At 32.1% G+C, this 72,089-nt stretch overlaps 6 protein-coding genes across 7 annotated transcripts in view; 2 read left to right on the top strand and 4 right to left on the bottom strand.

Moving 5' to 3' along the window:
* LOC133182751 (uncharacterized) overlaps window positions 1–11,731 on the top strand; it is a 19,099-nt gene extending 7,368 nt beyond the window's left edge. Inside the window, exons 12-23 of the mRNA XM_061317599.1 lie at window positions 1,189–1,332; window positions 2,555–2,685; window positions 2,928–3,033; window positions 3,190–3,297; window positions 3,835–3,911; window positions 4,236–4,365; window positions 4,495–4,532; window positions 5,255–5,334; window positions 6,174–6,256; window positions 8,259–8,337; window positions 10,432–10,559; window positions 11,163–11,731. Of these exons, the coding sequence (XP_061173583.1) occupies window positions 1,189–1,332; window positions 2,555–2,685; window positions 2,928–3,033; window positions 3,190–3,297; window positions 3,835–3,911; window positions 4,236–4,365; window positions 4,495–4,532; window positions 5,255–5,334; window positions 6,174–6,256; window positions 8,259–8,337; window positions 10,432–10,559; window positions 11,163–11,274 (1,216 nt within the window). The 3' untranslated portion in view covers window positions 11,275–11,731. The remainder of the gene's footprint in view (window positions 1–1,188; window positions 1,333–2,554; window positions 2,686–2,927; window positions 3,034–3,189; window positions 3,298–3,834; window positions 3,912–4,235; window positions 4,366–4,494; window positions 4,533–5,254; window positions 5,335–6,173; window positions 6,257–8,258; window positions 8,338–10,431; window positions 10,560–11,162) is intronic.
* Window positions 11,732–18,377: 6,646 nt separating this feature from the next.
* Window positions 18,378–40,251, bottom strand: LOC133182412 (uncharacterized). Its single transcript, XM_061317254.1, has 6 exons — window positions 40,141–40,251; window positions 25,498–26,881; window positions 23,864–24,369; window positions 22,126–22,288; window positions 19,351–19,519; window positions 18,378–18,701 (listed from the first exon to the last, which is right to left on the bottom strand). The coding sequence occupies exons 1-6, from the start codon at window positions 40,210–40,212 to the stop codon at window positions 18,521–18,523; spliced, it is 2,475 nt and encodes an 824-aa protein (XP_061173238.1). The 5' UTR covers window positions 40,213–40,251; the 3' UTR covers window positions 18,378–18,520.
* A 2,168-nt stretch (window positions 40,252–42,419) lies between these two features.
* On the bottom strand, window positions 42,420–45,559 carry LOC133183751 (uncharacterized). The gene is made up of 2 exons (XM_061318660.1): window positions 45,228–45,559; window positions 42,420–42,755 (listed from the first exon to the last, which is right to left on the bottom strand). Exons 1-2 carry the CDS (start codon window positions 45,531–45,533, stop codon window positions 42,603–42,605), a joined length of 459 nt encoding a protein of 152 aa, XP_061174644.1. The 5' UTR covers window positions 45,534–45,559; the 3' UTR covers window positions 42,420–42,602.
* A 91-nt stretch (window positions 45,560–45,650) lies between these two features.
* LOC133183749 (adenylyltransferase and sulfurtransferase MOCS3-like) lies at window positions 45,651–65,092 on the top strand. The gene is made up of 12 exons (XM_061318659.1): window positions 45,651–45,759; window positions 46,826–46,946; window positions 47,091–47,183; window positions 49,698–49,818; window positions 51,970–52,044; window positions 55,171–55,312; window positions 57,700–57,808; window positions 58,945–59,007; window positions 62,314–62,477; window positions 63,336–63,383; window positions 64,286–64,385; window positions 64,817–65,092. Exons 1-12 carry the CDS (start codon window positions 45,682–45,684, stop codon window positions 65,059–65,061), a joined length of 1,359 nt encoding a protein of 452 aa, XP_061174643.1. The 5' UTR covers window positions 45,651–45,681; the 3' UTR covers window positions 65,062–65,092.
* LOC133183748 (uncharacterized) lies at window positions 65,056–66,314 on the bottom strand. 2 transcript variants are annotated; one of them, XM_061318658.1, is made up of 3 exons: window positions 66,214–66,314; window positions 65,634–65,817; window positions 65,056–65,314 (listed from the first exon to the last, which is right to left on the bottom strand). In XM_061318658.1, the coding sequence occupies exons 1-3, from the start codon at window positions 66,290–66,292 to the stop codon at window positions 65,299–65,301; spliced, it is 279 nt and encodes a 92-aa protein (XP_061174642.1). In that variant the 5' UTR covers window positions 66,293–66,314; the 3' UTR covers window positions 65,056–65,298. The 2 variants fall into 2 exon arrangements, with proteins under 2 accessions (XP_061174642.1, XP_061174641.1); XM_061318657.1 differs by having other exon boundaries at window positions 65,061–65,314; window positions 65,605–65,817.
* A 5,311-nt stretch (window positions 66,315–71,625) lies between these two features.
* Window positions 71,626–72,089, bottom strand: part of LOC133184022 (uncharacterized) — a 1,371-nt gene continuing 907 nt past the window's right edge. Inside the window, exons 2-3 of the mRNA XM_061318893.1 lie at window positions 71,847–72,089; window positions 71,626–71,639 (exon numbers count right to left, since the gene is read on the bottom strand). The exon at window positions 71,847–72,089 is cut by the window's right edge and continues 453 nt beyond it. Of these exons, the coding sequence (XP_061174877.1) occupies window positions 71,626–71,639; window positions 71,847–72,089 (257 nt within the window). The remainder of the gene's footprint in view (window positions 71,640–71,846) is intronic.

The raw sequence follows: 72,089 nt of genomic DNA, 5'->3' as shown, positions 1-72,089 counted from the left end.
CAGACAGAATACAACATATATAATGGTGTTTTGAGTTTCATATGTAGACATAGGTTGTCTTGATTTAAGATATATCTGTACTCTTAATTGATACAACTTAATGTGCAATGATGTGCATTACTATTACTAATATTATACATATAACTGAACACATAAAAAATGTGTGATACATCAACAAGAGGCAGCAAGAGTCGGTGCTAAAGGATATACAGAAATCCACTTCTGCCTCATGTAGAATAAACAGATACACAATCTATGGAAAAGTGTATTAAAAAAATTAATAATAATAACAATAATTAAAAAAAAATTGTATGTTGAATGGCATGTATAAATTATATTAAACTGCAATGGACAGCAAGAATCAGTGCTGAAGGATAGTATTATTATTTTAATTAATCCACTTCTGCTCAATGCAGAGTATACAACAACACACGCATATAACAACATAACATACTGTAGTATAAGTATTAAATCAAAGTACATGTAAGTAAAGTCAAGATCAACATGTGACTTTGAATTTGTCTAACTACACATGACTTATAAATTCACACAAATTGCACAGCACATCAACATCTTCACAGTTCATTAACCATAAAAATTGATTACTTTTAGACATACTATTAAAAAGATGAGATCTCGTATATGAATAAATGAAATTTTATGAATTAAGTACTTAAATGAGTTCATTTTTACGCTATTTTTTTTTTTTTATTTAATTATCTCCCAATATTGTCTTTAAAAAAGAGAATGATGGTGTTAACATTTATATAAAGGGATGACCATTTGATTCTTAGAGGGGAACCTGGCAGGTAATCTTGAAAATACTGGCAAGAAAATATATAATCTGACCTTGACTGGAGCAACTCTTCCCCCCTCAACCCTCCCCCCAAAAAACGCGCGCGAAACAGTTTTGGGCTCTTTCTCTCCCCCCCCCCCTCTCTCTCTCACAGGCACTTGTTTCTGTAATAAATTTCTTAACCTATAGTATAGTAATAATAACAGTGTAATTATTATACTATGTGTTATAAATTTATTACAGAAATAGTGTCTGTGCTCTCTCGCTATTTGTCATCTCATTATTTTTGCAATATTTGATAATACAGAAGTTGGCAATAAACGAATAGACAAAGATCGAATTATTGAAATATCCACTTCCGGTAAAGAGCTAGGTCCAAAGTCCAAGTAAACAAAGCCGCAAGCAGACAGTATATATCGTGACAGCAAAATGTTGAATGAAAATGTCGATTCTAGGCAATATCAAGAAAGGCATTGTTCTCCAAAGAAGAATAATCAGCCAAAGATGAAGACAGTAACTGGAAAAACGACGGAAAGGTGCATAGTTTCATAGTTTAACCAGAGACATATATATGTCTCTGGTTTAACAACATCGAAGATTAGTTTCACCATTTTGACACTTGAATACTGCTTGGGCCCCATGTTTCACAAGTCCTTCGAAGGTTTTGATGAATTATAAAACCAATGATTAAAAATTTTTTGTGATATAAATATCTGATAAACAATCTGAATATTTAGCCTATGAAACAGGTATTTCATTTTATTTTCATATATATATAAGTAATGGATATAATGTAATTTTTCATAATTTATTTAGCAGTGTAGTTAACAATTGTCACCAGTACAATCATTGTCTGTAACCCATGGGTAATTCACATTGATTCTTTCTATCATCACCCATGCAGTTTAGGGAGCTTGTGAACTCAAAACTGTGGTTTGCTAGTATGATGCAGAACAGAATGAATTTATAAGGGTTATATTAACAGAATTTATAAGGGTTGTATTATATTTTGCAATAATGAACTGGTTATGATGCTGAAGACCCCCTCCCCCTCCCCACCAGGTTTAAAAAAATGTTATCAAGTTTTGGTGTATTTTTTAGGTGGGACTATCTTGTGGCAACATAAGTTATTAACAGGGGGTAAAAGGGGGATATAATTAATTGTCATGAAGGTGTGCTATCTTTGACCTATGTTCATATCAATGACTAGATTTTTTTAAGTTGGAATTATTTTATTCACATAAAGTGAATGAGAGTAGGCAGCAGACAGAGCCTATTATAGCCCTCTCCCTATTCTGCATGTATATAGATTTTTATTAAAATTATTTCTTGACACCATACCCAATATTTTTTATTCTGTCTGTCTGAGAAAATATTGGCTCATTGGGTGTGTCATTCAAAGAGGAGTGATGTGTTTCTTATAATCTTAAAAAAACTGACCAGGGAAGTAAAATACTTACATTTAGAGATTAGTGTATCATTAAAATTTACACTAGATATTTTATTCTTTTCAGTTGACAAAGAATAGTAATATATCTTGCATTGTATCTTTTCCATATATAAAAGCATTTTTGTGGAAATGGTAGACCGTGTTCTTCAAAGTATAATTTTGATTGTTATCTGTCATTTACAGTATAGCAACATGGTGCTTTTAAAATATACTATGTATGCTAAAGACTAAGAGATGCAAAACTTTATAATGAAACAATTCACATTATTGTATTATTTAATACTGATTTTAAAATGTGTGTTTTGCAGACCGGTGTATGATACTGCTGTAAAGACAACCAAGTACCTGGTTCTTTCACTGTTTGTCATTTATGTGGTGTTCCCTTCTGTAATGACATTATATCCGAGGATTCAAGAAAAACTTATCTTTCTTAATTTTGGTAAGTATTTGAATTCTCTGAATCAAAAAATGTTTTTAAACACTTGACATCATTTGCATGCATGATGATATAAATACTGATCAGAAGTGAAATGTACAAGATAACGATTAAGCTTCAAATTTTTATCACTATCAATATATGTGTATTGCATTTTGTAATCCATACAAAATAATAAAGGGTGAGTGTATGTAAAGATTTGTTTGGCAACATTCTGATATTTTTTTTGTAATATATGTTTTTAGTGTGTTGGCCACCATTTATGGATGTGACAAAGCCAGAAGAACTAGGAATAACAGGAGTTAGGAATTTTTATCTTGATGTAGATGAAGAAATCACAATAGGGGCATGGTAATTCTAAATACTTCACATAGGGATTTTTTAGGGTTCTTTTTTCAAGTGTCTGCAATAATGAAATTTAGAACCATCTTATTAAATCATTGGATCTAAAAACTTGGCAGTATGGAAACAGCTTTCAATAATTAAAAATCTGACTTTTTTTTATAGGCACCTTCTTCCAAAATCTTTGGTTAAAAATGAAACTATGGACTTTGAATCTAAGTTGAACAGTGGTCATCCTATTTTCTTGTACCTGCATGGATCTACAGGCACCAGGTGGGTGTATAAATAATTATAAAGGAATGAATGTGTATTCAATTTGTAGGACATCCTTTAATCTCAGCCACATTAAAAAAAAAAAAAAACTTCCTGGGTAACACAGTAATGAAATCAAGGTAACACAGTAATGAAATCGAAGCTTTGAAGATTACTAATTGATTGTAACGGTAGCACTTTCATTGATTTAACTGAGAAAAAAAAATGCTTTTTCATTTTTTTGGGAACCAAAGAAATTATCAGGGCTGAGTTCAGTGTACAGTGAATTCAGTGAACCTAAATTTATAAGTCTTGCAGGTAGACTAGCTGCAAGACTGTATATATGTCTAGGTCCGTATGAATTAAACACGTAATAGGGCTGGCATATACACGTTCATTCAACTTCTGAGACTATCTAGCACTACAAAGTCCATACGATCTTGAGCTCAACTCTGCTCCTGTTATCCTGTTTTCTAATTATACATGTAATCTGTTTCCTAATTATAATCTGTTTCCTAATTATAATCTGTTTCCTAATTATTATATCCTTGTTTGTAGAGGAGGATGGCACAGAGTCCAGTTAATGAAATTACTGACCTCAATGGATTTTCATGTTATAACCTTAGATTATAGAGGTGAGTTACAAAGGTTTTTCTCATTTTTTGCTGAATTTCTTAACTACAACTGTGATATTATCATATTATTTTAATGTTATAGATATGTGCATATGGTATGTGTACATTTGATTTATTTTTAAATAAACTATATAATGAGCATGGCATAACATTATTTCTCAAATTTAGAATGAAAAAGCATTTCAGTAGAATCAAAGAACAATAAAATAATAAGATGAAAGACTAAATCTTTTAAAATTGTAAATATACAATGTAAATAGAAATATATTTAATAAATAAAGAATAGAAAGATACTTGAATACATAGACTTCTTTATGTATATAGGGTATGCTGATTCCACTGGTCACCCCTCAGAAGATGGAGTGGTGGCTGATAGCCATTTTATGTATAGGTGGATCAAAGAAAGAAGTGGGACTTCTCAAGTCATTTTGTGGGGCCATTCTTTGGGAGCTGCGTAAGTAAATCATTTCACAAGTGGAAATGTAGGAGATTTCCCATTCAGAAAAAATTAGTTAATATGTATATGATTAATTTTTTGTGTTCTGTGTTGATTTGATAGATAATATAATCAATTTATTTTTAGAATTACAACAAAGCTGGCCAAACAGTTATGTGAAGAAGGTAAGTGTTACACTGCTTTTCAATGGAAAATTCAGAGCAAACATTTGTTAGCAAAGCATGTTTCCTGGAACAAGGAAAATAACTCTGTCATTCCTCAATTAAAAATTCTTGGTAAAGAAAAGGAATTATGTTTGATGTACTGGATTTGAGGGCTTTAGTCATAATTCATTTGTAAGATAAATGCATGCAACACCATCATTGTATATTTATTCCAGTACATGACAAATTGGTAACAAATCTAAAAGCAAATTAGAGAATAAATTTTATATATACAGCCAAACATCATTATCTTGAACATGATTGGAGATAAGCTGGGTAAAATACTTAAGAAATAAGCACATGGGACTTCAAAATCACTTCATCATATCAATGGGATTTGAGATACCGAAGTTCAACTGTATATTAGAATAGAGATATTGTAAAGAAAAATTATTTAAATAAACCCTGTCAATCTCATACTTGTAAGGATTTTTTAAGATCTTTAAATTATTTTGAAAAATGCTTTTTTTGTGTGTCTTATTATGCATGCACCTGTATTACAAATGTATTAAAATACATTAGAAGATATATATATTTTTAGTGGAAATTTGCTGCCAGATAATGGTGTGTTAATCATGGAATATCATGTTTTATCAATAAAGACTCTATGATCTTTGCTAAACATCAAACCCTGTGTCAAAATAAAACAAGTAACAATATTGAGAATCAAATAAACTTTCCAGGAGATGATCCACATGGGGTTATTTTAGAATCTCCATTTAACAACATTAGAGATGCTGCCCTCAGCCATCCATTCTCAGCAGTAAGTTTTACACTAATTTTTTTAATAAAAAAGATCATTCATTCAACATGTAATTGGACCATTGTGAATCAAAATGTAGTGATCACATTGTCTTCTGGATTCAACAGTAATATTGACCATATATAATTTAGTCAGGACATCTGCACTTTTTGTTGCCATCTCACTCCCAAAGAAAGAGGAATCAGGATATGATTTTATACCCAGTAAAGTGAATATGAAAACCCTCTATTGGATTTTGGAAACTTTCATTATGTTCTGTTCATACATGCAAAGGTCACCATGCAATGAGATATTGAAATCACCTCTATGTCCAAGCTATGTTACTTTGTAACTTTTATATAAACTGGTAAATAATAATAATTCTCATCATAATAATTTTTCTCCATGTCACCTTAAGGATGTTATGATCTACATTTATATTTAATTTTTAATCCTTTTTGGAAAAAAGTAATAGACACAGTAGATTTATTTATACCCTATCTGCATTGGATTGCATAAATTTTACACAATTTTTCAATTTATGTTATATTCGATACTGTCAATCTTTTAAAATAAATGTTATAATCTAAAATAACAGTTTAAATGTTTACTGTGAACCCCTTTATAGCATCTGTTCAGTTAATATTGATCTATAGGCTATAGCTTTCATAATACATGTAATATACAATGAAGTTATGTCCTCATAAAAAAGTATATTTTAAATGTTTCGTTTCACAAATTATGATGATACCTTAGTAATTCTTGGTGTTGTCAATGGTCAACAGAAGGTACTAGCATAAACAACAATTCATTTTTTTTTTTAATTTTCATAACAATGCTTGGATTAATTTTCTTTTTAGCCATTTCAGCATATAGCCTTCTACAAGAAACTTATTCTGGACTCTGTAGCTCAAAACAATGTGTTCTTTACAAGTGATGAAAAGTAAGTAGTATTAAAATTGCATATACATGTATTGTAGTTGGATGTATTATCAACCACTTGTTGTCTTTGATTAGTTTCATAAGATCTAAATTAACATTTATTATAGTTAATCTTTATAAATGTACAAACAGTTACATGTATTGACAGCATTCAGTTAGTCTGATGTAGAAAGGGTTGGGAAATTAAAAAAAAATCTGCATGAAGTTCCTGGAATATTTTTATAATATAGATAATTGTTTATTACAGTATAGCTAGTATAGATTATCTGTGTATTGCAGTATAGCTAGTATAGATTATCTGTGTATTCCAGTAAAGCTTTCATAGATAATCTGTGTATTACAGTATAGCTAATATAGATTATCGATGTATTACAGTATAGCTAGTATAGATTATCTGTGTCTTACAGTATAGCTACATGTAGTATAGATTATCTGTGTATTACAGTATAGCTAGTATAATTAGGGATGTCAAAATTGTTATTTTCCTTAGTCGATTATTCGATTGCATTATTCGAACGATAGTCGAATATTCGGGACATATTCTGAAAATAAAATTTTATTTCAAACTTCACTGGTACTTGACGTGTTTATAACTCAAAAACTCTTAATCTGTTTAAAATGTAACATAAAAATTAATGCAGAGTAACGTTGAATAGCAAGAATATATGAAATAAATTTAGAAATCTAATCTTCCTAAATTCATGATTTCCCCATCAATCGAATTCATAAATTGGTCTGTACATGCAGTTAGTTTTTATTTAAGTGAGCATTCAAAATTTTCTAGCCGATATTTTTTAAAGCTTATTATGAAATAAATTGGGGGGGGGGTTAATCTCAAACTATCCGAACGCCAGGTGGCTGTTAAATTGTTAAACAGTTAGTTACTGTTTATTCATTTATTGATTGTTCTGGCTATCAAAATGTCCTTAATTATAAACAATTTAAAATGCAAGCGAATTGTTTTAATAATTATCGAAGCGTCAAAACATGTCACATGTTCCAAGCATTTGAGCAATCTTAAAATAAAGATAGGTACATTCGTATAAAATCAAGTCCAATTAATTATTTTACAAACAAAGCCCAGTATATGTATTGATGGTTGATTTATTACAAAAACAACACAAGCAATAACTGGTAGATAATTCTTGCGGTAGAGAAGCATTTATAATTACTGTACTTTCTATACGCACATGGAAAATCAAGTTTTTTGTAGAGGAAAATTATCTTATCAACTGTCTCCGAGGAAAGATGGTTTCTCAATTTTGAAATGAGAATTCCATATCGTTATCACTCTTTTATTGCATTTTTTTAGAATTATAATATTCGAATGTCGTTTCATTATTCGATCGTCGGTCCATTCGACTGACAGTCGAATAGTCGACTATTCGTTGACATCCCTAAGTATAATAAATAATCTGTGTTTCAAGTATAGCTAGTATAGATTATCTGTGTATTACAGTATGGCTAGTATACACATGTTTTATCTGTGTATTACAGAATAGCTAGTGTAGATTATCTGTGTATTACAGTATAGCTAGTATAGATTATCTGTGTATTACAGAATAGCTAGTATAGATTATCTGTGTATTACAGAATAGCTAGTATAGATTATCTGTGTATTACAGAATAGCTAGTATAGATTATCTGTGTATTACAGAATAGCTAGTATAGATTATCTGTGTATTACAGTATAGTTAGTATAGATTATCTGTGTATTACAGAATAGCTAGTATAGATTATCTGTGTATTACAGAATAGCTAGTATAGATTATCTGTGTATTACAGAATAGCTAGTATAGATTATCTGTGTATTACAGAATAGCTAGTATAGATTATCTGTGCATTACAGTATAGCTAGTATAGTTTATCTGGGTATTAAAGTCTTGCTAGTATAGATTATCTGTGTATTAAAGTAAAGCTTGTATAGATAATCTGTGTTTTACAAAATAGTCTCTATAGATAATTTGTGCTAGTACAGTGTCTCTATTATCTGTGTATTATAGTATAGCGGCAGTGAAGTCTCCTGTGATAATCATGCATGCTGAAGATGATTTAGTCATTCCTTATGATCTTGGACTCAAGGTAAGACTACAATGAAGTACTATATTACAGTCTGATGTCAAGTATAGAACTTAGATTTATGTATTCTCTGTCTTTTTTGATATGAACATTTTTCTTTAATCTGGAATTTGTATCTTTCTTTGTACATGTATATTAATGTTCACCTTATTTTACACCTTTCTTTTAGACAAATTACAGAGCTGAATTGACCATTTTTGGTACAAGGTCTTGTACCCTTTCAGTTGGGAATTTTGAATTGAAAAATAAAGGGACAAAACATGGAAATATTGATGACATATTATGTTTACTGTTGAATAGACATTATAATTATATTGTAGGATTATCTTCTATATATATCTTTAAATAATATCAAAATTCAAGATTGTTGACGAAAAGCACTGAAAAATTCAATCATCTTGTCATTTTCGAAATTTAATTGGCAAACTTTTCAATTAGGATGGGGTATTCCCACTGGACACACATGCAATATATATATATATATATATATATATATATATATATATATATATATATATATATATATATATATATATATATATATATATATATATATATATATATATATATATATATATATTAGGGATGGCAACAAATATTCGAACATTCGAATATTCATTCGATGAGTTGATATTCGAATATGAATTTAAGATTCGAATATTCGGTGTTTTTCAGATTTCGTAAAAAGAAGTACTGTGATTAATAAATTTTGATTAGAACAGTGCTGGAATTATCCCTGTTTAATTTATTAACGATCAAATTCGATCGCCTGATTTCTTTCACTACTTTCTTATCTTATAGATCTACTAAATTACATGTATTTTGTTTTAAGCAAGGTGTTAATGAATTGTACAATAATGCTTTATGTATAATACAAAACGTACTTTCATAGTTTTTATTAGTTAGATACTATCGGATCTAGAATCAAGGACAACAAAATGAAAACCTTCTTAGAATGTCTAAAAGACGCGAGGAGTATACTTTTCAAAATAAATTTAATTGATCATTGAATGAATGTCCGATAAAATTAGTCTGTATTCAATATTGCTCAATTTCAGCATAAATGTGTAAATTACTTGTCAATGATTATCTCGGGTTGTACATAATTCTAAATTTTATATTCATTATCTGGAAATTAGTTAATTACCTAGGAAAATTGTCTATGGAAATATTTGTTTACATTGTATCAAAGATTATAATAATATCTCTTATTAGGCAGATAACTGTAATTCATTACATGTATTGAAATCTGAAAAGTACACCGTTACGACTACATCTCGCCTTTGGTAAGACGACTGGTTCCTCAGTTGGAGCCACTATAAATACACATGTTTCCTTTGTTAAAATTATACTTTTCTACATTGATATCAATTATTTATTTCAAACATTGACAAATATCAAATGGAATTCCTTATTGTACACCTACAAAAGTCTTCATACAATTTTACTTCCAATATAAGTATACCTACGCTAAACCTTTCATGAGAGTAGGATGATGCATTATATAAATTAAACAGATTTTATTTATTTTATCGAATATATTCGAATACTTGCATTGAATATTCGAATATGAATTATTGACAAAATTGACATCCCTAATATATATATATATATACACACACACCCCTTTCCTCCATTCTGCCACTTTCAGTTAGTATTAAAAAGATCTCTGTTCTAATTTCCTCATTATATAGAACCCAGATTAGCTACCTTTCCCCCTGTTATTGCAAATATATGGTACAAAATTCTTGTTACCTTATTATGCCCGATACCACATTTTTTCTGAAGATTTGAATCACTAGTGATGAATTTTAAAGTAAATAATCCACAGCAGGTTTTCTAGGTAATAATTTTTGGGAGTTATTGAATAGATTTAATAAAAATGACTTTGACTTTGCCATGCTGCTGAAAAAAGTGCAAGATTCTTAGACCCACACATATCACATATGGGTGGGTCTTCGTGAATTTTAAGATGTCAACAAAAACACAGAATATACATAGCAACTTTTTATCTCGAGGTGAATGTGTGAAGTTTTGCTGTAGTCTACAAGAGTCATTTAACATTTAAATTCTCTAAATACTGCTTTGTTATTACAGTTATACAAGTCAGCCCAGCATAATAGACCCCAGGACAGTGGTCCTCTGCAGTTCATTCCCCTCAAAGCCTCTTTTGGATATGGACACAAACATATATTTCAGGCTCCAGAACTACCAGAAATTGTAAGGTTAGTGAATGAATCATTCTTTACTAAAAAAAAATTCCCATACAAAGATATTTAAGGCTGTAAACATGTAGTTGTATCTCTGCAAGCAAAGTTTTGGGGGATGATATTCTGGAATTCCAACATCCATATGTCTGTATTAAGGTCATTTTGATGAAATCAAGGTTACATGGTACAAAAGTATTCAAATAATGTTTTTGCCAAAGAACATATTAGAAGCTTGAACTTGAGACATAGGTTGCTGTAACACAAGAATATGTTTAGACCCTAATAAACATGTACAGGGTAAATTGAACAAGATTGCATGTTAGATTGCATGTGTCTGGAGGGTGTGTAACAATCCTGCACCATGTTCATTTGAACAAGGTCAAAGTTACTCGGTTTTAAATCAGTATTATATTCTTCTTGAAATTCTTGTCCAGACTATAATTCTGTTATGGAATAACTTTAGAAGATAATCCTAGCTAGCCTTAGGGTTAATTTTGATCATGGATACATCATGAGTTAAAGGGAAATATGTCAATAGGTGAAGGAAACAAACATTTGGTGATTTATTATTCTTAATAAATGTATATGTAAATTTTTCTATTTTTTTTTTAATTTCAGGAACTTTTTAGGTCTTTGTCAGAAGAAATATCAGATTCTGGATTTCTACGTTTGTTTTATCCATGTCTGTCTCTGCTCAACAACCACAAGTCATCATGATCAAAGTATCTAGAAAAACCATGGCACTATACAGTTGTAGGCTTCAGTGTAGCTTTGAATTTTTTCTTATGTTTAGTTTACTTTACAAAGCTGTTTCTAAAAATCTCAATTGATTAAGATTTGATGAATCCGTTTATATTCTTTTGATTAAATTTTAGTACACAGAGCAGATTTCATAAATAACCCAAATTTGCTGTTACATGTACTCTCTGTAAACCTATGTCTTTCATGGTTGAATTACTTTGTTGTTAGGTGTATGTATTTAATGTCACTGTTTAAATTGAGAATGTACATAGACATGTATAATATTCTCTGTGTTGCAGCATTTTGTGGTATATGTTAAATATTTTGGATTTGATGATTGTAAATGTACATATGTAGTTATTTTGTTTACTTATATATACTTGTACATGTAGGACAATCCCATTTTTAAAAAATAATAATTTTATCTACTTAATTTAAAGTGATATGGTCCATAATTCTGTGGATATTTCAGTTTTGAGAAATTCTTGGTCTTTTTAAAAAAATATATAAAAAATAAGTAACTGTTTGTGTTTATTTTAGCATACTGTTTGTTTTGTTTTGTTTTTGTTTTAGCATTCATGTATATATAGAAAAAGTGCATTTGTTCAAGATTGGAGATTACTTTCTTGAGAAAGTAATACATGTATTTTCCTCTAATAGTCATACTAAAAAGGACTTATGCAATGGTAATGTGTTTGTCATCCATCCATCTAGTTTTCTGTTTCACTGTAAAATTTTTTTTAAATGCTTCTCCTCCTACAATTTTACTCTTATTTCATTAATTTCATCAAAATAAATTTAATCAATTAGTCTACATCATCACTGTTAGATTTCAGTAAATGTTGATCCCATGATTACTTAAATTATATCATTATCTTTGAAATTCTTTCAGAATACTAATTTCCCTGTTTTGGACAGATTTCAATAAAATGAAATACTAGTTTACCTATAAAAATATCAATGGTTTGTGGTGATAAATACTTGTATTCATGAGTAAAAGAAGGTAGCAAATCTTGTGGAAATTTCTTGCATGAGAATAAAAGTTTGTAACATTACTGACATTATTCTGTAATTTTTTAAAAAAGTCAGAATGCTACAGGTCCACATAGTTTCAAATGTACAGAGCTTCAATCTTGTCAGAGACTTCTACTTTAACATAAATCATCCATACACTTATATAGCATTGTTGAAAAATACCAAAATATGGATCATATCACTTTAAATTTTCTGCATTTTATCAACCGTCTTTTAAAATTACTTTATTTTTGTAAAGAAATATATCTAGTCAGCTATTTTATATAACAATACAAAAAAATATGTTTAATGCAGTATATAAATGCCCAAAAAAGTTGTGTGTTTTAAAACTAAGTTTCTTTTACTGTCACAGTGTGATATGTATTGCTAACTTGTTACGGTATTTCAAGCTAGAAATTTAACAGTAGATTTAAAGTTGTTACATGTAATTTGGCATTTTGGCTCCTAAGCCTAGATCGTCTTCTTCATTCCAATATGAATTAATGCAATCATTTCAACAAAGGTAGTCATTAATCCTTTTATGGTGTTTATAGTTTAAAATGTTTTCATGTGGAGTATTGTTTGTAGATAGATTATTTTTCTTTTGACTCGGAAGTATTTAAGTATATAAATTAAAATTAAAATCTATATAAATAATGTCTTTCAAATAAGTACATGTACTTGTGCATAATTCCAAATAAAAATTGTTCAGACTTTTACATGTACATTAAGTATGTTGTATCCCTTAGTTAACAATTAGTAGTAAAACTGTTTTAGCAATTATTCACATAAATCTATTAAAAAGTTCTACTGTTTGAAGCAATTATATATCATTCAGTATAAAGTGATGTTAATTGTCTGTACACGATGCTTTTCTAAATATTTAGTGCACAAAACTGATCTGAGTGAACTAAATGTTACATTTATTTTAGATGTTCTGTTTATTTTACTTTACTGTAAAGTAAGATGTTTTTAGGACCTATTATTTTATATACACTGTATCTACATGCCAGACTGTTGTCCCTTTTTTTTTTTTTTATATAAGTGGATTGTGATATTCTTGTGTGTTTAATTAGGTATAATACATAGATATATTCATTTACTGATGTTATGATAAGTTCTTTAGATCTGAAAGTATTTTTGATGTGTAAGGCAGTGTTAGCATAAGAAATATAGGTTTTTTGGGGTCATACATACATTGTAGCACATGGTCATTTACAACCTCCTAAACAGAGTTCTTGTTATTTCCTCTTACAGACACTTCTGAAATAAAGTGATATTCCAAGGATCCATTCCAATTCAAGTTATAATTCAAGATATACTAAGTAAATGTCTACCTACTAAAATTAATTTTCTAATTATAATGAATTAAAACAAATGCACTACTGGTATATTGTGGTACATGTAGTGATATTAGAAAGCCATGCAATGACAGGAGTGAATGTATGAGCTGTTGGTAGAAAGTGGGTCTTTTATGCAAAGTTCCAAGTGCTTCAGTGTATATAAACCCTAATAAACTAGACAGTTATTTCATGAATGTTCTCTGCTGAAATATATTTTAATTATTTTTTTTTTTTACTGATCAATGCAAATAAAAGATCTGGTCAATTTTCAAGAGAAAATATTAAAGGATGGAAGTATTTTTTATATTTTCTTATCTTTTTTTGAAAAAATCCAAATAAGAAAAATATTAACTATAAGTAGAATTTCATACAATGAGAACCCCAGCAAGGATGGCCTGGGTTTAAAAGAAGACCCAGTGAAAGAGGAAAGAAGCAATGTCCATCACTTTATGATCTTGATGATGCATTGATAACATGATGTAATACAGTGGTTCACATATAAGGGATTGAAAAATTTTTTTATCAATGGTTCTGAGTTGACTAATTTTGATTGGATCAAAATTTTGATCTTTCACCCATGAGAGATGACTTTACAGCAAGTTCATAACACAGCTATATTTCAACAGCAGTATCATACTCAGAGTTTGAACATGTACCAACTAGGGGCTCCAAAGTTATGTCCAGATATGATATAACAATTTCTTATGGCCTAGGTCAGTGACCTTACAGTTTGAGACAGAACTCTGAGTCAGGGTATTCATATGGGTCTTCAGCAACAGCATATTTATTCATTCCTATCAAGTGTTAATAAGTAAAAGGTTGGAAAACATTGCACCATCTCATTGCTCTTTGACCTTGACTATTCAGATATGACCATGATTCAGATCTTGATTTACTTTTATTTCAAGGGCAATGGCATACTGAAGTTAAAATTTATTCCAACCTAAGGTTTACAAGATAAATATTAGTCTTTAAACGTAACAAATCATTCAACGACAAAATCAACATAAGCAGCAGAAATAGGTTTCTGTGTATATTTATTATAAAATGAAGATTTTTTTCAAAGAACATGATTAAAGACTATATACTCCAGCTTTAAATTTAATACATTATCACATTACTATGCTGAACTTATTACATTCACCCCATCATACACAGAGACTTCATTAATTTGTATATACATGTACTAGGAAAATTATTGAGGTTCAAAATAATACAAAAAGGGAGCACTCTTGATTTTACCTAATGTAATGAAGAAAATAAACAAGCATATTTCAACACTAACTTTGAATACCATATTTAAGAATATCACTGTTTAACAATTGCGATTTATTGAATGTACTGAGTAGACTTGTAAAACCTTAATTGCATTACTTCACTGCATAAAAAAAGTTACAAACTTTTCAAGTCCTGAGAAGACTAGACCCCCCCCCCCCCCCACAGGAAAAAAACTCGACAAGGGCAAGCTTAAAATAACAAGAGTATTCTGCCTTTCACAAAATATCTAATTCCAAATTTCTGTGACCTGATTTTGAAGAAATGTGATTCAAAAGAGTGTTAAACCTCCAAAATCTTCAAAAATGGCTACCCAAGCGAACCAAAAATGGAGTTTGTAGAAAAGTGGTAGATTTGCGAATAAAAGCAGTAGGCAGGAGATGGAGAAAAAAAGTGGTAGATTTCCGCCTAAAGTGATAGAGTTAACATGTATGCATCCTCAGACCTCGAGCATCTAACATGTCAGGTATGAAAGTAACAGTATGCCCCTCTATAATCCTTGTTTTAAAAAAATCATGGACCACAAAAATTTAAACTTCTAAGAGACCTAACTTTGTCAAATAAACATGGCTTAGAATCATTACAGCTTCCTTGGTCACAAGCAAATTTTATGCAAAGCACTAATCTCTCTGATGTTCCTCTGTTAAAATGACATGTCCCTCACAAGTTTACACAAAAGCCCTGATGACTATGCCCTTGTCTAAATGACCTTCCAGGTTTAGGATCATGATATACAATGTACATGTTTTCAGTAATTATCAAAATTCAAGCCAAGTATGATACTCTTTTATATGGTACGGACAACTTTTGAACCATGTGACCTAGACCTTTTCCAAGTTACCTTGGTTGAGGGTCAGTTTACACCCTCTGTTCCATACCAAGTATGAGAATCTTAAATATCATGTTTAAAAATCATGCCCAGTAAAAATCAAAACTTTTATTTCAGCTTATCCAAACATTCAAACTAGATACATCTAAACCATGTGGCTTTGAATTTGTCCAGATGACCTTGGTTTAAAAATAAGAGAAACTCTAGTCATAAACAACCTTTGTGCCAAGAACAAACTTATATATTTCTTCTTTTTCAAGTTAAAGCCTGGAAAATAAACATTATGCACAATTTACCAGTATAATGAACAATGAAACCTTTAAAAAAAAAAGCCACAACTTTTAAAATTTCACAAATCAATCTAAAAATAGCAGGTGCACAGGTTGAAATGGTTATAATGTTTCCATAAAATTTTGAGGGGGGAAAATGATTTTGAAAAGTTTTTGAGAAACCATGTCTATGGATTTATGGAGTACTAAACAAAACTGCTGTACTTCTGAACTAAAAAAAAGAAAGAAAACAACCCAGTACTGATAACTTCTTCTGGAAACATTTACATATTAATGCATATAAAGGTTTGACCTCCCACAAAATGACTATCATTCTTTTTTTTTTTTACCAGTAAATATATATTGTATGGAGATATTTGTAGAATTCATTTATACACAAGTAGCTATGTTTTTTCCCATCATCAGTGATAATAAAACATGGTTGTAGATTTATGTACTACATGTATACAACACTAGTAAAGACCAGCTACTGCAATCAACAACACGGGAAAAACAAGATTCTTATTCTGTTTTACCTCAAGCAACACATAAAACATATTCATTTAAACCTATATTATCCCTTCATGGAACGGACAATGCTGAATTCATTATCAATCACACTACTCTGAAAGACATATATAATGAAACAATGTTGAACAAATAACACCTTACTTCTACAACATAACTGCAGTCTCTCCTGGGACATTTAGAATCACATCACTTCAAGCTTCATCTCCTAGTAACAAGAAACAAGTCAGAGAATAACATCTAACTGAACATTGCATACATTCACAAATTAATAACATACAACAAAGACTAGATAACAAAGGAATGCATGTAAAAACTTAATCAGTTTCAATCTCAAGTACCAAGGCACATACATATTCATGTATGTCGTTAAAAGGAAAATAGATGATATACATGATTACACTCGATAACTTTTTTCCTAATTCTATTATATTTCTCATCACCTAAATAATTGATTACTGATGTGCATGATGAAATTTTTACACCTATATCTAACAGACCAGACCAGATAAAAATAATGACAGAAACAAAATTCTTCAACATCACTGCATATTAAGACACTTAAAAATTATGCAAAAATAAGAGGATAAAATGTAAAGCAAAAAATACAAATTCCCTTTAGTATGCATTGCAAAAAATATATTGTTTTAGTATGTAAAGGTAGTATCTAAAGTGACTGTAAAATTTAGCTTTTAGAGGTGAATCTAGAATGTGTATTTTTGTGGGATAATGCTATATTTTTCAAGTTGTCCCACTTGAAAACCTTGTTTGCACCATACGTTACACAAGAAATTTATGATTCCTACAATTTAGCAATGTAGTGTTTAGAAGGTGTTAATCGCCACTGGCGAGAATGTGTGAAGTCGCGACAACAGGTGTGTTCAGTAGACCTGAAAATTCAGTCCAATTAGGACTTGGGACCTTAAATATACTTTGACATAAGTGGGGTTTTCGAGATTAATGTGTTTGAGATACTAGTTTTTTAAATCATATATATATATATATAGAATATGGTCAGAACCTGCGATCGACTTCAACATAAGCTTGGAATTCAAGATATCCCATGTTCAAGATACTGATGTTTACCTGTAGATACATGTCCTGTAATCAGGGATTTCACCGAGAAAACCCCCATTGGACAACTCCCAAACTTTTGAAAAAAAAATTGGGGGAGTTGGCCCACTTTCACAATTTCCTAGATTCACCTCTGGCTTTGCACATTTAAACTGTCAGTATTAAAAATTCCTTTCATTACTACTGTATAAAGTACATCAGATATACAAAGTACAGAAGAGATTCATATAAAAATGTTAACTCGAGATAAAAAAAAGTCGGTGTCAAGCATGCTCTTCACCATCTCACTTTCATATACATTTCATCAACAATACACACACAAATCACGAGTAAACATACCAATATACAGCCATTTACCAACAATGAAATTAAAATGCATGTATATGTTGACATGGACTAGATAATTTACATTGAGTTTTTGTATCAATATGAGCTAATACAAACATGAGTTTTCTTCAAATAAAAATCAAAACAAAAATTCAACAAGGAACATATGCATTATCAACACCTGAAATGCAAGCGTAACTCTTACTTATCACATTCATTCACCCAGACTAATATGTAAAGGTTCTGTAAAAAACAAAGTTTAGAACTGCACTGACTGCAATTTCTGTCTGTATCTAACAGAGGGCTGTTGTAAAACAATTTCTATTTAAATTACATTACATTTGTTAATAAAAATTTAATTAAAAGTACAATTTTTCATTTACATTATTGATATAAAATTTAATAAATGAAGCAAAAAATTGATGTACAGCTTGTTCAATCATTCTTCAATAAATATTTGATTTAATTCGTTTCATTTTTTAGTACATTTTTCAGTATTTTTAGTACACCTAAAATGAATAATAAACCTGCATTTTAACAAAATGAAATTATACATGTATATCTATTTTGCCAATGCTAGGATGGATTTTTCAGAATGCGTTTTAACTTGAAGTCATAGACCTGGCGACATAGAAATACAGCACTTGTGTCTGCGTTGTCAGGAGGGAGTCGACTAGAGTGAGGATAATCAATGGAAGGCACGACCTTAGAACGAGGAAGCTGCTCTGTTTCTTTGCGTAGTCTTTCAGCGCGAAATCTACAAATACACATCATATTATAGATCTGCTTCAGACAAAGGTATAACAATTAGTTTCCAAGCTCTGCTTCATTCCTCAACAGAGTTGAAGATTTTAAAATAATGTAAATTAATTATCAGGTCATTTACATTTTAGTATTATTGATACATTATGAAACATTATTCTTTTGCTACAATGAGCTTCCCTATGCTATTTATTTTCTACAAGTTTATTTTCTGTTTGTATTTAAAATACAAGGCAGAAGAAAGAAATACATTCTATCATTTCAGTGTAACAGACAATATGTTATGATACAAGATACCAAATTAATTAAAATTAATGTCACAAGATATCTCCGACACCGACATACTTCCCTTTTCTGCATTGTTATACTGTAAATCACTTTTCACTCATAAAAAATTTACTTACTCATAATTTCATTCTCACGAATATTTTTATTAGTGAAGATTATATAAAACATAACCAGAATTCATAAAAATTTTGTCTCGCCTTAAAATATCAAAGACAAATCTCGCGAAAATAAGGTGTCATGAAAATTTGGTGATCTACAGTAAGTCTTGTCCTGAATTTCAACATCCCCCTTAATTAATTCATTGAATATAATTTACATCTTGACTCCACAATACAATGTAATTCTATTTTTCTTACCTGCAGTATTCATTGTACGTGAGAACATAACCCTTGTCATCAATACAAGCTACGCTGTTTTCATCTCTGTGTTTGGAGGCAAACAGCTCACATGAAGCATGCTGGCTCTTTCTGCCTCCCTCTGTGTGTTCTGGGTGATAGTACCACAGTAAACTCATCATAACATCTCCTGAAAGTGATTCAATGTTTTAAACTGCATTTATTTTTAAAATTTAATAGAATGTAATGCCAAATGACATGGTCACCATATGGAATATGTAGCTTTGTACTCGGAACTCTTTTTAATAAACCTTTTCAACTCAATATAAAGCAATTACCACGATATAAGCAGAATTTTTAATGAGCTTTCAATTTTGGCAGTACACATATTAGCAAGGATTTCGAGATGGCTAAAATTGAATATTGCTAACAATTTACTGTAAACCAAGTATTCATGATTCGTCCATTTGAAATCAATCCGCGACGATTAATTTTCGCAACTAAGGAAACATTCTCTACAAAAACAAAGCAAAATAAATTGTTTGTAATTATTAATATTCAAGAGATAAAGTAGGTCGCGAAACTCACGAATTTTTCTCACACATGAATAAAAGATGTTTACAGTATTCTGTATTGGTTGTTAAAACTCTCTTTCTTGACATTATAAAATCGCTATAATTACTTCTTGCTTGAAATATATACCAATTTCTTTGAATAAATTGCTAAATTTGCATCTTGCTAAAAATTCCACTAATACGGTAACTTTCAATACAATACCCTATTTTTTGTTTAAATACGATATTATATTTAATTACTTCTTTGTAAAGATCAATTCTTCAGAAGCACTATACCAATTTTAACTAAATTTGTTATTGTAAAACATTGGTGATAGTAAAAGAAAAATGTGAATAGTTCAAGGTTCTCATCCTTTGGAATCCTAAGAATGAGGCCAACCCTAAACATATTCCATTGGTGAATGATAAGCCTATACTGTATTAAACCAGAAACTGTTGATAATAAACACTGTATCTGCAATTCAAAATCAACAGAGGTTTTGTGAGCAAGCCAGCAAAATGACCCCCCTTTCTTTTATATATATATATTTTTTAGGGATGTCAAATCGGTCAATTTTTGATAATCGGTTACTCGGACGTTTTTCCGATCGAGTACCCAGGTACTCGGTAAAAATGTAAATACAAGTTTGTTGATTTTTAATTGTTAATTTGTAAAACCCCAAAGCTGTTTTAATCACGTTTTTTGAATGTATATAAACATGGAGTCCAACGGAAATTTTTTTATTAAATAAACACAAATGACGCAATTAATACATCAAAAATTACAAATGGACAAATGGTTTACAGTTCTTGTTTAGGATCTATTTCACCAATGCAAAAGGAGGAGAATCTGCTATGCAGGTTTGTGATGATAGACTGGAACGGAAGTTGTTTGGATCGCTAGTCTACACTATGGAAACTTTTTGAATCTACTTATTTTGAAGTGGGTAGCGGCATTTCTATGCACGTCCGATTTCGCTGCCGTATATTAACTTATAATGTAAAAATTATTTGAAGATAAAGGACCATATTAAACGATGCTCACCGAAAAACAATCATTGAAGCCATCAAAAAAATTAAGGACCACAATAGGTGAGAACAGCTGTGTACCAGGTGATTGGTCACTAATTACTGTATATACACAGCCATAGGCGATAACGGGTGTTTACATGTGTAGATAACGACACACTAATTTCCCTTATGCATATTTAAGTTATTTTTTGATAAGATTTTGATAAAAATATGTACTTTGAAATAAGAAAAAATACACATCCGAGTAACCGAGTACCATTTTTAGTATTCGATACTCGGACGTTCGATCGAGTACCCGGTTAACCGGGTACTCGTTGACATCCCTAATATTTTTTTAAATTGCTGCCTCCATTTTTTCTTTCTCATAAAGTAAAGGATCAGACATAAATTTTATACTTTTTTGGCCAGTAACCTTGAACTTGTCAAATGACCTTTGATCAAGCTCAGGTCATAAGTAATCTTCCTTCCAAGTATGAGCTTCAAGTGCTTCTCCATTACAATATATTGCCAGGACAGGATTTATACATTTTTCCAAAAGTGATTTTTGGTCAATAATATGACACAGCTTTAACCTTTGATCGTAGGTAATCTCAGTGTGAAGTATGATCAATTCATTTGATTTGAGAGACTTTATTGTGCACATTTGATTATATGATGCCATAATGAGCAAGAAAACTGTGAAGATTATTTTTTTTTTTTTAAAAAAACTCTTTTACATCAATAACTTTTGGGAAAATTGGTTGTTCAATGTTATAATATTTAAGCAACGAACTGAAGTTATCACAAACAATGAAAGCCTTTTTATGATTTGAATGGTCGAAAACATTAGAAAGCATTTATTTGTCATCACCTTGTGACCACATTAGTAACACAAATGATATTCAACAACTGTTCATATTTTTTCTCTTATGCTCACATTGATAATGACCAAAATTGAACATTTAGCCATTTAGAGGCATGTTAAAAATTTCTTCTCCAATAGTATGGGTAATTCTTTCTTCCCCTGTGAAGTTATAAAAAAGCTACCGTACAACATATCTCACTTGCAATCAATGCCAAGTTCTTCGTCACCATTGTAAAATTTAATCTATAGCTCTAAAACAATTCAGAAAGCTGTTGCATAATGTGCCATAAAACACAGTTGACTCCTAATAGCCCATTGACCTCCTCGTTATATTTTGCTTCAAAATTACCCTGGAAAATCACATACCCTCTTGTGGATGCTCCCAGAACTGGGTGACCTTGGCAACAAAAGGTATATCGGTTGTCTTTGGCCCTGACCTCAGCATTACACAATCTCTGACCTGAATGATATCTCCATCCGAGTGTCGTATGGCTTGGGAACACTGAGCTTCAAATGATATACCTATAGACTATCAAAAGATGAAGAAAAAAAACTTCATTACCTTTTAGAATCAGAAAAAAAATTGAAATGTTACATCATTTCTAATTTAGATATTAGCAGTGCTTTACCAATTTTTTGTGTACCAGTAAAACAAAAGAATACACTGAAACACTACAGTGGGTATATCAACTGCATAAAAAGATATACAATTACATGTACATGTATATTGTTCTGCAAAAGAAACATTAAATTTCTTGTCTCTGTTTAAATTTGTATTCAATTAATATCTCTTTAACTTGTAATACTCTCTTTCATATTTCTTCTGATGTCAAAAACACATAATAAAAACTAGAAATATGTCCATAGGACATGAATGCCCCGCTGAGGGTATATTAGTAATGCAACATTTTAACACAAATTGAGAAAAGTGAGGTCAAGGTCAGAGGAAAGGTCAAGGTGAAAAAATATTGATGCAGTTGAATAGCTTACATCAGTATGTATCAGCATATGAAGTTTGAAACTAATTTAAGAAAAGTATGGTCTAGGTCAAAGGAAAGGTCAAGGTCAAAAATTGTTGATGCAGTTGAAAAGGTTTCATCAGTATATATTAGCATATGAAATTTGATAAAAATATTATGAATGGTTTCTTTAAAACTGAGCTAAACACTAATTTAAGAAAAGTGAGGTCAAGGTCAAAGGAAAGGTCAAGGTCAAAAAATGTTGATGCAGTTGAATAGCTCTCATCAGTATGTATCTGATTCAGCATATGAAGTTTGATAACACTATCTTGAATGGTATCTTTAAAACTGAGCTAAAAACTTATTTAAGAAAAGTGAGGTCAAGGTCAAAGGAAAGGTCAAGGTAAAAAAAATATTGATGCAGATGAATAGTTCTCATCAGTATGTATCAGCATATGAAGTTTGTTAAAAATATCTTGAACTGTTTCATTAAAACTGAGCTAAACACTAATTTAAGAAGGGTGAGGTCAAGGTCAAAAGAAAAGTCAAGGTCAAAAAATGTTGATGCAGTTGAATAGCTTACATCAGTATGTATCAACATCTGAAGTTTGATTACACTATCTTGAATGGTATCTTTAAAACTGAGCTAAACACTAAATTAAGAAAAGTGAGGTCAAGGTCAAAGGAAAGATCAAGGTCAAAAAAAGTTGATGCAGTTGCATAGCTCTCATCAATATCTATCAGCATATGAAGTTTGATAAAAATATTTTGAATTGTTTCTTTGAAACTGAGCTTTGAACAGAGCTAAACGCAAAGTGTGACGGAAGGACAGACGGAAGGACAGAAGGACGGAAGACGGACATGACAAACACTATATGCCCCGGCCATATTCATGGCGGGGCATAAAAATTCAGAGAATGGAAGAAAAAACTGAGAACATGCATTAAGAAAATATTAAACACAGAGATTAGAGAAATTCTAAAGAAAATGGAACATATATATTGTAAAGCACATGTGTATATGGACTTATTTTACACTGATTACTTGTGTAAATTCATAAATATCAAAGAAAAATCTAAAAGTTTCACATAACTATGAATACTTCTAATTTAAATTGCTCTTGTGCATGTCAATTCTTCACTTACAAAGCTGTATATTTTTTTCTTCTCCAGTGGCCCATGTAGTCGCCAACCATGGAGGGAAATTGCTCTTTGTAATTTAGCTTCCTTTTTAGATGTGCTCTTTTTTCTCTCCTTTGGGGCTTTAGGACACTTGACTTTAGGTTCTTTTGAAGATTTCTTTTGCACCTCCCCTTTTTCTTTCTTGTCCTTTTTATCAGATTTTGTTAAATCTTTCTCACTGCTGGATGAGTTTGATTTGATTTTGGTAATTTTTGAATCTGAGCCCTTTGTCCTGACTTTTTCTACAGTGTTTGACTTTGTGAAAACACTCTGCTGCACAACAGGAAACTCTTCAATTCCTACATCGATAATCTCCTCAGCAACCTTGGTGTCAGAGTCCTCGAGGTGTTTGTCTTCAATGTGCTGAATACTTATTGGCGGATGTGATAAGATGCAGGGATCTCTTGAAGGCAGTGGCTGATGGGAAATGTTTGCATTGGGCTGAGAGTAATACAAACATTGAGGACATGCTGAAAAATAAAGATAATCCCTTGTGATCACTTAGTTGTATAACTAAATCCAGTTATTTTATAAAGTAACTGAAAGTAGGTGCATTAATGATATTACATTAAAAATGGATTGTTTTTCATGGTTATTTCAAAGATTATTTCCCTGTTGAATAATGAATGTCTTTAATAAGATTAAAAAATAAATTATCTTCATTTATTCTTATTTATAAAACTCACGCACAGTATGCTTATTTATTGGGCCACATTTAAGTGTGTTCATGAGGAAAATCATTTTGACCTTGACCTTTGACTTCAAAATTCATAATTTTATATGTATCTTCCTTTAATCAAATTTATTTACCTTAACATTGAGAAAATAAAGATTTTAGGCTAAAAATACCTATTTATAAATTACTGCTTCACATTGGATTTTCACATTAGTTTGTCTTTTGGCATTTTTTCAAGTGACATTTAAAATAATTCAATAATTTTCTTCTTTAAACCAGTCTTTTTTATTTAGCGGGATTAGGTTTTCAAAAATGCACCAAAATAGTCATAACTAACTAGCCCAAACTAAAAATAATTACTTAATAGAAAATTAAGTTATGTCTGTAGTCATGTTGACCATATAATGAATTTAAATATGTCATTGAATCAAATTTTCATTGATTATTAATACATCAAATAAAGTGACAAGACAAAAAAGATTTAGTCAAAGAAAATAAGCTTAGTTGAATTCATGATCTATTCCATCTATAATGCAGGGGAACAGTAGTTGACATTATCATGTACTTGATCCCATCACATGAGCACCGATAAATATAAAATCAATACCGATGTAGACATTAAATGCCTTCATGGGAAACATAAATTGAATGATCACAATGTTGTGCTCAGCTTCACCAACAGGATACTGATATTTATTACTTTTCATCTGATTTTGTTCTTTGCAAGCTAGTGGTTATCGGGAGTTTATCAACCAATTTTATTCACCCTCTTCCATACAATTATTACACAAAGGATCAAATTCAACATTCAATCAGTATCTAATTAAGGGTCAGTAAGAGGACTTCAAGGTATGAACTTGATAAAATACCTAACAATCTAATCAATTTAATCTTTATTAATTAAAAGGTGTTAAGAACTTACAACAGTGTGGCAGTGTAGATGTCCCAGGATATGGTAATGTATAGGACCCTCCATAAGCTGGAGGATAAGGCATTACTGCAGAAAGGTTTACAGAACTCAACCCTCCTACTCCACCAAGGGCATAAGTCTGACAGCCTGGTATCATCCCAGCAGCCTGGGCACACTGAGGGCATCGATGTGAAGATAGGGCAGAATGTTGCACCATAGAGTTCACATAAGAAGCACTATCTATATGCTGCAATCGAGACAATGAATAACCTGAAGTAGCCATATCCATATTGATGCATGCTTTAACATCATCAGAGTCTGTATTGCTGTTTGATCGGGGTATATTGTCACTGTGGGGTATATCTTGAGTGTTCCAATACATGGCACTTTGGTGCTGGCATGTCAATGGCTGAAAGCATGTAGAGCACATAGATCCTGAGCAACACCATTTTCGTTTGGGAATCACAATTTCATGAGTTCTTGCTGCTTTCCTTGTGTCTCTTCTCTTCTTTTTTGGCTTACTGGGATCAGAACTTTTTTCACTATCACACTTAGTCTTAATCACTTTCTTTTTCACTTTTTCAAGTTTCTTTTTGGCTTTCAATTTGAGCATTTTCTTATTTAAGAATAGAGAATTTGATTTCAAAATCTTTTTCTTTTCCTTCTCTTTTTTATTGTTTAAGGATTTTATAACAGTCAAATGGTTTTTCTTCTGAGATTTCTTTTCCAATTTCTTTTCTGTATTTTTGGCTTTTTTCACAGGTGAACTAGAGACCTCTTTTTCTTCAGGGGATAAATCAGCCACAGAGGAGGATCTGCGTTTCTTTGGAGACTTTGGAACTGGTGTTTCTTTTTCAAATAAAATGTTCACCATGGCCATCGCGTTTAAACTGGCCTCTCTCCTTACTCTACGCCCAGGCATTAGAATTGGGTCAGACTTCTTTTGTTGTTTTTTACCTTCAGAACTTGGAAGTGATTTATTTGTTTTACTTGGACTTTTTTCTTTATTTGGAGACTTCCTTTCACCATTCTTGTACTCACTACTTTTCTTTCTTACTTTCTCTTTGACAACTTCTTCTCTATCATTCTCAATCTTTACATTTTTATCTGTCTTCTTAGGTGATTTACACACTGTGGTTTTGGATTTGTCTGTTGAAATGCCTGTCTTACAATAATCCAGTGGATGATCAACTGTATTTAGAGCAAAAGCAGAGTCACTAATCTTTTCTAAAGATCTGTTGGAAGTCACACTATAATACAAAGTGTCTGAACTGGAGGATTGGAGAAAAGCTGATTCCTTGTAAGTGATGATATTTTCTGTTGACAGTCTAGAGCCAATGTTGTGTAGTCGTTTATATTCCTCAACAGAGACACCAGCCGGTTTTTCCTTTTCCTCCTAAAAAAGATTGAAATACTTTGAGAAAAAATCATCTATTGTCATATATAATATAGTATAAAGGTCAAAGTCATTAAAATTTTTAAAAATATTTTAAAGATTAAATAGTTTTCAAAAAAATATTACTTTGAAATATTTAACATTACAAGTATACTTAAAAGCTTATTCTTTAAAGTATACATCTATTTTAATCACAATTTTTTAATTACAACTTATGCAAAACAAAACTTGAGTATGTACATATAAAAGTTATAAATCCAGGTAAAAATAATACAAAATGAAAAAAATAACATAATGATCCAGACAAGTTGTGTTAAAATATGACAAATCTTACATTCATTCCAAACCTGATTTACAACTTATTCAACTGAAATAAACATAAGTGCGATCATCAGAATCATAAAATCAATACATAACGTACTGAATTAAAAGCACATACATGTACTTTGCCTGCACAAATTATGCACCTCATTAAACTCTGCCAAAACAAGTGCTATAACTTTAAAGCAGATATAAGTGCATCCAACATGTCAAAGATATTAATACTTGTCACAGGCTAAATTTCCTTTTATTATATAAGATTTTTTTTCCCCCACCAATCACAATGTTAAGACGGAAATCTGAATGTCATGCTACTTTTCAGGAAGTTTTGTTTTTCAGAAAAAAATTAAATGTTGACTTCAAGTCTGTTTGGTATAAAGGTAAAAGTCACTCCTTATCTATTTATTAAATTATACTTTCCAGTAATCAAATGAACTTGTTTTTATCATTTCTTTAAAAAAAAATTTGCTGTATATTTATGTATTATGTTCACATTGCAGCTTTTCTACTTCTCACAAAATGATAGTGAAAATCCCTCCTTTCTTACTTTATCGCCTATTTCTTAAATTTTCACTTACCAAGAACATGAAAAAATGCTATTCTACCTGTTATTTAAGCACCTGTGTAAGCCTTTATAAGTACACATACATCATTAATATATATGCCATGCACAACAACTTAACCTTTTTTTTTTTAAATTACTTGATAAAAAGATTGTCTTTTTAAAAATACAATATTAATTTTGAAACAAATTACTGACTTCTTAAAGTGCCATTTTTCAAATGCTAATAAAATTAAATGGGAATTTACAACATACCCAAATATAGTTAGTTTCCTTATCACATTATAAAAGGTCAAAGTCATGTGACACTGTGACATTTTGGAATAGAGTTTCGATGTTACTTTAAAGATTTTTTATTTCACTTTACCTGCAACAAAATATCCAATTGTTCATGAAAAAAACACCTTCAAGGTTATTAAGAACATCCTAATCTAACACTTGTTTCCATCAAATGAAGCACTGCTATAAGTTTTCCTGTCCCCACATTCAGGGCTTCAGTCACGTAAACAATGAGAAAAGGAAGTTACACAAACAGTAATATAAAAAGAATTGTTCAATCTGTGCCGTGACTGAGCATGTACCTGTAAAGTATCATTAGAATATAATACCTAAGACTCAGCATTCTGTAATGAATGCCTTGGAACTGATCGCTAGACTATCTCTCACAGAATAAAATCAATATTTTGTCATCTGCCACAGCAACTAGCATTCTATATAATATCTTACACTATTCAATCTACTGTGATCTAAAGGACATTGTAAAGATGAGATTCATTTCTTCCATTTTAGTTTTCATTCTTTTTTTGTTACAATCAGCTTTTATTAAATGAATAATAGGAATTTAAGCTTTGTATAAAATAAGTGGGAATACAATGTATATACATGTACCTGACATACCAAGTATTCTACGACTGATAATTTTTTTCTCATAAATAATTCCGTTTTTCATAAGAGACCACCAAAAAAAAAATAAAATAAATAAATAAAATAAAATCATTCAGCAACAATGTTATCACTGTGTTTTTGTTCTTTCTATGCAATGTACACTTGGTGTCTTATTTTTTTTTCTTAATCCAATTAGTATGATTATCGCATATTTAATCTACACTACCTGAGACTGCTCACATATTAATTTGACTTTTTAGAACAATGACTATGCTGTTTTTGAGAAATTTTTTTTATATACTTTGATCCCCTTTTGTGGACCCATTCTACTCCAATGGGTCATGATTTGAACAAAATTGAATCTACACTATGTAATGAAATCTTTACACAAGTTTCATCTTTTCTGGTCCAGTGTTTTTTGATAAATGGTTCTTATATGAGTCCAACCTTTTCTTTAAAAAGTTTTCTTGATTATCTCCCTTGGAAAGGAGGTACAGCCCTTTAAGCAAACCTGAACTGGTTCAGTATGGTTTTGGAGAAGAAGACAAAAATGTTATAAAGTTAAAAGATGATTGACAGAACAAGAGGCCCATGGGCCATGACACTCACCAGTACACTGAGCTTGGCTGTTCTTCGGAAGATTTTTAAAAGATTTTCATATTCCCATGAAAAATTGTGACTTATATTATGGCCCACCAGAAGGGGGTATCTGAGTCCACACAACATTGGTATGCTTCAATATCAATATGATTTACATGGCCCTGCAGTTGTGGAGAAAATCCATTATTTATATACATGCACTATTTAAAATCTGATCCTGATGATAGCCAATTCTAACCAAGGGTCCATAATGTTTGCAAATCAATAGTTCTGTTGTGATTCTTAAGAAGATTTTAAACTTTTTTTTCCTTTATAGTCCATTAAATGTAAAACTTTTATCCCATATTGCGGTCCCACCTTATCCCTGCTGTCCATGATTTAAACAATTTAAAATCTACACTACCTCCGGAAGCTTTCACATTAGTTTCAATTTTTTGAAACAGTGGTTCTTGAGAAGAATTTTTTAAAAAGATTTTCCCTATGTATATTTCAATGTGAATTTTTGAAACCTTATTGTAGCCCCACAAATGGTTCCTGAGAAAAAGTTGAATGTGAAGCATTTACAGATGGACAGACAGACAGATGCCAGACAATGGGTGATCAGAAAATCTCATTTGAGCTTTCAGCTCAAGTGAGCTAAAAATGATGGTCAAATAGTGATCAGAAAAGCTCATTTGAACCTTTGGCTCAGGCAAGCTAACAAGAATTCAATAACAATCACCAGAATGTATCAGCATCCTGACCCAAGAACCATTAATTTCACAATTTTGGAAGAGGCATGCTTGCATATCATAACCATGCACTTAGTTTATCTGTTAAATACCCATGAGCTAAGAAGATTTTCAAAAAAATAAATGCATTTTCACTATATAATCAATAGAGCCCCACCCTAACACCAGAAACCCTGACCCAGGGCCATGAATTTCAAAATTTTGAAAGAGCCACTCTTGCTCATAACAACCATGCACTTAGTTTGTTTGCTTCATAACTAGGAACAGAGGAAAGGATTTTCAAAGAAATCATGCATTTTCACTCTATGATTAATGTCCCAACCTAACACCACAACCCCTGAACCAGTGGCCATGAATTTCACAATTTTGAAAGAGGCACCTTTGCTCATAATAATCATGCAATTAGTTAGTCTGCTAAATATACAGGGGGAGAGAAGAAGTTTTTTAAAGATGGGTATGCATTTTCACTATATGATCAATTATGCCCACTTTAACTCCAAAATCCCTGACCCTGTGGCCATGAATTTCATAATTTTGGTATAGGGCTCAATCATGCCAACAGTTTAACTGCATGATGTCCAGGAGTAAAGAAGATTTTAAAAGACTGCATTAATTTGGGTGGCTTTAGCCCCATCCCTCAGGCTCCTGGGGGGGATCATGGAATACAAAATTTTTGTTCCCCTTCACCCATATATGTTATATGCCAAATTAGTTGAAAATGGTTCAGCGGTTCAAATGTTAATGAAAGATGCACAACAGATGACGCAAAGAGAGAGCAATAGGTCACCTGAGTGATTCAGGTGACTTCAAAAGTCAAAACTCCATGCTGAATAGTACTTTTTCAGAAAACTGTAGTGAAAACATATATTAATAATCACTTATACTACAGCATAAAATTAATCTAGGTCAATATTGACGAGATTTCAATTGATCTCATTATGAACCTATTAAGCAGTTTTTAACATGTACATTACCAGATAAGAGTACAAACTTGATCGAGTAGATGAGAGATGCTCATTTTTTCGTCATCAATTTCATAGTATTAAAAACTAAATATCATGGTGAAGCTAAAGATCTTTTCAGTTAAACAGGCTTTTTTGGTGACACTGAATAAAAAAATCAATAGAACCTCTCCCACTCTCTCATTATATTGAGAAAAAAAGAACATATACGAAACATCTGATATATTGTTCCAAATCAATCACTTTGACCCATCTGCACTCTCACAGTAACATTATTCTAACCATTCATTTTGGGACAAAAAATCATTAAGTGTATATCATTTATGTTATACAGATCCCATTTCAGGAAAAAAGTTAGTTTTCATTTATTACTGGGCATGCAGGGTCTTTTGAATGTAAATTTTAATGCGCTATTTTTATCTTTACTTTTTTGGGGAAGGTTTCATGAAAAAAAATAAATAGAGGATATTCAATGTTTTGTAGATGAATATGGAATTTATTTCACGAGTGGGACAGGATTTTTTGATATTTTCACGAGTGCTTCGCACTCGTGAAAATCGTGAAAATATCAAAAAATCCTGTCTCACGAGTGAAATAAATTCCATATTCATCTACAAAACATTGAATTTTCTGTTTATTACATTTTCTTTGATTTTGACTTTGCCTCTGTCTTTTCTTAACACAGTGTCATAGGCTTGACGTCATAGTTGAGCGGTTGAGACGTCACAGTTTAGCAGTTGTGTGATTGAAAACATTACATAGCATGGATTTTAGCAACATATTTGGGAAGAAATTTGCAGTTTTAGCTCTATCAAGATGCTTAGTTACTATTTCTATCTTATGACAGACCAGAAATTATTTTTTACTTACTTTGATATCCTTTCACACTGTGAGAGAATATCATTTTGGTATCCTTTCACACTGTGAAAGAATATCACTTTTATTCAATAAATAAATCACAGTATTTCACTGTTGAAAATGTAATAAAGGGTTATTATTATTATTGTTATTATAGTTGTTGTTATTGTTAGACCCTTTGGTGTGATTTTCCCTAGCTAATCTGATATTTTCTGGAGCCTCTCCCCCCCCCCCCCAAAAAAAAAAAAATTTAAAAAGGGGAGAGGGCTACATTATTGCAGCTAGAGTATCCCTAAACAAATATCTGAAACAATACAATCATTCTTGAAATTTATGTAATATTTGCATTTCATGTTATATCAAACTCAAAAATTATTTATTATAGTGCCATGGGCATATCAGATAATGGAAACAAATTAAACATGCAGTTATCAATCATTTTGCACCCATTCAAAAAGTGTATAATAAATTTTCAAGAAAAAAATTGCCTTTCTTTCAGTCTGCATTCCTGTTCCTTGTTGGTGTAGGTTTATAGATATAACATACACAATGAACAAGGAAAAAAGTGATATTAAAACCAGGTACCAGAAATAGTAAATACTACTTGGAATCTGACCAACTTTTACTTCATTTAATTCCAGTATCCAGGACTTTACAAGGGAAAAAATTCAATTATATAAGATGTATGTTTTAGAAAGAAAAAAAAATTATATAGATTGTATGTTTTAAAATAAATATAAACATATTGATATCAGGTTGTTACAAATCCATCATGGAAAATAACATAACTATCAAAAAAATATACTTTGCTATAAATTTAATTATAGTGTCTTATAACTATAAAAGGAATTGATCTTAAAAAGAAATTGATCTTATAATATCATATATATTTATTTTAGCATTTTTTTGGAGAAACTTGAGATTTATTGTATGTAAATTATTTGACACATAAATGGAGAGAAAAATAAACCAATAAAACATTAATGAGTATATTTCTTTTTGCTTTTCTACTTCTACGCTGCAAATAAGGAAGACAAGAGGCTTAAGGGCCTTTGTGGGCACCTGTGTATAACACAACCCCATAAAGGATCTATGGAATGACATCTTCACTACCCAACGGTTTCTGATCCACTACTCTCCTCACAAACCCTTGGCCTATGGTGCTATCAAAATTCAGGATTTTTTCTCGAGTTGTGATTGGAGTTAATTGATATTGTTCGACCAATCAGCGAATGCTTTCATAAATGATGATATCTCCATTTGGGATATATCTTGACTCTTTAGTCTTGGAAAACAATGTTCCATAAGATAATGTGCTATTCTATAAATAGCTATAGAGTCATCCAACTTTAAGCAGATCTGCACATAATGTGATCAGAAATCTATATTGCAGATATACCTTGTACTTATAAATGCAATTAGTTTCATGCTATTTAAAATGCATTGTTCATAAAATAAATCAATTATACAGCCCTCTAAACGACCTCTAAAATTTAGGTGCCAGTGGGCTCCTAGTCAAAAAAAATTTAGTCATCAATGCAATTTTTTAGTTGCCAAGCATATTTTTCTTAGACACCATCTTTAAAAGCTGATATTAATCCATATAGTGACTATATGGGTATTTTGGGAAGGGGGTGTCTAGTATCCCTTCCACTTTTGAAAGTGGAGGGACAAGAGTATCTTTGTTTCCCCCTCCTCTTTTAATAGATTGTTGATGTTGAAATACTAATTTCAATCACTGCCACTTGGAAATTAAAGCAACAAATTATTCCTTGAAAGTTTGAATGTAAGTTAGTAAACTGGTTCCTTCAAGGCAACAACATTGAACTTCATTTTTAAAATTTTTTTTTCATATTTTTTCTGCATCATAATGACCCTTTTGAGTGATGTTTTAGGGGGTAAAAAGTATTTTTTACACAGAAATTAATGGAAACACTGTTGCCCCATATAAATTCATAAGTAAATGAAATAAAGAACAATGTATAATAAATTTCAGTATGTGACCCCTCCCCCATCTCATGCACACAACTTTAAAAGATTTTTTTCTATTCTTTCATTGATCCCCACCCTCCCCCAGGACCATGATTGGAACAAACTTGAATCTGCATTACTTGAGGATGCTGGCATATGACCCTGCTGTTTGCAAGAAGAAGAATTTTAAAGATTTTTCCTACATATTCACATGTAAAAAATTTATCCCTTCTTGTGCCCTCCACCTATCCATGATTTGAACAAACTTGAATCTGCACTACCTGAGGTTGCTTCCATATTAATAAGACTAATATGGTAACCATGGATCTGCCTATAGGGAAAAAATCTCTTAAAATTTTCTCCTTAAGAACACCAGATGATCTGGTGTTCTTAAGAAGAAAATTTTTAAAGATTTTTCCCTATATATTTCTGTATGAAATTTTTATCCCTAATTGTGACCCCACTCTCCAAAGAACAGCATGACTGGAAAAAATTTGAATCTGTCTTACCTGAGGATACTGGCATATTTATATAACTACTCATGCCTCTGCTAGATTTCTAAAATATTTTCCTATATATTGTTATTCTCTATAAAATTTATTGTGGCCCCACCCTTTCCCCAGGGACATTGATTTGAAAAAAAAAAAAAAAAAAAAAAAAAACTTGAATCTGCACTACCATGACTACCTGAGGTTGCTTCTGTATTAATAGCGATTCTCTGTAACCACTTAAACTTCTTTGCCACCCATGGTCACCGATTTTTATGAAACTTTGCCCATTATTACAACTTGACACCAGAAACATATATCAAATAAAATTTCGTTGCTATGTGTCTTGGTTGCCATGGCAACAGCCAGAGTTGAAAAAATTGAGATTTTTAGCTACTTCAAATCTTTATTATGCCTTAATTAAGACTAAGAAAAATAAACAAACCATTCTCCCCAAAACATGACACCTTGTTGCCACTTATGCTATAAAGAAACTATTCAGAATTTATCTCTAAGTAAGTGGTAACCATGGGTACATTTGACATACATTTTAGATGCTGAAAAATGCTGAAAAACGCTCAATATTCACAAATGATAGATGTTACATGAACAAACTCAATCAACAACCTAAGAAAAACAATGAAAAATATTTGACCTTATGTCATTAGGTGTTTGCAATTTTATTCTAAAAATAACTTCCATGGTTGCCATGGTAACACAGTGTCAGCATGCAAAATCTGTTGCTATGATTGGGTTAATGCTTCTATCTTGAGGAAAAACAATAAAATTCATGACAGGCACATATACATCCTTAGGACCTTGCAACACCGACAAAATAAGAAAAATTGGGATTAATTGTTACTTTGCAGTGCAACCATGGAAACAACGTACTAGCTGTTTAAAGTGATATATTTTTGCTGCTTTAGGAATTTACTAACCTTTTAATCAAGAAACATATTATTTGACTCACCTGGAATAGTACTTATCTGGTAGAACTAAAGTTGAATATCATATATTGATAAAGTTTGTTGAAAAATACAACACTGTTGCTATGGTTACCAAGAAGAGAAAATGTTCAATTTTGTTAATTTTTTGTCACTATTAGACCCTATGTACCAGTTTTTTGCATCCAGTTAGAGATTGGGTGGTAGTCAAAATTGAAAGTCACGTTAGTTGTTCACATATATCAATCATTAAAGTTTTGGGATTCTACATACAAGTGTACGTATCCAAGAAAACAGAGTATTTTTCAGATTTTTATGCATGTTTTTTTGCCTTATTTCCATAGCAACGCACTATTTAAAGAATTGAAATAGAATTTTTTGAAATGTGAAAATAAGGGTCACACCAAAGCTTTTAAAAATTGATCATCAGTTATATAGAAATATGCTTTTTAAAAAGATAGGATAAGATTAAAACACTAAGAGAGTAAATTTAAAATCCCTTTGTGGTATTAAAACCATAGCAACCATTGCCAACCTATAAGAAATGTCATATTTTGTCCATGGTATATGTTACAAGGATCTCTTTTCTATTGTTTGCTTGCATTTCAACCTATAATTGTTTTTATTCTTAAGTGTATAACTTTATAAAATTAAATAAACAAAATTATTACTTTTGAATACTTTGTTTCCATAGTAACGTATGTTATAGTTGATTTACCAAATATGTTTATCATGCATTTAAGACACCAGGCCTTCAACTTTCAGAAACAGTCATTGCCACTTGTATGCTTTGCTGCAAACGTTAACTGTGGGACTCTGAACATGTTGAAAAATGCCATTTTTCAAACTTGTGAACACGTTGCTATGGTAACCATGGCACGTAGCAACCAATTTTTGCCTGATTTGAGTTTACGGTATCAAAGACTTTTATCATAGAGAGTTTGGAGAAATTCTGAGACTATGCGTGCCACAGCTCCTATATAAAAGTTCAAGTCATTACAGAGAATGGCTCTTAATATGACTAATCATGGACCTGCTGTTCTTCAGAAGAAAATTTTTAATTTTTTTCCTTATACATTTCCATGTAAGCTTTGACAATCTTCTATGGCCCCACCCTATCCCAAGGTCAAGATTTATCAAACATGAATCTACACTACCTGAGGATGCTTCCATATAAATATGATTAATCACGGCTTTGCTGTTCTTGAAAAGAAGATTTTCAAAGATTTTTCTTCTATATTCCTATGTAAAAATTTGATTGCCCTTTGTGGTCCTACCTTTTCTTTGGAGGTCATAATTTGAACAAACTTGAATCTGCATTTTCTGAGGATGCTTCCATATTAATATAACCAATGAAGGTCCTGCAGTTCTTGAGAAGAGGATTTTAAGATTTTATCCTACATATTTCCATGTAAACTTTGATCCTCTCCTGTGGCTCTACCCTACCCTGGGGTGCCATGATTTGAATTAATTCACACAAGGATACTTTGTGGCAAGTTTGATTGAAATTGGTCCAGTGGTTCTTGAGAAGAAGTTGCAAATGTGAAAAAGTTTATGCACAAGCACACCCAAAATACTATGGTGTGGCACACCTTGATAGAACGTTCTATCCTCAAAATGATTTTGTCCTATGGACCCGGTTTAATGATAGAATTTGTTCCATGTATTGGCAATGTAGCAAAATAAACACGGGCGACAACTCGAACTCTGTGCATTTTCTAAGAACAATCCAGAGAGTTCTGAATGTCAACGTGGCATGTAAATTTGAAGCAAGGAAAAACGTTGAGGAAATGAGTTAAATTTTCGTATCTATATGGATTATTTTTAGGTTAAAAGGCATATGCAATCTCAAAAATGTTTGTTATGATTAATTTGGTAGTTATTTTCAGTGCAACTCCTTTTGTATTCTTCAAAATCACTTTAGAGTGGATCCACTCCAATTTGCTACACTGCAAGTATATGAGACATATTCTAACTGTGTTGAGGGCTTGTTCAAAGACACAGTTAGATTATTCTAACTATATGGCACACCCAGATGACGATGGACAAAAACAAATAGCAATAGGTCATCCAAGTCACTCAGGTGACCTTAAAATAGTTAGTCTGGCAATAAGCAGCAACAACCCAGTACAATACAGTATACGAGGGGTTATCAAAAAGTTCATGGACTGATGCGATAAAAGTAATACTATGTAGTCTGTGCTTACAAAATTTATGAAAAACATAAATCAACAAAAGTTTAAGAAAAGTTGAAAATTTTAACTTGATACGTTGATAATTTGCCAAATTATTCTAAAATAAAAAAGACATTACATGATCACCCGGCACTGTCGCCGTTTAGTTTCATGACGTCCGACAACGTCATTGTTTCTCAATGTCCACTCCGTCTACCTTATACACTTATCTTGATGTGATTACCTGGAGTTAAGTAAGGACTTAAGTCCATCTTGTTTATGTGACTTTACAGTGTCATGAACAGCTGCTTTCAATGCATATAATATAGTTTTTCCAGGTGCGAAACTTTAAAGAATGTTGGAAACAAAAACCCCTCCCCCTTTTTGACGTCATTTTTGAGCCCTTAATTGTTTGTACACGCCATATAAATTTACGATAAAATTTCATAGAATTTACAGAATGGGGTAAAAATTGCAAATTTTACGACAATTGTGTTGTACCACATGCCTGGATTAACTGGATTTTTTGACGACAAATGCTCATATCAAAAGAGGTTTTTCTCAGTTACACTCAGGTAGAAAAAACGTCATATGTGAGGTTGTGCCGCTTGGACATACCACTGCTTACAAAAACAATAACAATTTATTAAAAAATAAAACTTATGATTTATAATTTATTCCATCTATAGAAAAGAGGATGCTAACTAAATGTATTAAAATTCATTGATGTACCTAAAGCGGTTTTAATTTTATGGTGCTAGTCCACGAACTTTTTGATAACCCCTTGTAATTCTTTTATTCAATTATTCATCAATTACATTATTTATAGTGATTAATTACCATAGGTGAATGACAAAAGGGAATGACTTCTCTTAAAGCAGATTAAAAATTTCCATACATGATTTTAAAAGATCCTAATCCCAACTGAATTGCACATTTTTTTTGGAAGAACCCCCCTTGCTCATTATGACCAGCACTTACCTTGTGTGCTAAATACCAAGGACCAGAAATTTTTTTTTCAAAGAATTGATGCATTTTAGCTATGCAATCAATAGAGCCCCATCCTAACAACCCCCAACCCAACCAAGGGGTCATAAATTTCATAAGGCCATTCCAAATTTCTCTGTTAAGCATCCTTCCCATCTTTCAAAAACCTACCTACCTATTTGCAAAAAAACACACAAGCCAAAAAATAAAACCCAGACTCTATAGTCCTAAAAATGATGTCATTCAAAGGATTTGATTTTATTAATCTATTTTTCTTGTAGAAAGATATAATCTTTTGCAAAAGCAAGGTATTAAATGCTTAAAATGTACCAAATATAACATAATGCCGACAGAGATTTAGAGAAATTGTCAGAATTAAAAAACTTCAACCAGAATAATCAATTTCAGGACTCCTAGTCGATTTTGTTTGTTTTTTCCGATATTGGGTGTCAAAAAACCAAGGCACAGTCAGACGGTAAACAGTAAACTTAAAAAAAAATTGGAATGGCCTAACCTTGGAAAAAACATTCTTGCCTATCATAACCATGCACTTAGTTTGTACTCTTAAAACCCACAGAGAAGTAGATATTCAAAGAATTAATGCATTTTTTCACTCTATGATCAGTAGAGCCTCATAGTATCTTCAGAGCCCCTAACCAAGGGGACAAGAATTTCACAATTTTGGAAGAGGCACTCTTGCCCATCATAACCATGCACTTACTTTGTCTGCTAAATGCCCAGAAGTAGAGAAGATTTCCAAAGCATTAAGGCATTTTTACTATATGATCATTAGAGCCCCACCCTATTAACACTACAATCCCTGACCCTGGATCCATGAATTTCATAATTTTGTAAAGGGCTTAATGCTTATTATAGTAATCAAACAGTTTGACCGATTGATGTCCAGGACTGGAGTAAATTTGCCATTTGGTTATGTTTGTTAAAAGTCTACTTAGAGCCCTGTTCTTTCTGAAGTTCATGTGGTTGCTTTTGCTATATCTGTCAAAAGACACAAGCAACCTGGACAGCAATGATATACTATTAGTATAAAGGGACTGAACTGGCACAGTTCTTAAAAATATCGGGTGCATCTGCCATGAGTATAAAAGAGGAGAGGAGCAGATCAGCATCCTTGGCTATACTAAGAAGATAATTTTCATGGACTATAACCAATCATTGCTTCTCATTCTTACTGGATACATATAAATCTACTTGTCACAAAGTGGATGTCTAAATGAGAAGCAAAGTATTTCCTCTCTCTGCACATGTAACTAGAACAAGGTCACCCAAATTCTAAGATGTGATATGTTAAAAATCTTGTCATACTGATGTCATTAGATGTTTCATAAATTTGTCAGTCTAATTTCTTGCCACAACATACTTACAAAACATAATTTGTTACATATACAGTACCTTTATAGGCGTAAGTGTACTAAAACACTAGAATATTGCAACATGCTAACACGCACGTGCTTTGAATAATTTTGATATTTGAATCACCGCAATCAAGATCTTACTTTATTATGACAATGTTGTTTACAAAATATAAATATTTTCTTTTCAAATTACTGAACAAAACAACTTATCAAACATCAAGCAGAGTGATAAACCTTTTTATAATTAATGTATTCCATATATATAAATCAAGACAGGATGTAAACAAACACGTCTTGTTGGATTACACCACCCCTGTTACAGCACCATCATCTCATGCAAAGTATAAAACATCCCATCTAATTTTAAAGTTATTATTAAAGTTGTGTAATTATCACTGACCTCTTCTTTGATGTAAGCATCCTGTTGAATTTTTGCTTTTTCATTTCCTTCGTTCTCCACGTCAGTCGCCATTGATTTCTTTAAGGTTGCACTAATGACCCGTTAATATAGTCACATTAACAAAAGTCTTTCTGACATCATCGCTTATTTCAAACACTTTCATACACTGATATATTTTGAACAATTATGTTTTTATGTTTGTCTCCATTTACCAAAATCAAATCATATTTAAAAATCCTATTGTAAAACGTAATAATTTTTTTAAAGTTGTAATTAAAAGTAATCAGCGGCATGAATAACATTAAAATGTTATCTGTCTCTGAAGTCGGACAGGTATTAAACCGAGAATGGGAGAGGGCCGACCACCGACCAGTATTTTCCCACATATAGCCAATAAATAATCTAAATATTATGATTTTTTCCTAAACATAAAATTTCTAAAGCGATATATATGTTGTTTCATGTACAGGCCCGTAGGAAGCAATTTCAGTTTGGGGGGGGGGGGGGGGCACAGCCATACATTTTCAGTTGAGGGGGCACTATCTACTACCAAAAATTTCTTGACAAGCAAAAAAAAGGTCATTAGACGTTTTTATTGAGGGAGCACAGGCATATATAGTATCTATGTTTTCTATAGTAATCTATATATCGGCAAAATTATTGGGGGGGGGGGGGGCACGCCCCCCGTGCCCCCCCCCCCCGGTTCCTACGGCCATGCATGTTTCTGAAACATCATATATTTGTGGACTTCCTAGCTGTCCTCTTCACTCCTATGTCAATACTAAATCTGCCTGGTTACCAATATAACACCATCATTTTTTTTGATTTAGTAATAATAAAATCAAAAGAAGAGAGAGGGGGACGCCCTCATCAGAACTGCGAGTATACAGATATATATATATATATATATAGAGAGAGAGAGAGAGAGAGAGAGAGAGAGAGAGAGAGGATATCAAATGTTTTGTAGATTAAAGGTGCTTGGACACAGATTTGAAGTTAATATTTTCTCAGATTTTCTGCATAATTTCATGACTTATATGTTGCTATAGCATTTCATACTAAAATATAATAAAAATCTTATTTCATCTCGAAGTTATTGAAACTTCAAATTTCTGGACGCGTTTGATTGACACATCCTTGCACTTTCACAATTTTTAATTTTATTCTTAATACTTAAGAAAAGTGGCAGTTTTGTTGTGTATAAATGAAAAGTATTAAAACTATAATCCAGAAAATTCAGAGTAGAAATGTTCGAAAGCAAAACCCACTCACAGTATTGTCAGTCCGTGCTCAGTGGTGTGTGCAGACTTTAACAATTGAACACACCCGGTGAATCGTAAACATTAACAATAACAGAGCTCGTGCCCTGTTTACAAAAACAGTTTACGTTTCACGGGTGTATTCAATTTGTTAAACTCTCTACACAACACTGAGCACGGGCTGACGATATTAGTGAGGGGGTTTGCTTTCGCACATTTCTACTCTGAATTTTCTGGATTATAGATGTAATGTTTTTCATTAATACAAAACAAAATCGCTTCTTTCTTTAAATATTAAGGATAACGATAAAATTTGTGAAAGTGCAAGGATGTGTTAATCAAACGCGTCCAGGAATTCGTAGTTCCAATTATTTCCAGATAAAATAAGTTTTTAATTATATTTTCGTGTGAAATGCTATTGCAATATATAAGTCGTGATATTATATAGAAATTTTGAGAAAATATTAACTTCAAATCTGTGTCTAAGCACCTTTAATATGGAATTTATTTCACGAGTGGGACTGGATTTTCTTTTTATATTTTCACGAGTGCAAAGCACGAGTGAAAATCCTGTCTCATGAATATTTATCTACAAATCATTGAATTTTCTTTTTATTACATTTTCTTTGATTTTTCCTTTGCCTCTGTCTTTTCGTAAAACTGTCATAGGCTGTGACGTTATAGTTGAGCGGTTGAGACGTTGAGAGATTGAAAACTTTGTAAACATGGATTTTTTACAACATATTTGGAGATTTTTTAGCAGTTTTAGTCTCTGTCAGGATGGTTCATTTACTCTCTCTCTATCTTATAACAGACCTGGGAGTTTTTTGTTTGTTTTTTTTTTAAAAAAAACACTCTTCGTGAAGGGAAGGAAAATCGAGAGTTTTGCCGCACTTCTGATATTCTCTCACACTATGAGAATACCATTTTGATATTCTTTCACACTGTGTCAGAATATCTCTTTTATTCAATAATTAAATTACAGTATTTCACTGCTGAAAATGTATTAAACTATTATATGTCGGGAGAGGAAAAAAACTGATTTTTTATTATTATATGTGTGGTCAGTTTTATGAGTTTGAAAAACAACTCTACATGAATTTAATCAGCTCTGCTAAATTAAAATAAATTCTTCTTAGTTTCATGTAGAACTTGACTCAAATGCACGAAGAGACATGACACCATGGTTCAATTCTGATTTTATCATTCCTCGTGTGAAGCAAATATAGAGTTATTCTTTCCTCTTATTCTTAGAGCCAGCTGCATATCCTTTGGCAAGATTGTTACTCTTTTCCCGTGCAGTGCACACAGATTTGTATCTGCAAAAACACTTACTACAAAATCCTCACACGCTTCCTAAAAATGAAAAGGAGAAAATGAGAATAGATGATTTTCAATGAAAAGTCCTGCGTTGGTTTTCCCGTCATTCTGTCATTCTGCGTATTTCTAAATACAACAAATATATATATATATATATATATATATATATATATATATATATATATATATATATATATATATATATATATATATATATATATATATATATATATATATATATACATGTATATATATATATATATATATATATATATATATATATATATATATATATATATATATATATATATATATATATATATATATATATATATATATATATATATATATATATATATATATCAGTGTATAGTGTATATTCTGTAAATTAAAAAAAAACTTATGTCAAGTCAAACCGATTGGTTAATTAATAGATATTTACTATGAGGTGTGAAGGGGGGGGGGGAGGGGGGTTATATTGAATGTGTATATATTATCAACAAAACTTCGTGCGTTCCAGTCACATTCATGATTGGCAACACTTCCGAATGTGTAAAAGCATGAATTTACATTAAATGTTCGTAAAGAATCCTATAAATACTAGTAATACTTGATAAATAAATGTTGCCATTGTTACTTATTAAAGTCAACCTTCAAAGCATCTGACGTAAGATAAGGTAAGAAGTTCATAAAAATTTACAGTTCAAAATTTTTATTTCATCTCCCAGTTTTTCAATGTTATGCTATGTTGTAATACAGAAGGATTTCGCTCCAGTGATTCAGGCATTTGTTTTTAAAATTATTCATCAACCTTATCAAGGCCGTTGGAAGGGTGGTGGGTTAGGTGTGATCGCACCCCCTTTTAAAATTTAACACTTTAAATTATTATTTTCAAAACCAAATTACATTGTAATTTATTGTTCATAGTAATGCTGCTTGATTTAGTTTATTTTATGGGAAAAAAACTTCAGTATAAAAATGCACCAGAATCCATCAAATTGGTAACCATTCATGTAAAAAAAAATCTGGATCATCAGAGGAGGAGGGGGAACCCTTCCTAGTAGACCTTGCCCGCATCCCCTGTTCAGAAACCTGGTGACGCCCCTGCTAATTAAAGGGCAAGTATTGATTAAATTCCTACAGCTTACTACAAAAAAGAAACTTTTTTTTATCTTGAAATGTTAATTTGATCAATTTTTACAAATACAATTAATATATGATAAAAATTGAATAGCAATATCAAATTCGTATCCTAGATCTATTTCATGTGTGTAATTCTGTGCAAAAAGAAGGTTTGGACTGATGTGGAGAATAACATTTACTCTGAACCAAACTAAAACAAAATCAATTTTGGATCTTTTCTGCTGGTAGTTTTGAAATCATATAATTGTATTATTAAGGTCATTTTACCCATAAATTGTTAAAGCGTACAAGCCCATCTGAGTATTCAGTAACCTTTTAGTTTGGTTCTGAAGTTAAATTGATTTGTCGGAGACGGCCTGCAGGCACGTAGTGTCAGGGGAAACCCCCCCCCCCCTGCTTTTCCCCAAACATGACCTGTTACTGTTGAAAATGTTTCATTGAAAGGCTGCCCCCCCATTCTCCCCTTACTTTTTGTTCTAATACAGTGAAAGAACGGTTTTAGTGGTAATGTATTAATCAGTAAAATTTGGTTCTAAAAAAAGTTCCCCACCCCACCAAATATGAAATAAGATTTTCGACCCCCCCCCCACCCTCGGCCTCCCCCACCTTCAAAACCGATACAAGGTGCCTCGTGTGGGTCTATACAGAGACACAGAACTTTGGATTATTCACAGGGGCATCTTATCCACTCTGTTCTCTAATACACATACAGATCTGTACCAAAAGTGAATTTTATTTTTATGCCCCCGTATCGAAGGTTCGGGGGTATATAGTTTTTGCCCGTGTCTCTATATATTTTATTGAAAACCGCATATAGTTCAATCGCTGGCAAATGTTTAATTTTTGTCCAATTTCAGTACTTACACCTAAATGTTTATCTTTTTCTAAAAGATCATTACATATTAAGGATTTAGAAAAAAAAAATAGTTCATCACTTACATCAGTTCTAAAATTCAAGATCAATGTTGACTATATACATGTAATTCATTGTGCGTATACATATGACATAAATTTTCATGTCGCACTCAAATTACAATATTTTTTAAATATCGGTGCTGATCAGATAAAAACTATTGTTTTTATCAAATATAACAATTTCTTGGATTATCGAGAAATTTGTGGTAAAATCTGTCAAGAAATGCTGTCATTCCAGTGATTTTACAAAATGTTGTTTTCAATGAAATAGGCCTAACGTTATATAGAAAAAAAATATCTTCACTTTTGGCACACATCTGTATAATAAATACACAAATTTATTATTTATTATATCTGTAATAGAAAACAGATCGAATGAGATGCCCCTGTGGATTATTCTATTAAATAACATAGGCCTAATGGTATGAGTGATGTATGTGTATAATTTACCTGTAGAGCATGCAATGCTGCTGTCTGAAATTTAATTCCATCAAAATTTGTATTTGTAATAGATTTAACAACCCTTTGGAACGCCATTTTTGGTATAAGCAGGTTTGTTGTTCTTTGATATCTTCTGATATCCAATAGTACACCCAAACTCGGTCTCCATCTGCGAGGTTGTTTGATTCCTCCTGTAATTTTGGATTGAATCCGGAGCTTCTGTAGGGCTTTGTAAGTTTTCAAAATATTAAAAACGGGATTTTCTTTAGGCACTAAATGAGTAGATTTTCTTGGTGCTTGCTTAAGTCGAGCCATACTGACATTTCTTCTGAAAAATCGTCTGCAAGCTGAAAACGAAAGTGGAACTCTTTTGTAAGTGAGGGTCATTATGGATAACTTCCGTGATAAACAAATAACTGTGCAATGTGCTGTGTGCAATGCCATGATTTAAAATCGTTATGAAATGGAAGAGGAAATACAGAAGTTGAAGATACAACTTGAGTTAAAAGAGCAAGAAAACAGAAGATTAAAAGAGATATTGGTACTAATATATACTACATAATACCATGATATTGACATGTTGATATTTATACATACCGAGAAAATTCGAGCAAGATTATGTAGTCTGTACACTATCTAAATTATAATAGATTTTGCAAAAATATCATGTGATTTTGTTTTGACTTTTAGTATACACTTTTATTATAGAAAGTAGGTTTTAGCGTATATAGTATGTTGACGGTGAAACCGTTGGGGCGAGCACATTTGTGTATCCACCTCTTCAAATTACACGAGACATTTTGAACTTCTAGACTGTGGACGTCATGTATAAGTTGCATAACAAATTTTCAGAGAGGCAAATATTTAATGAAGAGTGTCTAATCTACTATCTCTGTGCACCTTCCATTCAAGCAAGCAAGGTTTGCAAAAACCTGGGAAATGCTCATATTTCCCAGGACAGTGGGAAATACTGGTAATTCCAGGGAATAACTGGGAAATAATCTGTACTTTTTACTGGAACGGGAAATACCAGTATTTACCACTGGTAATTCCCACCCCTAGTATTTCCAACCTTGAAAGCAAGTAAGTTACTTTTTTTAATTGTTAAACTCTTCTATGGTTATCATGAGAACATGAGCCAAAAAGCAGTACCACAGTTGTAGAAAGACAGCCTAATCATTGCATTGTGGGTCCAGAGGTTACTGCAGAAAAAAATCACTTGGATCATTGTGCAAAGTATGAATTTTCTCTTCACCCATGCTTTGCTTAAAGAGCTCAAAGTGTGATGCTGGTTGTGCTTGCGATTATTCTTGAAACAAATAGAAAGATTTAGGGATAGTAATTTTTATGAAGTCTGTTTATATAAATATGATCAAAGAGAGTTGTTGTGAATGGATATGTTTTACAATGATAAACAGAACAAAGTGTAAATGACTTACAGAATTGTCTGTACAACTGTACAATGTAGTTAGAAAATGGCTTTGTTTTTTTGCTATGTGGTCTATCTTCTATACAATTTTATAAACTTTTACTACATAAGCGAAAATGATCCATTGAGCTTAAAGAAATGATTTGTCTTGAATAACACAATCCTATTCTATTTAAAGAAAATTCCAAATGCATACCCATGCACATATGATGTAGAACTAGAGTCAAGGACATCTTTAACAAATGCAGAAATTGGAAGATATAGTAGACAGTTAATCCTTCCAGAGATTGGTGTTCAAGGTTTGTTTGTTGAACTTATACATTTGAATTAGTCTTAAATGTATCAGTTTAGACAGTTTTTTTTTTTTTTAAAAATCAGCCTATATCTGATGCAAACTATGATCAATATAAGTATTTGATATGTTCTATATAATTTTATAACAGGACAATTGAAGTTAGCTAATACCTCTGTACTGGTGGTTGGTGCTGGGGGCTTGGGATGTCCAGCTGGAATTTACCTTGCAGCAGCTGGATTGGGTATGTATGAATATATTTCACTTGTATCTCTTGTTACATCTCATGGCAAATTATTGCATATCTGAAATCAGTATTCACAGTTTATTATAAAAGCATGATGCTAGAACACAATTTAACAAAATATATAAATTCAGACAGATAGATTTACATATTTTTTTTATATTTATGAAAATTCTTTAAGAGAATTATGGAAAAGCATCAAAGTAGTCCAGCATTTTGCACTTTAATGCTCTCACTTTTTCAGTCACCTGAGTCGAAGGCTCAAGTGAGGTTTCCTGATCAAAATTTGTCTGTTGTCTGTAGTTGTCATTGCTGTAGTTGGCATTGTCATAAACTTTTCACATTTTCATCTTCTTCTCCAGAACCACAGGGTCAATTTCCACCAAACTTGCTACAAAGCATCCTTTGGTGAAGGGTATTCACACTTTTCAATTGAAAGACCATGTCCTCTTTCAAGGGGAGATAATTAAGAATTAGTGAAAATTAAATGGCATCTTTCAAAAATATTCTTCTCAAAAACCACATTACCAGAAAAGTTGAAACTTATGTGAAAGCATCATTACATATTGTAGATTCAAATTTATTCAAATCATGACCCTCAGAGATAGGGTGGGGCCACAACAGGGGATCAAAGATATACACAGGAACATGTAGGAAATATCTTTAAAGTATTCTTCTCAAGAACAGCAAAGTCATGATTAGTCATGTTAATACAGAAGCATCTTCAGGTAGTGTAGATTCAAGTTTATTCAATTTTAACCCCCCCTCCCTCCCATAGGGTGGGGCCACATCAGGGATCAAAGTAATACATAGTAATAAATAGAATATATTTTTAAAATTCATCTTAAGATTACCAGCAAAGCCATGATAAGTCATATTAATAAAAAGCATTCTCAGTTAGTGTAGATTCAAGTTTGTTCAAATCATGACTCTGAGGGATAGGGAGGGACCACATTAGGCAATCAAAGTCTAACATGGGAATATACATGTATAGGTAAAAATCTTTAAACAGTATTGAGCTGATGTCTGCTTTTCTATAAGAAAAGTGCTCAGGTGAGCAATGTGGCCCATGGACCTCTTTTTTGTGTCAATCTATTGTTTAATAACCTTATTCTAACATTAAGTTTTAAAACAAAGGGAAAAACAAGATGTGCTTGTGAAACATTGATGCCCCCATAAAGCAGGAATGACCAAAAGTTCTGAAATGCAAATGAAACTCTAAAGTGGAGAGGTAAAAAATGTTGGTAGTTTGGTGTTCAAAGAAAGGACTTGTCACAAGAAATACTTATGTGAAATATGAAAGCCCTAGCACCAATCATTCAAAGGTTAAAGTTTCTCAAAAATAGGTCATACTCTAAAGTCAAGAGGTCATAAATGTTGGTATCCTAGGGAAGGTCTTTGTCACAAGGAATACACATGTGAAATATGAGTGCACTATCACCAATTCTTCAATAGTTATGGCCAAGGTTAAAGTTTTTCAAAATTAGGTCAAACTTGAAGGTCAAGAGGTGAAAAATATTGGTATCCATGGAAAGGTATTGTTATTAGGAATACATATGTGAAGTATGAATGCCATAGCTCCATATGTTACAAAGTTAATGGCAAGGTTAAAGTTTGGAAAAATTTTGCAAAAGTGGGTCAAACTCAAAGGTCAAAAGGTCAATTATGTTGGTACTGAAAGAAAGGTCTCATGTGAAAAATGAAAGCCCTGGCTCCAACCAACCAAAAGTATGGGCAAGGTTAAAGTTTTTGTGGACAAACAAACAGACAGACCAAAAACTATATGAAAATTAGAAATAGGGGCCTATATATTTATCACAAATACACTGTATACTCAACAATGTATCATCTGCATTTAAATATGTATATGTCATGCCCATTTGGGCCCTGATTTGGTTAAAAATTCTATTCAGTATATAGATCAACAATATAAATATAATCCAAGCCAAGCCTCATCATTTTTAGTTAAAGGGGGGATCACTATATAGCCACTCTCCCCCTCTCCCAGATGGGAAGACTCACTTTATAACCATTTATTTCCAGGGAGGGGGGTCTCACTCTGAGACTGAGCATGATGAGGCATGATACAGCACTAGTGCATCTTTGCATCTGCAGCGTTCTTTCATTTTCATTGAGAATTTCCAGCTAGAGCAATCAAAATGCATGTTTATAGTCTTATTGCAGTATTACTTATGATGAACAGAAAGAAGCACTTGAAAACCTGAATAATATCCAAATTTTTTTGTGAAACATGCAATTTAAGATTTCCGTTTAGTCGGTTCTGGACTTTGGTCACGTAATGGGGTGAAAATCATTCAACCATTAAATTACCAGCTACAAAAAGTTGAAGATTTCTTAACCTTTTAGGTACAAAATTATGCACTATATGTGAATTCTTTTCACTAAAATAGGAAGTTGCATTTCTTTTGCATTTCAGTGAATAAGTTAATGTAAAACAACAGATTGTCCACCTCCAGTGTAATAAAAGTATTGAAAATTGTATCTTTTTTTAAGGAAGGATAGGAATTGTAGACTATGATGAAGTAGAACTGTCAAATTTACACCGTCAGATTCTTCATACCGAGGGAAAAGTAGGTGTGGCTAAATCTTCATCAGCTGCTTCAGCATGTAGTCAGTAAGTTCATGTTTAATTGACATATTATCTTAAAAGAATTCAAAAATTTAAATCCCAGCACACATAAAGTATGTATATATCTACATGAACATCTATTATCTGTGATACAGATTCAAGTCATTTTCTAAGCAAATGCTAATTGGAAAACAACATGGAACATTGCTTGAGTTATTGCCCTTAGAATTGTGTTGAGAAGCTTTTTGTAGGATAAAGAATGTTTTATTTTTATTAGTTAGTAAGTATTGTGTGAGATTTGGTTACTGAAAAATAATAAATATTTACTTTTAGGTCTGTGCAATTTATTTTTTGTAGTGTATATATATATGTGTACTTACACATTGTATGTGTTCTGGGCATATTACATCTGTATTGAATTTCCTAACTGAAAATGAATTATTTAGCGTAATTTATTTTTAACAATTTAAGGGATAATTAATTTTCTATGGCAAATACGTGGTTGATTTATTAGCTACATTCATTTTTAGCACAGCCAAGACTATCTGCTAATAATGCCAAAATAAGATCATTACTAAAAATTCCCACTGTACAGTACTATTTCATCAAAGATGGGAAAAAAGCCCTGCTGTTTTTATTATGCCCCCGGATCAAAAGATCCCGGGGGTACATTGTTTTTGTCCTGTCTGTCTGTTTGTCTGTTTATCTGTTTGTCTGTTTGTCCGTTTGTCTAGCTGTCTGTTTGTCTGTCTGTCTGTTGTCAACTTTAACCTTGCCCATAACTTTTGATTGGTTGGAGCTATGACTTTCATATTTCACATGTGTATTCCTTGTGACAAGACCTTTCTTTGGGTACCATCATATTTGACCTTTTGACCTTGACCTTGGAGTTTGACCCACTTTTGCAAAATTTTATGAGACTTTAACCTTGGCCATAACTTCTGAACAGTTGATGCTTGGGGTTTCAAACTTCACATGTGTATTCTTTGTGACAAGGCCTTCCTTTGGATACCAACAACTTTGACCTTTTGACCTTGACCTTGGAGTTTGGCCTACTTTTGAAAAACTTTAGCCTTGGCCATAACTTTTGAACAGTTGGTGCTTAGGGTTTCAAACTTCACATGTGTATTCCTTGTGACAAGACCTTCCTCTGGATATCAACCACTTTGACCCTGTGACCTTGACCTAGGAGTTTGACCTACTTTTGAAAAACTTTAACCTTGGCCATAACTTTTGAATGGTTGGAGCTAGGGCTTTCATACTTCAAATATGTAATCCTTGTGACAAGACCTTCCTTTGGATACCAACCACATTGACCCTTTGACCTTGACCTAGGAGTTTGACCTACTTTTGAAAAACTTTAACCTTGGCCATAACTTTTGAATGGTTGGTGCTAGGGCTTTCATACTTCACATATGTAATCCTTGTGACAAGATCTTCCTTTGGATACCAACCACTTTGACCTTGACATTGACGTTTGACTTTTATTTAAAAAACTTTAACCTTCGCCATAACTTTTGAACAGTTGTATCTAGGTCTTTCAAATTTCACAGGTATATTCCTCGAGACAAGACCTTTCTTTGGGTATCAACATTTTTTATCTTTTGGCCTGGATTTTGACTTGCATTTGAAGAAACTTTAACTTCGCCATAAGCTGCCATATGGGGGCATCAGTGTTTCACAAACACATCTTGTTAAACTACATATTCATACCATTTATCAAACATCTTTTTGAAGCCTTATAAACCTTCAAAGGCTCTTAAAAAAAGATTGTTTTATTAGTTTGAATGTATGAAACTTGAGCCTATTCAATTAGAAGTGATGGAGGGGGGGGGGGGGGGGCTCAACTCATTGAGAATCAGCCTTTGCTCTTAAAGGTGGAAACTTTATGACAATTTTCTTACAGAAGATGGAGTTAGAAATGAAATTCAAGCAAATTCAGTAAAGCTCATGGAGCCAACTTTGAGACAGATCAATGTTGAAGCAGAAAATTAAATAAAGGAAACCCTGTGGTTTATCACTTAATATAGAGCTTTGTCATTATGCAGAAAGTTGTGCCTTTGGACACTGACAGTTAGTAGCAGTCCTGCCCAGTGTGAACTTAACAATGCACTTAAGTTACCATGTAAAGCTTGTTAGATTACATGTTAATAACCATGCAATGGTGATCAGTGATGTGTAATTTTTTACTTTTAGGCTGAATTCCCTTGTGCAATGTGTACCCTACAGAGTACAGCTTGACAGCTCCAATGCTCTACAGATCATTAAGAAGTATCCTTTATAGGTGACAGACATTGCCTAAAGGGTAGAGGCACTGGTGAAAACTTCTTAGTTCAATATGTCAGACAATCACACATTTATCATCAAGGTGTGAATGTACAAGCTAAGTGGATGTGCCACTCATTTTACATACCAAATAGACACAACTTCTGTCAGATATGCATTTGTGTGAAATGATTATAGATTATCATAAAGTAATGGAATACTAGAAATTTATTTCTGTTTGAATCTTACTTTCTTTTAATTTCTAGTGCTACAAAAAATGGTTATTACGAATCAGCTGTTCACCTGTCTTGGGGACGTTGTCTGCAACTGTACCCCCAGCATTTGAACTTTGGAGTTGGGGGGGGGGGGTCACCTTGTTCATCTATCTGGCTGTCCATAGACATAGAAATTACATGTATCTCAAAAACTTTTCATAATTTTGTTTACAAACTTATTGTACAATGTCAGGATTGTCCCTAAGACCCAGTGGCCAGGGAATTTCCCCACCTACAATGACGTAAACCCCTGGTTAATTTGGTATTCTCCCTCAACCCTCCGTTAGGAGAGGCAAACCCCCTTTTTAAATGTTCCCTGTTTTCTCAATTCTTAGGAACAACCCTGAATGTACCTGTGCACCAGTTACATTTCATCATTATTGAGTATAGTATGCAGTATAAAAGTTGTTAGGTTAGAAGATTTTTTTAAAGCTATTTTTAAAGTGCCCTTTTGTCGGTTTCCCTGCAAGAATACTGTAGACAGGGTTATTTTTGCCCTATGTAATTTTTGCCATTTTGCACTTGTCAACAACTTTGCCCCATTTTTAATTCAGTTCTGATTAAGAAATTATACTGTGTCCTTTGAATTCATCCCATTTTAAATTTTCCTATCTGTGATTAGGGCGAAAGGGGTGAAAATGAATTGGGGGCAAAAATTTCCCTTATACAGTATTACCCCCATTGGGACAACTGTAGTACGGTGTCTACTTCCTCATAAAAAAGAAGGTGCCTACTTCCTGATAGAGAAGAAGGTGCCCACTTCCTTATAGAGAAGAAGATACTTACTTCTTATAGAGAAGAAGGTGCCTACTTCCTTACAGAGAAGAAATTGCCTTCTTCCTTGTAGAGAATAAGAAGCAGTATGTGTTGTTATGAAAATCTCCCAGTAAAATCATATTCTGAATACAGTTTATAATGATATATCAAATTACAATTCTGCAATTCTTAATATTAGGATCTGTGCTTCAAAAAAGTATACATGTATAATGTTACTGTAAATGTGGCAATTATGCAGGGTGGATTATTTCACACAAATTCAAATTAATTTAAGGTATTAGAGGTGTAATACGCCATTTCCGGTAAAAATGACGGCATTTACCGAGGTGTCTGACATCGGCAGTTTTCGGAACACTGTACTTCGTAAACAAAAATGGCATGTCGTCATGACGGCCTAGGACGCTAACATAAAACATACATCAAAGAAAAGGAATATAACTTAGCGGAGGAGAGAATAAATATGATATTACGTAGAAAACACGTTAATATATTTTGTTAGACAAAATATTCAGTCAAAACGATGATACATTCAAATTCACACTTCATGGGTTTTTCCAACTTCTAAAAATAGCACCATTTTCGAAGAACGAACGAAATATAACTTTCTTCAAAACTTTACATTCGCATCGCGATTTCTTGTGATTCTCTCAATATCAGCAAACCGTTTGAGGGGAAAAAATGTACGTAATTGGTAGCATTGCGTGCATTGTAGAATCTGCAATTTATAAGTGACGTTCAATATCCATACGTAAAATATCTGAGATGTTCAAAATATATCAGTAAAAAAATAGAATGTAAATATGTTTACAACATTAAAGAAAAATAATTAATATTAGATATGGGAATAAATGATTTATTCTGGGTTGGGTTAGGGTGATTTTTGTTATTTTATTTACATTAATTAATTTATTTATTTTTACATAAGTTTACTGTTTAGAAGGAGGGGGGGGGTGAATATATTCTTTATTGATATTTTTTATATTCATGTGGGGAACAAATTAGTTTTTTTTTTACCTTTTGATTAGTGTTTCTGTCAGTATATATTTTAGTCTACGTTGTATAGTAATGTTTTGATCTGTAAAGAACTTCATGCACATGGAAGCTGCAAAAATGTAGGTCATTTTGCAAATCTTTGTCTGGGTCAAGGTCACTGTGACGAGGTCAATCTTCTGAACAAATGAATATGACTAAAGTGAAGTGTATTCAATATGACAATAACCTGTTGTTTATATATGCTCATCATTTCATTAATTATCATATCCCATGACATTTACAAAAAACAATGGCTTAAATTTTTAGGGGTACATCGCTTTGATACAGAATATAGATAAATATTGTGGATGGAATAAATTTTTTTTGCTGTTATATTATCACAAACACACCTTACACAAAAATGATATTGTTCTTTTATTGATCTTTCCTACCATATTTTTCTTTGACAGAATATTACAAACGGTTTTATGAAAAAAATTGTCACTCAAAGTAGACAAGTTCTCTCGATTACAAGTATTCATATATCATACCTGATGAATTTGAACTAAAAAGAATGCATATATGCAATCTTTACTGCTTAGTGTTGCAGCTGAATACATGAAACATTCAACTGTTTGCGACTAACTAGAGCAGAGGTAAAAATTACATCTGTACCTTTTGTCTATTAAAGGTGCACCAGTGGTTAGAGGGTACCGGCATGAAAATAAAAATAGAAAAATTATGTTTGGACAGAATTGCATGAAACTTTGGGAAATACTGCCTGAAGTGTTGTCCATTATAACTAAACTGAATTTAGTCATATTCAAGGTCATGACCATTACACCCCTAATACCTTAAAAGAAATCTTGCATAATATATTCAGTCCTTTGACATATATATACCTGTATATTGTATTCAGCATTAACAGTGCATTATTCTGATACCAAGATATTATCTTCTACATATATATGGCTTTTCTTACTGAATCAAGTTATTTAAAATAAATCTGAATGTATACAGTAAACTTGAACATCACTAATTCACAAAATATGAATTACTTTATATTACATGTGTCTAAAGACAAAAATTATCAAATGAGTGTTAATAGTATTACATTCTTAACACTGTGTATCTATGACATTGTGTTGGATGCAAGTGATAATGTTGCCACTCGATATCTACTAAACGATGCCTGCATCCTGTCTAAGAAACCACTGGTATCAGGAAGTGCCCTCCGATTTGAAGGACAGGTAAATGATGGGTGTTGGTGCCAAAGGACTATATTCGGTAATGACCAGTATTTGCCCCCAAAATCAAACTTGGATGGAGAAATATATAATTATGTTCTAAAGCAGCGGGATATATGCAGACTTCAAAGCACTAAATATTTTCATATGCCATGACGCCATATGCTAGATATGACGTCAGGAAAATGACGTAAATTCAAAATTTCCATGATTTATACAAAAAAAGGTATATATTACGTCGATATTTTGAGTAAAAGTCACCGCGCGCAGGTCTGCTCCAACTCAACATTTTGATATAATGTGTAGAATGATAATATCAATGAAATATATAAATATTGTTCTGGAGCAGGCCTGCGCTCTATAAATTTTACAGAAAAAATTGAACAATTTTTGTCCATTTTTTCCTCTTTCTGAAAAAATAACACAAAATCCGAATAATTTGTGACGTCATATAAACAAAAGTTGCCAGTAACCTACTTTGAAACTATAATATTTTTTGTTAATTTAGATTTCTCATACAATATATACAATTCAGCACATTTCAAGAAATTTTTCAAAATACGTCTTTTGTTGGGGCAAAAATATGCATATACCGCATATAGTTTTTTTTAAGAATTCAATTTTGACCATTTTTGAGATTTTTTACTGCTGAACTATTTTTTTGTACTCTGATTTATTTGCATGTACATATCACCAAAAACTGTTAAAGTTCTCTATATTTTTCTTGAAATTTAAATCAGCTAGGACTGACAGATAAAAGGATTCTGAATTTCCCTCTAGTATTTTAACTATGGAAATTACCAAGTAAATGAAGTTTTAATTGGGGGGTACCAAATAAACACTCAGATATAATTGCAGTTTGTATTGTAATGAATATTGGTACATTATTATTATATATGTCAAGTCATTTTGCCCTCAGTAGATCAATCTGTATGAGAGCATTCATATCTGTTTAATCTGGGGGTTATTGTTAATGCTGTATATATAATGATTGTGTCTTATCTAGTGGTATATTGGTTATGCTATGTGAATTTTATTGCTACATATTTATGTTTTCTGAAATGCATTTTAGTTGTACAGATCTGGAATAAAGAGGTGTGTCACACTACTGTGAGTGATAAAAATAGAAACCGTAAATGATATTTTTAGTCTTTTATTGAAGCTATATCAATGAGACAAAAATAGATACAGTGTATCACTTAAAGAAATACACAAGATGCATGTTAAAAATCATGCAGTTCATTCATTTTTACTCCCAAAGTACATGTAAATACAGAACTTCATATTCTGTAGCAATGAAAAAATGTACACATAAAATTGGAAAGGATGCTTTCCAGATCAGTGGAATAGCATACAGTTCTCTTCTTAATAAAGTATACTTTATACAGTTTTTGACTGGGTTTGAGGGCAAAATGCTGCGATGCATTTTGTCAGACCTGAGAAACAAACTGTTTGCCTGAGGCCATTAGGCTGAAGACGGGAGTTTGGTTCAAGGGTTCAGCATTTAGCCCAAGAACCAAGTCATTTAGCCATCTTTAAAGAATTGTCCCTATGCCCTTTCCCAACCAAATGACTAAAAATTCAGCCCAAGAACCAAGTCATTAGGCCATCTTTAAAGACTTGTCCCTTTGCCTTTTCCCAACTGAATGGCTAAAATTTTAGCCCAAGAACCAAGTCATTAGGCCATCTTTAAAGAAGTGTCCCTATGCCCTTTCCCAACCAAATGACTAAAAATGGCCCAACTCAAAAATTTTTAGGAAACAATTATTTTTTTTTTATTCATCTGGAATTTTCTCATCCACTCAACAACTATTTGAATTTTATTAAACCTTCAATTTCAATAAATTTGGAAAATTCAGCACTGCAGATGTTAAAAATATCTGGGTAAAAATTTGACTGCCTACCTACCGCCTAATTTTTTCATCCTTAGTTGGGAGAGGGCAATTAAACTTTTTTTTTAAGATAGCCTGAAATGTTTTGTTATGCCTTTAAAAATTGTTTCCAGTGTTGGATGATTCGGCCTGCCTAACCGAGGATCATTGAATGCAAATTAATTAAGTGTGACATTAAAAAGTCATAGCTGTTCAACATCTCACCAATTATTCCAACATCTCACCAATATTGTATTTTTTTTTTTTACCACTTAGTAAAAACACTGGAAATGAAATTTTTTTAAGTATAGATTTATATAAGAAACAATTTTTAAAGGTTTAACAATATAAACTGGTATTGCCCAATGAAATATTAATCTGAATCAAATAAGTATAGAAAATAATACTGATGTCTTTACTATTACTGATACAAACTGTGATTTTCATTCAGATAAAATGGTATGCTAGACATTCTACAATTCATAGGTATCTGCCATGTTGTATTTACTCCTTTGACAGTTGACAGTTTATGGTTATAAAGGTGGACCCTGCTACAGATGTTTGTACCCCAAACCCCCACCCCCTGAAACTGTCACAAACTGCTCTGATGGTGGAGTTCTTGGAGTTGGTAAGTTTTCAGAATTTTGGATACCATTTAGCAGGTTTTATGAGAGATTAATTTTTTTAAAGAACAAACATTTTTTTCTTATTGGTAAGTATTGGTGGCTATCTTCCTGAACCTCATGACAAAAAAAACAAGAAAATAAAAACAAAAATACCAAAAAGGGAGAGAAAAAAGACCCCAGAGAAAAAAAATATATTACATGCCTATAATTTATTGTTGACCATTGCATTTGATCTATTTTATGATGATGGTTTGACACTCAGTAAGTTTTTTTGTACATGAGAATGTGCATAATAGGGTTGAAGTAGATTATCTTATTCTTCAGTATACAGGAAATGCATGTCAACTACTGAACTCTCTTCTCCATGACTAAGTATGCATGTATTGAACCATAATTATGCATACAGTAAGTTCTTATTTTTGAATAAGTAAATAATTGTTACATCAAATTAAAAGTTATTTTGCGTGGTAAAAATGTCACATTAAAAGTTTAAAACTTACTGTATCTATTAAGTTCAAATGGATAAATTTTGAGTAAATGATTTTTACATCAAACTTAAGTTATTTTGCATAGTAAAAATGTCACATTAAAAGTTTAAAACTTACTGTATTTATTAAGTTCAAATCAAATGTGATGAATGTTGATTGAAATTTAATCAAATACTAGTGTTTATAACACTATATAATTTAATTCTGGTTATAACGCAGTATTTGATTGGGTAAAAAAAATTACTTTATACCGTTTAAGTTGGGTTGCCTACATCACAATTACTTGTCAAAAACGATGGATCTGCCTGATGTTACATTTAAATTTTGAACAATTTGAATTATAATAGTAAAAGTTCAGAAATTATTAAATACTACATGTATTGTGTAAAACATGTGCAAAACATAGCCTTTTCACTCAAACATCTAAAGACCTTACACTCAAATTCAATGAACAAATTATATAAAAGATTAATCAGTTTGTATCTGAATACTGGGTACTGTTAATTTCAAGAAGGATAATTGTATATTGAATAAATAGTACCTATGTGATTGCAAATGCACTAAAACATCTATTAGATAATATAAAAAAATTGAAATAAACTTTAATGTTTCAAGTAACTTGTATACTTCTTTCAATTAATATTTTTTAGTACCTGGAATAATTGGAAGCATGCAAGCACTGGAGGCCATTAAAATAGCTTGTGAAATGGGATGTATCCTTTGAGCAGTTGAATAAATGAATGATTGAGATGTATATTTGAAGACAGTATTGGCTTTGTTATGATAGGGAATTCAAATCATCTGTCTCAGAGCTGCAAACTGAACCACATTAATCCTTACAATGTTTGGAGTTCAATATAAAATGATTCAGCTGTATCTTAGTATAGAATAATATTCCAGAGGACATGCTTCAGACTGTATATTGTATAGTCTTGAATGTTTAAAATTATGCCTGCTAGTACAACTGTAGTATTTATGAGTATGGAATTAATTAAGATCCCTTGTAAAACAGAGTTCTTAATCTGAGGGGGCATTTCTTTTCAAGCATTGTATAAACTATAGTGTACTGGTTTCCATGCACAATAAATCTTAAGAAGTATAGATTGTAAACAGTAAAAGTGCATTATCTGAAACATGCTATCATCTGACTGAAATATTGTACAACATGACATCAGACAACTTAGTTTATGTAATATATGCTGTGACATTTATTGCCCAATTGACCTGCAGAATATGTCAAAATAAAGGTGTGAAAGAACAGGATCTATCTATCATGATAAATTTGGTCTTGTTTAGTTCTGTATTTTATTTCCTCATTTCTGTTACAATAGTTCTACTTATATTTTAACTGTGAGATTAGCATGTAATCCAAAGTATAACTTTCATTTTTATAAACTGTTGAATTTTTTTGTGTGTAGATACTTTTTGAGAAAAAAAAATCTTCATTAAAGAATAAAATAACATTGAGAGTAAGTTTTAATCCAATGTCAAAATCAGTTTTCAGTGAAAAGAATTTTTTCTTAACACTACAAAAATCTTAAAACACAATTTTGCTTTTGATACCACAACAGTACATTAAGCAAAATTTTCTTGATTTTTAGCTGACCTAAACCAAAAGGTTCAAGTGAGCTTTCTGATCACCTGTTTCCATCATCTTCTGTAAGCCTATTGGTTCTAGAGAGGAAGTTTAAATTTCAACCAAACTTGCATCAAAGCATTGTCTGGTGAAGCTGATTCAAGTCTGTGTATGTGTGCATTTTTTAAAATAAATTAAGGGTCATTCCCACTTTGTGGCAAGGGTAGAATATCAAAAAGAGGCAAAAATAAGGTTGGGACATTCAAAGAACCATGATGAAACTTGTTTGAAAACTATTTGAAAAATGTAGACTCAATTTTTTTTTTTAAGGTTAAGGTGCAATAGGGTATCAAAGTTTAACTTAGGAATATGTAGAAAAAAAATATTTACCGGGTAAAGAATAGCAAGGCTGTGGTTAGTCATTTACATATGCAAGCATCCTCAGGTAGTGCAGATTCAAGTTTGATGAAATCATACCCCCTTCTGGGTTGAGTGGGTTCATAATGGGGTATCAATGTATTAAATTGGATATACAGAAGAAAAATCTTCTCAAGAAGTGCAAGGCCATGATTAGTCACATTGCAAGCATACTCAGGTAGTGTGGATTCAAGTTTGTTCAAATTTTGGCCCCACTGGGTTAGGGGGGGCACAAAATGGGATCAAAAGTTTTTTTGTTCATGAATTGATAGAAAAAAAAATCTATAAAAATCTTACTGTAAAGAACAGCAGGGGCCACAATTATTCACACTAATAATCAAACATTAGTGAAATACATTGTATATATGCAAGCATCCTCATGTAGTGTAGATTCAATTTTGTTTATATCTTGGCCATGATAGGATTTGGCCACAACAAGCATTTTCAGTTTTACATAGGAACACATGTATATGGGGAAAATAATTAAAAATCTTCTCAAGAACAGGTAGACCATGATTTATTGTATTGATATTCAATCATCATTAGGTTTGTGCAGATTCATGTTTGTTTTAATCATTGCCCCAGAGGTAGGGGGAGCCACAATAGTGATAAAAGTTTTACATGGGGATACATTGAAAAGAATCTTATAACATCTTTTTCTCTTAAAACAGCAGGGCCGCAACCAGTTGTATTAAATTACTATGCAAGCATCAACAGGAAGTGCAAATTCAAATTTGTTCATGCCCTATTGGGGTAAAACGGAGTTGCAATAGGGGATCAGAGTTTTACATTGGAATTTATATGGGGAAATTCTTTAAAAACATTCTTAAGAAGAGTAGTCCCTGATTAGTCCCATTATTAAGTAAGTGTCCTCAGATAGTCCAGTTTTAAATTTGTTCAAATCATGCCCTCTTGAGATAGGGTGAGTCACAGTTGGAGATCAATATATGCACATACATGTATATAGAAAAATATCTTTATCAAAAATCTTTTTGAGAGCATCAATGCCATGATTGGTCATATTAATATGCAAGCATCCTCAGATAGTGTAGAATCAAGTTTGTTAGTCTTTGGGAATAGGGTTGAACAACAATTGGGGATCAAACTTAATGTATTATTAGGGCCACACTTAATCATATTGATGTGCAAACATTTGATGTGTTCATTCAAGTTTGGTTAAGTCATGACCCAAATGGGCTAGGGTGTGGATTGTCAACATTTTTCATGGGAATAAATGGGGAAAAAATCTTGAAAATCTTATTCTGAAGAACAGCAGGGCCAAGAGGACTATGTGAACTTAACCACTGGGAAGATGTGGTTGTTTACGTGTGTCTGTAAGCAGTTTTTAAAAGCACTACTTCTCCTACAGTTTTGGTCAGATTTCATTAAAACGGTACACATGTATTTTGCACCTTGATACATTATTCTCCTTTGTTTTTGATTTTGATTAATGGTGTTGCCATGGTTATTAAGAATAGAAATTTCTCTGAAATTCTTTCACAACTACTTACTCCTACAGTTTGGTTTGTTGTCAATAAATTGATGCTATGTTAGAAAACATCAAGATACATAATTCTGTAAATGTAAAAGATGAGTGCTACAAGTGTAGATGCAACTTTTTTCTTCCATTATTATAAGTACAAACAGTAGAGCTGCAGTCTCATCAGAGACAACTGATTAATGTTATGAATTTACTACATGTACTAGTATTCTAGAATGGCATTTTTTCCAATTTTTTTATTGGTACCTAAAAATAGGCCAATAATCACAACTGGTAATTTATTCTGTGATGACCCTTATACAAAGAAGAGTTGCATACTGATGCCACTTTCCAGAAGGAACCTAGTGACAATATTTTTTTTTGATAATGCATTGTCATCTTTTTTTTTGGTGTATGTGTCTAATACTTTTTGAAGTGCTCTGTCTTCTCAAGACTTGGCACACTATAAGTGTTAGTCATCATTGCTCACATTCCTTTTTTTTCTCGTAAACAAAAGAAAAAACTTGTTTTCTTAACAATTTTTAGCCTCATTTTGCCAAAAAATGCTTTTGTTTGATGGCCAGGAAGGAACATTTAGGACTATCAAACTGCGATCGAAACAGCCTTCATGTATTGTATGTGGAGACCATCCAGAAATTACAGAATTGATTGATTATCAGCAGTTCTGTGGTGCTCGGGCAGATGATAAGGTAGTTGTCATTTTATGGTTTGGTAAGGGGTGACTGTCTTATCTACAGGCTGTAAGTATTAACCACAGGTTGGAATTATGTCTACCTATTCCTTGACTGTTTTAATGGGTCTGTATAAATCAAAGGGAAGGCATACATAATTATGAAAATGGGCACTGATTACTTAATACCTGAAATACCATATGAAAATGAAAAAAAAAATGCCCAGAAATTTCTTATTTATTCTTAAGTTTACATACAGAATGCCAAGTTGATGAGTTAGCATGACTGTATGATGGAATATTTTCTTGAGTTCATTGTAAATCAGCAATCTTTAAAGACACTATTCTAATGCTTGAATTTTCTGATTTTGGCTGTTTTCACTTGAGTAACTGTAAACTAGGAAGAAAAAATACTATTTTTACTTTTTTTTTTATTTTACTCTTTAAATTTATTTGTTGAACAAAATTGGAAAATTTTGTAGTTTTAATATGGGTAAGGTTGTTATCAGGTATTTTCCAGAATCTTTCAAAAATTTAATATCCAGATATCCAGAGATTCAAGGTATGGAGGGTATAATATATGTAGAGAATAGGTGTTTAGGCCTTCCACATATCCTCTAGGTATTTGAGATATAGATGTTCAGGATACTGAAGTTCAGCTGTAGTTGTTTGTTATTTACCTGAATCTGTTGATTGAGAAGTAATTGCATTCTATCAATCCATTTTGTAGAATTCACAGTAATTAATTCACTCAGTCACTACTTTAACTATTCCGGCTTAGAGATCTTTATAAGTATTGCAAGCAATTTTCAATAAAACATGTCAAAAGTTTTAGTGACACTGTGACATTCATTTTTTTTTTTTATCAATTTTGCAGGAAAAGTCTTTGCATCTTCTAGAAACGGAGAATAGAATCACTGTACAGGTGTGTATTAAGTTTTGTTCAAATCCATTTTAAAAGGGGTGTTTTACCATTTGAATATCATTAGACGTAGTAAGAAATACAGGCAAACTTCATTATTTCGAACTTAATGGGACTGAGAAAAAGCTGAGAAATTCGAGAGTTCAAGGTATTGAGGGTGAAATACTTCGAGAAAAAGAGCCTGGGACTTCCAAATCACTTCGACATATCCATGGTATTCAAGATATCCGTGTTTGAGATATCGAGGTTCAGCTGTATAAGTAAAAGTGTCAGAACACCTACATTAACATTAGAATTTATACCTTTTTTGTTTGGCATAATAATACTGATTTGCCTTTCTTCAAGGACATCATTTATTTATTTCAGGACTTCAGATTTGTATATAGTAACATTTTATGCTGCTTAATACAAATATGTCCTCTTATTATGGCAAATCCATTAATTACTGATAAAAAGAATGACCACCTTAACCTTTTGGCTAGATGGATCTGTATTCACTACAAAATGATGATAATGTGTGGTCTTAATTATGTTTTATTGATTTTGCTCATTTTTTCCACTAAGATTGGCATTAAGAAAGCAGGGGTTCGTACAGAAGGTAAAATAGTGGAAAGAAATGTTTATTCCTGTGATAATGAATGTCTAGTCCCTATACTGTGTCAAAGGTCACACATATTTTGATTATGAAAATGTACTTGTCAATTGTTCTTGTACAGTAATTTGTCAAAATTGTTAGTTGTTTTTATGATTTTTCGTACCCAGAGGGTATACATAATTCTGTAGATTACTACAAGCTACATATGTACAAATGTTCCAAATCAATTACCCTAATATTGTTTGATAATACCTTGTCTGGTCAAATTTGATTGGTCAATTTCATTTTTTGTTAAAATAAATTATTTTAGGAGTACAAGCAGATTCTAGACTCTGGACAGAAGCATGTGTTGATTGATGTCAGGATGCCGGTGGAAATGGAGATATGCCAGCTTCCCACTGCGGCTTATAGTATCCTAACTGCATGGACTCTTAAGACTTGTGTATATATAATACATGTATAGATAAAAATTTTCCACTTGGGTCCCCATCATTCAAGGTTATTAATTTAACTATGTTCCTCACTCCTGCAAGCACCGAGGACACTCGAATCTAGAAAGGAGGAAGATATTAGGTGTGCATTTTTTTTAGTAATCATAACATACCTAAATACAAGTAATGAAGTATTGCTTTGGACCATATGTATATGCATACATATAGGCTTTTTTTTACATAGTAGGGGCCCAAAATGCAGTCAAAGGATTAAAATATATTCTTTACAGATTAAGACTGACTGTGAAAGGTGCAGACGAGGACCTTGGGACTTAAAAATATTCCTCATATCTCTATCTATCATAGATGTCAGTTTTTGGTATCTCTACTTTCCTTGACCCGAATTTCAGATTTACCAGTAAATTGTGTGGAGAGAGGAGACAACTTAGCTAGCCTGAAAGATCACATCCAATCTAGATCAGCTGGTGAACAGTCTTTTCCTGTTTATGTTGTCTGCAGAAGAGGAAATGATTCACAAATTGCTGTCCAAAAACTCAAGAACCATTTTAAATCAGAATCCATTCAGTTTAAGGACATTGCTGGCGGGCTTTACGCATGGGCAAAACATATAGACATCAATTTTCCTGTTTATTAATTCAAATGAAAATAATATAACAAAATGACAATATTTTTTTTTTTCTTTTTCATTACTCTTTTTAAAACATAGGCTGTGGTAATAAGGTGTACACTTGGAACTGTTCTGTGGATCACTGATAGTCTTAATGCATAAAATGATTTAAATTGAAATTCACTGTGGGTAAGCAGACCACACACTGTCCTATGGTGTTAAGTCCAGTGCCATCCAGGTGAATGATTCTGTGGTCATCAGGCATCAAAGAGAGAAAAACCTACAAATACAGAAGAAATAAAGAAATGCAACATCAAATCACAATTTCAAAATGAATCAATTTGACACTTACTATTATGCACCTTGCGTTACGTTTAATTACGAAAATAAATGTGAATTAGTACATGTACAGCTAGAGGGGTTGCACAAGTTTCGTTAAACATTAAAATACAGACAGTACATTCTACCATAATTTTACCAAAAAAAACTTTCACACTAAAAAGAAATAGACAAATTGAAAGCAGGACAAAATTGTGACAAATAAAAAAGACGAAGAATGTTAGTAGTCACCATAGGGAACCATGAATGGATTATAGTACCCGCCACTTCCGCCCCACGAACCCCGGAAAGAGTTGCGGTACAGAAGCTGCTTTCTCTGGTTTGCTTGTTGCTGTTCTAGTACATCACCGGCATCACCTGCCTCTGACCCACCGATTCCACCCCCAAAACCTCTCAGGAACCAGTTACTCAGTCCACCATTAAATCTCCCGAATCCTGAATTACCTGTTAATGATAGAGGGTGGTTTTAGTATCAGAGAGTGTGAATTTTTATAAAAGGCTAGTTTTAGGTTATATTTTGAAATTTTCAGTTGTAATACTTTGTGAATGTGTCATAGAAAAATATTTTGTTTGAAGAAAATATTTTGTTTAGAAAAAAAAGTCAAAGAACCCTTGGGGTACGGAAAAAGGGGGGTGGGGGTCCCGTCCCCAAGCACCTGTGCTTTCCTTTTGCATTTATCAGTTTATACAGTAGAAATTATAAAGTAAACATGCAGTGTGTTGGGCATATCATGCCTATTCATGGACGAGTTTGCCAAATGCCCTTTTATTTCTAGATTTTCTATATTGAAGTATTTTTAGAAATAATTTTTTTTAATTTTGATTTACTTACATACTTACTTCTGAACATAAGAAAGGCTGTGGAGAAATTGACGAGCGTCAACAGTACAACTAGGAAAGCTAGCTTTGTCATCTTCATAGTATATATTCGTGCTTCCTAGGTTTTACTGCAAAGAAGCCAGAAGAAAAGATTTAATTTTTTTCTGGTGCAAAATTACTTTTCAGGTTATAACTAATCTATGACACTTATAAATGAAATTTGTCCCATGAACAATCATACATTAATATGATGTACATCTTATCATCGGCAGATTTAGATGGACATAGTGGCCATTAAAACACCCTCCCTACATGTATACATTAGAGTATTCTATGAACCCCATCCCACCTCTTTTTTAACAGCTTGAGAGAAACTTCAATGCTTCAGGATACTTTGCTCTTCTTGAGCTCCACGAAAAGATTTGACGGAAGAAATTTATCATCAAAATAATTCACTTGCGATCCACGGCGAATTAATCACTTTGAGAGCATATCTTTGTGGCAGAGTGTCTATTTCTGACCCACGCAGTTTGTTATGCTATATTCAACTATTTATTCACAAGAAGATTGGCAAACGATTCCCCCGTAAGTCTTAAATGAGATTGACTTATAAATTTATTTTGCAAACATCTAGGATCTAGGATTAATATGTTCATAATAGTTCTGTATCCTCGTGGCACCCTTTTGTTTTTACTTCTAAAAGTAATTAAGCTCGTGTTGTGAATTGAGGCCAAAATAAAATTATTGTTTGTTTGGAATTGCCTCCCGCCTCATTGAAATGACCCCTCCTGGAAAAATTTTATTGACCAAAAATAAGAAGCTTTTTTTAATCAATCAATTCTTGGCCTGTTATCACATGTGCCACCCAATCACTTAACAAGTGTCTAATCTAAGCAAAACGGGGTTCCTGGTTGATGGGAGAACGGCAGAAAATAATGTGTTCACTGAATACTCACTGGATAAAAATCATATCCAACCACAAATCATGGGAGATCCTTTATTTTTTAGGTTTTTGTGTACTGCAAAAATGTTTAAAAGGCTTTGATAATTAATTTTCATTATTATTTTAGTCTATTTTCCTCGTTTCATTGATTATAATGATTACAATCGGTTACCACTTGTTACCAATTACATGTACTGCTATTTGCTTGAATTGGACCGAAAGTCGTTCATAGTTCTACATGGTATCATTTAGTACCCAATGACTACCGTAGTTCACTAAGCGACAAGCAAGTGCTATCGGTGGTCGTTTTCAAATTACCAATAAATGAAATCCTGTGCGCACCTACTATAGTTGCTTTCAGGGTTCACTAGATTGTAACCAACGTACTTTGTTAGGTCACCAATAACTAAAATGGTTGCAAATGGTAGCAATTGGTTATCACAATTCACCATCGGTGTACTATCGTGATCGGGAGCCCGGGTTCGATTCTCGTTCGCCGCGCTGCGTCAAACCTAAGACGTTACAGGCCCGTAGGAAGCAATTTCAGTTTGGGGGGCACAGCAATACATTTTCAGTTGAGGGGGCACTATCAACCAAATATTCCTTGACAAGCAGAAAAAAGGTCATCAGACGTTTTTATTGAGGGGGCACAAGCATATAGTAGCTCTGTTTTCTATAGTAATCTATATATCGGCAAAATTATTGCCCCCCCCCCCCCTTCCTACGGCCATGGGTTAACGTCTATAGGTAGTGACTGTTCCTTCGCCAAGCATTAGATGTGAAAGTAGGTCTTTTGGGTGAGACCTTAAAAACCGAGGTCCCGTGTCAAGGAAGGTGTTGGCGCTATAAAGAACCCTCACTGGCCCTCAGTGCCGAGTTAAGGTCTAAATTTGAAGCCCTTCATCGACATACGGTTACGTCTCTATTTGAGTGAAAAATTCTCGAATGGAACGTTAAACAACATACAATGAAATGAATGAATCAATCAATTTTAAATGATGTTACCCAATCTAGAGTGTAGAAAGTTTGGTACATGACATCCCAAAAGAGGATAATGATTACTGCAAGTTCTTATTACACAAGGACCGATATGTGTAAAATTTGCATTTTGTTGATCAAAAAATTGTTACGTCCTATGCAACAATTATTTATCAATCATTCCATCAGTTTTGCATTTTTGAAAGACTTCATGATGTGTTTTATGGTTTAAAAATGCTGCAATTTCCGCATTTTAAAGGAAGAACAACAAATATTTCGCTTACAGTCCAATGAAAAATTTTAAGAGCGTTTTTTTTGGGGGGGGTGTCAAAGGTGCTATTTCTCGTCCACACAGTTTGTTGCAATTAATTTCAAGAACAGATATATATATATATATATATATATATATATATATATATATATATATATATATATATATATATATATATATATATATATATATATATATGCAAAAACGATCCCCTCGTTAGCCTTCAATGACTTTAAAATTCATTTTGCATATATCTATTATGCTTATACGTAATATATTAGTAGTTCTGTATCCTCGTGACACCTTGTTGCTTTAGAAGAACTTCTGAAAATAAATTTGTGATGTTAAATTTGATAGACCATTTTCTAGATATTTGTGTTTTGCAAAATGTTAACAGGGCTTTGAGAATTAACTTTTATCATTATTTTGATCCAGTTTCCCCATTTCATTGGTTCAAATGGTTACATTAAATGTCAATCTCTCTCTCTCTTTCATTTTTCATTCATTTTGTCTGTATTCTTACATCAAAAAGGAGCGTGACATAATTTAGATTACGAGTTACTTTTCTTGTTATAACGAGTTTAATATTTTTTTTACCTTAATTGTGAAAAATGAGCCTTTCCGGCTTTCGTATTCAATGACATATCATAAATAAAATAAAACTATGTGGTAAGCACACAAATATTGTTTATTAATGTTATTTCAAAAATTGCTTAGGATTTTTTTTTTCGTTTGGAGTTCTAGCAATTCTAAGTATTTTTCTAACTATTTTTCCCTATTTTTAACATTATTATTCCAATGAAGCGGCAGATTTTCAATTCTAGTAAAAAAAAAATATATATTTCATTTTTTGTTTATTTCGCTAGTTTAATGTATATATTTTTTTTAATTTAATAACAAATACGATAATAAAAATAATAGGGATTCGATAAATAGGGGAGTGTTCTTACCTGTTGGCGTCCGTAACGTGCTGTAAACTATCAACCGAAAAAGAATGCATAAATAGGGACAACCCATAATGTTCCGAAGACTTGGCACACATTAAGAAAACCATTAGGAAGTTGACACAAAGGTCACATTTGGCGAACCACAGAATGCATTTAATCGTCATACAGATGTTCAGAAGTGCAACATTTTTATTTGCAATTAGTGTGTACAACTTCTGCAAGGTTATTAATGTGTTAAAAGTCGTAAATACTGAAGTCTGACAAGAGAATGAACTCGGAAAATAGGGGAAATAACAGTGTAAATAACATTCGCTGGCTAAAAGTTCATATTTATATATAACAATGTGATAAAGATATTTCACAAGATATTATTTGTGGTTTCTTTATAGGGAATATATTGCATATAAAATACTAGTAGTTGACCTGCCTTTTTAATTATTACTACCACCATGTTCTAAAAACAGTAGCAATGAATTTGTGGATCCTCCTTTGAAATGGTAAACAAGAAATAGATTTTGGGGTACCAAATTAAAACTGTTCAATTGTAACATTGATTTTATGCGTTGGCCTCAAAGAGCAGTCAGGATAGTATAACACCTTGTTGTATTCCGGCAAAGTGTCGGATTTTATTTGAGTCCTTGGTCATAGAACTAGCCTGTCTTATTCAAATGGTAGGTGGAATTGTTCAAGAAATTCCACCAGTCATCCGTAAGATAGAGTTGTCGTGTGATACAGGTTTGTTTGTTTAAGGACAGATGATACGTTCCTCAATAATATATTATTTTTTTTCAAGATTTTGTCATTGAAGTATTGCTACTTTAACATGTTTATTCACAAAAAATTGAGGTACCTTACCAGGCATTTGTGCAAGGTACCAGAGGGTAGTTTTTCTTACATAATCCATTTGGAACAAAAATAATTTTCAAATATCATTTTTTTTTTAGTGTTTGGATTTTTTTTTAGGACGATTCGAAACTGGTTTAAAAATCAGAATGTAATTAAAATTTTGAATATTTTTCATATATTACGAAGATATACATAACAGATATTTATGGAACGTATCGTCTGACCTTAAGTGCCTAACAAGTCAGTGTACGAGGGCTGTTCGGAAATTATTGAGACTATCGCCTTAACTCCAGAAAAAAAAGAAATCAATTCATGAAAGTTCACCAGAATTTTATCAAGAACATATGATACAATTTTGCAAAATCTCTTGTTGATGGTACCATTGGATGAGAACCGATGAAATTCTAAACTTGCATATGTCCATTGACCCGAGATAATCACAACGTCATTTTAACGTTACTTCGGCATTAGATTTTTTTGTCACACTGAAACGATTGGAGAGCGTCAACTCTTCTTTTTTCTGTCATCACTTGATAACATTCTAGGAACCCAATTGGCACAAATTGTCTCCATTCTTAAGCTCTCCCTTCTTTACAAACTCGTGTGTTGTTGCTACCCTTCTGTCATCCTTTCAGTACCAACATGGTGACGTTAATGCGTTCAAAATAACTGATGGTCATCCAGCTTCTTTGCTTTCACTATGGTTAAATGATTTGTTAGGAAAATGTTTTAATCAGCAATAACCTAAAGTCCTAGATATGTTTCCTTTACATTGTGTTTTGTTTTAGACGGTCCCTTTTCTGAACAATCCTGCTCAGCTCTACACAGATATTAACGCATGCCCGCTGCTCCGCCTTGACGTCAAAATTCATTTTACTGTCATTACAAGATTTCTATAGCTTGATGAAAAATCTTTATGAAATCCATATTTCTAATAAAAAAATCTTTCAAACCTGCACAAAATAAAGTAAAGATAAAGATTGAAATATGATTTGTATAATTTTATGAATTTTTTATACATTCTGTGGGTCATCCAGAACTTAGTACGTAATATTTACAGAATTCAAACATGTTTTTGAGGCTGCGCCAGGTACCCTACCATCAACACATTAATAGGTCAATTAAAATATTTTTTAAAAAATATTTCTTGCTTTTATATACTGGGTATTGTTGGTGTTTGTCAAATGTATATACAATATATCAAAAAGCGTTGATTAGAAAGGAAAATATACAGAATGTCTTAATAAGCTCCGAACCTTGTTCAAAATAATATCAGTCGTTTCGGTATTTTGATGGTCTTCCTACAGTTTTTTCTTTTAAGGCTTTCCACAGCAAAACAAAACAATGTTCTGTATGTTTAACATATTTATTTTTTATTAACAAATAATAAATAACAAAGACTCCATTTTGAGGACTGGTGCCATGAAATCGGTACACAGACTCGCAGCTTAGTAACCATAACCTGCAAATAAAAAATATTTACTCTTAAATGGTGATTATTAAAGTATGTTAAACCAAAGTCGTTGTCGTTCATTTCGGAAAGTAGTTCTTTGAAAAAGAAATGAAAAATGATACCTAAAGCAGTTCAGCAAATCTGTTTGAATAATACATGTATGCTTCCAAAAGACGGAATTTAAATGTAAAGCTTTTAATGATTTTTTTAAATTACCTCCGAACTTTTTCCTGAAGATAGGTCTCATAAATCTGATTTTCCTGATTGGAATGGCCCTCATCTTTTTGTATGAAGATTTTCTGTATCCTCCACCGTAGCGTTTTCCGTATCCTCCGAACCTGGGTCTGTAGACGACCATGGGTCTGTAGTAACCTCCGCCAATTATGCCCTTTCCGTATTTTCCGTATCCACCCTTCTTTCCTCCAAATCCTCCACCAATGCCTGCTCCAGCCCCAGCTC

This window comes from Saccostrea echinata, unplaced genomic scaffold (assembly GCF_033153115.1).
Source record: "Saccostrea echinata isolate AGI-Se365-2 ecotype Australia unplaced genomic scaffold, CSIRO_AGI_Sech_v1 ptg000009l, whole genome shotgun sequence".
Lineage (NCBI taxonomy): Eukaryota > Metazoa > Mollusca > Bivalvia > Ostreida > Ostreidae > Saccostrea > Saccostrea echinata.
Note: the sequence above shows the minus strand (reverse complement) of the source record. Positions and strands in the feature narration are given on the sequence as shown.

Excerpts from the sequence above, each read along its gene's own strand:
- LOC133183751 (XM_061318660.1), bottom strand. The coding sequence starts at position 45,533 with ATGGCTCGACTTAAGCAAGCACCAAGAAAATCTACTCATTTAGTGCCT. Across the intron at positions 42,756-45,227 it reads CAGCATTGCATGCTCTACAG|GAAGCGTGTGAGGATTTTGT; the intron begins GTAAATTATACA and ends TTTCATTTTTAG.
- LOC133183748 (XM_061318657.1), bottom strand. The coding sequence starts at position 66,292 with ATGAAGATGACAAAGCTAGCTTTCCTAGTTGTACTGTTGACGCTCGTC. Across the intron at positions 65,818-66,213 it reads AGCCTTTCTTATGTTCAGAA|GTAATTCAGGATTCGGGAGA; the intron begins GTAAGTATGTAA and ends TATCATTAACAG. Across the intron at positions 65,315-65,604 it reads TCCATTCATGGTTCCCTATG|GTTTTTCTCTCTTTGATGCC; the intron begins GTGACTACTAAC and ends CTGTATTTGTAG.
- LOC133182412 (XM_061317254.1), bottom strand. The coding sequence starts at position 40,212 with ATGGCGACTGACGTGGAGAACGAAGGAAATGAAAAAGCAAAAATTCAA. Across the intron at positions 24,370-25,497 it reads ATCTACACTGCCACACTGTT|CATGTCCTCAATGTTTGTAT; the intron begins GTAAGTTCTTAA and ends TTTATTTTTCAG. Across the intron at positions 22,289-23,863 it reads AGAAAAAAATATACAGCTTT|TCTATAGGTATATCATTTGA; the intron begins GTAAGTGAAGAA and ends ATCTTTTGATAG.
- LOC133183749 (XM_061318659.1), top strand. The coding sequence starts at position 45,682 with ATGGAAGAGGAAATACAGAAGTTGAAGATACAACTTGAGTTAAAAGAG. Across the intron at positions 59,008-62,313 it reads AATAGCTTGTGAAATGGGAT|CCTCATTTTGCCAAAAAATG; the intron begins GTATCCTTTGAG and ends AACAATTTTTAG. Across the intron at positions 62,478-63,335 it reads GTGCTCGGGCAGATGATAAG|GAAAAGTCTTTGCATCTTCT; the intron begins GTAGTTGTCATT and ends TCAATTTTGCAG.